We start from the raw sequence: 68,192 nt of genomic DNA on the forward strand, positions 1-68,192 counted from the left end.
AAGAGAGGGTGTGGGCAGTTAGATTCAGAACTCGGAAGGAGAGTCCCCACTCTCAGTGCAGATGATTACCACACTCCCGGAAAGACAGCAGCAGCACACAGGCCCTCCTCTCACTCTGGAGGTTGTTTGCCTACACTTCTCCCAGGAAGACTTCCTGATCTGTCCCACCACCGAACTCCAAACCCTCCTCCCATTAGGTAATCCATAAATATTTCCTGAGTGAATGCTTTGGGTCTTGGAGGAGGCAGAGAGCCACCTGGCAAGCAAGCCTGGGAGATTGTAACAGTTGTTGCGAGGGAAAGACTAACTAGGGCGGAGCCTGAGAACCAAGACCTGCAAAGAAACAGAGAAAGAAAGATGTCACCCATGGAGGGTGGAGAGGGATTGAACTGGACCTAGTCCCTGAGGCAGGAGCATTCTGAGTTCAAATCCTGTACTACAGAGCAACGTAGGCAGGCAACTCGGCTGAGAACCTATCTCAAAATAAAAAGGAATGAATGATTCAGTGGGTAAAGGCACTTGCCAACAAGGATAAACTTTGAATTTGAACCCCAGGATCCACCTAGTAGGAGAGACCTCACTCTGGCAAGTTATCCCTTGATCTACACACACACACACACACACACACATGCTTGTGCACAAACATACACACATACTAAAGGTATCTTCTAGCTCCAGGTTAGCTAGGAGCAAGAGACCACTGCCCGTTATTGGAGGGCCCCTTACACCAGACAACCTCAGGTTAAACTCGAAAGGACCAGAAACATCCCCTTAAAATCCTGGTGCCAGCCAGGCGTGGTGGTGCATGCCTTTAATCCTAGCACTTGGGAGGCAGAGGCAGGAGGATTTCTGAGTTCAAGGCCAGCCTGGTCTACAGAGTGAGTTCCAGGACAGCCAGAGCTACACAGAGAAACCCTGTCTCAAAAAACCAAAAAAAAAAAAAAAAAAAAAAAAAAGTCTGGTGCCATCTTGATCCTAATTACTTGGTTCCAGGGGACTGGCCCCAGGAGACCTGGGTTCCCATTCCATGTCATACAGCAGAATGCTCTTGTCCCACTGTCCCTAAGTGAGACCAGGGCTTCTCCCAGGACGGCCTCTCCTCTGCCCCCGTGTGGCTGTGGTGAGGTATGGCAAGGCCCTCAATACAGTAGAGTAGATGAACAACCAGAGCCTCAATTTAAAAAAACAAATTAAGGGGAAGGCAGAGCAGAGTGGACCAGAATTTCTGATCCGAAGAAGTAGCCGTGATCAGGTGGCTTGCTTGAGTCAGGTTAGGGCCAGGTTTCACTGATTCACAACTTGAGGCCTTGTGTGTTACTACAAAGACAGCAGCCAAGGGCTTAGCGAACTTGCAAAGGGCACAGGACTCACTCGATTTGGCAGGGTTTCTTGTCTTTCTTTTACTTCCTGTTCCCCTCCATGGATATTGGGGGTGTGGGCGGACTGTGATAGGGGCTCCCCAGCCTGTGCCCAGGGCCGGTGCCTCATGCAACAGTTCACTAACTGGAAAGTTTCCTGCCTTCTTCCTCAGGGTCATAACAGCTGTTACATGACAAGGTAGCTTTGGCTCCCCCTTCATTTGCCAGCTTCCTAAATACTGCCACCATCTGCTCCTCCCCATCCAAACATTAATGTATGGCATGCCTGTGTCTGTCCTTCCTGGTCCCGTGTATCCCTGATGGTCTTGTTGTGCATCTCCACCTCCAGAACTGGTGTGTCATTTTGAACAGCCTCCTGACTCCAATCTCCTGTTTTGAGCAATTGTCCTTTCAGGCAGGCCATCAAAACATCTATAGCTACTAAGTGTGGTACTATAATTCATGTTAGGCAAAAATTGTTTTTGCTGACGGAGAAACTTGCAGGAAGCCATCAGCTAGCTAATCCTGTGATACCCAAACCTAAGCCCAGGTCTCCTCTCTCTCCAGCCAGTCGCATCTCTCATTTCATGCTCAGGTTCTCCCAGCCACCAACCCACATTTCCACCCACCCCTGCATCCAGGTCAGCAGGGTCGTATTAAATAAGGAGTCAAGAGAGTCTCAGGGAAACAAAGAGTCATGTTTTATTTCCACAGAGAAACTGGAGAGTAGGAAGCTCCCGCTGCCTCGTTCCAGGGACTTCCGGTCATGTACGGAAGAAGAGGTGAAGATCTGGCTGGTTATACAATGAAACTGATTAGTCGCCAAGACACCACAATCGAACGGGGAGAATGAGGACAGATAAACCAGGTCCCCAGGTGAGATGACAGGCTTGTAATGCCCAGGTAGGTCAGCCGCATCAGAGAGGACTCTGGGTAAGGACAGTCAAACTCCCTGAAGACCTGTGTGCATTTGTGAGGAGTCCGCAGTGACTAGAAGGAATGTTCTAGAAGAAAAAGCAGGAGAAAAAAATGACAGGACCCAACCACTCCTACACTGATGGAGAACAGAGCCTTTCATGAAGATTCCTGGCTCCAGGGGCCCCTTAGAGTCCTCCCTGTCAGCCTTCAGACCCCTCACTCTTACTCCTATATAAAATAGATGCTATGGGCCCACTGAGGTACTGAATAACCACTTTCCAGGCCAGGCATGACAGTAAGCGCCTGTCCCACCAGCCTCTAGGAGGCTGAGGCAAGAGGATTAAGCCACGCTGAGCTACACAAAAAGACCCTGCCTCCAAAATACAAAACAAGATATCAACAAGAAAAACAGACTTCCTTCTTGGGGCCTTACTTCAACCCACCTCTGAACCTTCGCCTTCTGTCTGTCAGTGCCGCTGACCAGCCTTCTCCTTGGTTCTAAACCTTAGTTTCCTCTCTGTTCTTCAACGACCATTCACTCATAGACAGCCCCTAGGACATTTTCTTTGTTTATTTGGGTTTCTTTGTTTGGGGGGTGGTTTTATTTTTTCCCTGAGACAGGGTTTCTCTATATAGCTCTTGCTTTCCTAGAACTTGCTCTGTAGACCAGGCTGGCTTCAAACTCAGAGATGCACCTACCTCTGCCTCTCAAGTGCTGGAATTAAAGGCCTCGGCCATCACTGCTGCCTGTCTCCTAGGCCTTTTTTCTAAGGGGTCTTTCTCCACCCCCCACAAAGCAGGTGCCCTTCCTAATCTTCAGTATACACCCCAAGGACACCAGCCTTCCAGTGCTGCTTACTGAAGGCCAAGGGAATACTCAGCTCCCAGAGGTGGCTCCTTCTGCTCCTGGCGCTCAGCCTTGACACTTACCTACCAAAACTTCAGCCACTTCAGCAGGCCAGGTTGTGCCCGGGAAGCCTGCAGGACAAGGGGAATGGCTAAGTGAGCAGCATACTGTCACCACCACCCTCAGCAGCCTCAGAGGGGGTGGGGGGTTGCCTCAAGCTCTCAAGCTGCATCCTTAACCCCGCCCCCCATGCATACCCTGGTACTCACCGAGGAAGATGAAGGTGTGACTCCCGCCTGGGAAGGGAAGATGAAAGGAGATCACAGGAAGCCATGGTGGTCCTTTCTAGGCTACCCCTTGGCCTCAGGCTCCCCAAGATCCCCCATGATAAGCCAACATTCTCAGTAAAGCCCTTCCCACTGGCTGTAGAGATTCAGTCTATGGCCTTTCTGTCCTGAGCATCCATTTTATCCAGGATGATATTGAATCCCCCAAACACACAATGGAATAGAGGAGTGGGAGAGGAAACCTCTCTGCTTGTGGGACGGATGGAGGTCAGCTACACACAGAAGCCAGGTGAGGCCTATGATGGCATTCACTTCCTCTGCTCCTCCTCTTCCTTACCAATAGTTCCTCATTTGTTTGCTTGCTTGCTTGCTTGCTTGCTTTTGTCTTTGTTTTCAAGGTGCCGAGAGAAGTGGAGCGCAGAGTCTCACACATGCTAGGAAGCATCCTACCACTGAGCTACATCCTTGGCCTTTATATTTTGAGACAGTAAGTGCCCAGGCTAGATGTGCACCATAGCCTAGGCAGTCCCTGAACTTCTCATCATCCCCCTGCCTCAGTCACCATCCCCACCCCAGCCCAGGTTGCTGGAATGGTAGGCTATATGTGGCCTCGCTGCAGCTTCTCTTATCTCAGAGGAGAAATGGAAAGAGGTCCCTGGCCTGGCTTTCCTTGTCAGCCATGCTGGTGTCTAACATATTCCTCTCTGGCATTATAATATCACCTTGTTTATTTTTTGACTGGTTGGTTGGCAGGCTGATGGGTTTGCAATGCTAGGACCAGAGCCCAGGGCTTTCCTCTGTGAAACAGGTACTCTGCCTTGAAGCCACACCCCTAACTCCTAAGGCTGTATATTTCTTTTTTTTTTTTTTTCCTTTCTTTTAAAAATTTTTTTTTTTAAAGAAAAAAGCTATTTTGTGTATGTATGTATTTGGGCCTCGGAATACATGTGGCGGTCAGAAGACAACATAGCAGAGCCAGCTCTCTCCTTTCACCGTGTGGGTCCAGGGGTTTGGTCTCAGGCTATGAGGCTTGGCGCAAGCCCCTTTACCCTCTGAACCACCTCACACCCCTAAGACTGCCATATCTGCAACTCCACAAAACAAACCTCTCAAGTCTCTTTCCCTCCCTTCTCTAATTCCTCGGAGGAGCAAGGAGGCCTTCAGTTCCCCACCAACCAAAAGTCCCAAAGCTTAGCTTCTAGGATGTGCTGGGATGCTATCCTCTACTCCAGCTGCTGCCCCACAACTGCAAGCAAGAGCAATGCCCCGAGGCAAGCCTCCTGTGTGGCCTAGGTCTCTCTCCTGCACCTACTTCCTAGCTGCTGGGGGTCTGTCTGGGGCACCCCACCCACTGGCGTCCTCCTTACACAGTGTGATGGAGGAAAGAGAGAAGCCGCTCTCTGCTCCAAGCAGAGACACCCCCCACCCCCACCCCCACCCCCACCCCCACCCCCACCCTGAGGAAACAGAGTTTTCTCAAAACTCACCTTGGTATAGTATTGCCAGTTGTAAGTAGGATTCACCTGCTGGTTATTGTAATAGTTCTGTGGGAACAAAGGGGCATGGGGTGCAGAGGAGAAGGGGAAATGTCATTTCATCATCTAATGAGCCTCCACTTCTGTGCCCAGACAGCTGGTTTCTTAGAAGCCATGCTTTGTCCCCTCTGTGTAGTGGGGGCTTTCTTTCCTGTTACCCAACAGGGTTAACTAGTGCCCAGATTCCTCCTCCTCCTCTTCAATCCATCCCAGCTCCTCCAGCGTGACATGGGAGGTAAGGACAAGAGACCCCGAGGAATAAAGGTGGTATTTAAGTCAGGGGTCAGGGAAGGAGCTCTTGCCTTGGATGAGTCAGCTGAAAGATCTTGTCTTGCTTCAGGCTTAGAAAACTGTCAGTGGGAGAAAAGGAAGAGAATTTCAGCTTAGCCAACTGTGAGAATGGGGTGGTAAGAGACCCAGGCCCTTCCAGGGGAGCCCTTGGACAAAGAAACTCACCTGGTCAGCGCCACCTGCCCTCTTCTGCAGAGATGACAGATCTGAACCCTAAAAGGGAGTCAGAAGCCATGGTCAGTGTCCACAGTCCTCTAGGCCTTGCCAACCTTCCAGAGCCCGCACACTGCACCGTCTCAGCTCTGCCTCCTCTCAGGGCTCTGCCTGTCCCACCCCACCCCTGTAATGGTCCCAGCTCAGTCCAGTAGGCCTGGAGGAAGCCGATGGCCCAGACAGACATAGGACACAGGTTTCCACACTCGGGGGTTGGGGAGCGATGGTGGAGGGCCCAGTTGGGCAACAGTGCCACCTCCACACAGGCTGCAGGATTGGAAGCTCTGAGTGTTGACTGGTGCTAGAATAATAAAAGGCAACCCACAAGGCTCCCTTAGCCCAGCCAGCCATGAACCTACAGCAGCCCCTGCTGCTCCCTGTAGGCCTCTTAATCCTGCTATGCACATGCTGTTCTCCATGAGGTAGCAGGAGCTCAGTGATAGGATGGTTCCCAGTGCAGGAAAGACAGGCATGGCAACATTTAAAGAAGTCTGCAGTGCACGCCTACAGCTCCTTCATATCTGATGGAGGCCATAGGATCAAACCTATTCTAGGCAGAGGCTCTACCACTGAGCCACGCCCCAGCCCCTCACTGGGGGATTCTAGGCAGGGGCTCTACCACTGAGCCACGCCCCAGCCCCTCACTGGGGGATTCTAGGCAGGGGCTCTACCACTGAGCCATATCTCCAGTCTCCTGATACTGAGTCTTAGCCCCACCACCAGCTCTGGTACTGAGGTCATAAACTGGCCACTCAAAGGCCTCTAGACCCTTTTGTTTGGTCTTCTTTTAAAAAAAAATTAGTTGCGAATGATTTAAAATCAGATTTCTAATTTTTCTTGAAAAAAAAATTACATTGTAGTCACTCTGGTCCTACCTATGTGCATAAGGAACTCAGACAATCTCTCCTCAGTTCTGGTTCCCAAAGGCCACTAACCACGCAACGCTGAGGTGTGGCTTTCTCCATGACCCGGTAGACCTGCTCCTCATACCCAAGACCCAGCTGTTCAGGCCTCTGGACCTGCCTGAACTTGACTTTACCTTCCTTATTCCCCTCGACTCTCCGTCCCTATAGCCCCCTTGCCATCCCTTGAGAGTTGACCCCAAGTCCTTCCATCTTGTGGTCCCCCCCCGCCCCACTTTCCGTCCGTACCCACCCAACTGTGGCTGTCTCCACGCCAGGCCACACCCAGCAGGATAAGCAGCAGAACAGAGGCTGTGACTGGCTTCATGGTTGTGCTCTCGTACAGTGAGTGCCTCAGCCTCCTACCCTGGGATTTTATCCTAGGGAGACCCCTCCCACCACCCCAGTCCTCTTTCCTTCCATGACTCATAGCTTCCCGCGCGCGGGCTCTCTCACTCCCACCCCACCCAACTCAGGGTTGCACAATCCCAGGAGAGGGAAGGGAAGGTGTCCTCCGTCATCAGGGACAGGAAGAAAATCAGCAAGCTACCTGTCAAGGGCTGCCAACCCTAAGTCCCTAGAGCCAAGATGCCATATCCCAAAAGTTCTACCAAACCCCCCTCACCTCAATCTGTTTCCAGTTGAAGAAAGGAGTGCTGCGTTTGAAATTCTGGAAGGAGAGGAAGAGATGAGAGAGTACCCATGGTGCCAAAAACTCAGTAAAGAAATGGTAACACACTGGGCAGGATGCCAGGTGGCTGCAGGGAGGGCCAGGTGCGGCTTGGGTTTGGATGAATAAAAACATTTGGGAAATTGAGAGCACTTAAGTTTGAGATGCTGTCGGGGATAGAAATATGATAAGATGGCCTATCTCAAAGATGAAGAGAGTCATCAGGTGTGTTGATATAATGAGATGGCCTATCTCAAAGATGAAGAGAGTTACCAGGTGTGGCGGTACACACCCAGGATCCTTGCACTCAGAAGGCCAAGGCAAGAGGACTGTGAGTTCCAAGCTAGCCTGTGTTACATAGAGAATTCAAGGCTAGCTTGGGCTAGCTAACAAGTTCAAAGCCAGCTAGGGATCTATAGTGAGATCCTGTCTCAAAAATGTGAAACAACAGCCACAGATGTTGGTTAGTAATAGAGCACTCACTTAGCATGTACTTAGCATGTACTTAGCATGTACTTAGCATGTGCTTAGCATGTGCTTAGCAAGTGCTCTCTGTTCCATCTGCAGCACTGCAGAAATAAAACATAAACCCCCACTCCCAAAAAAAGAGTGACAATGTTTGTGGTAGGTGGGCTACATGTCTTTGAGGGAGACATTGGGGCAAGGGGACCATGATGGCCAGGATCCCCGGGTCTTTGGAAAGTGGGAGTTCTCCTACCTCCCACAGTTTGCGGAAGTAGAGTAAAGCCCGAGTGCTGGGAGACGGGGCATGACCCTGTGAACAAAAGATAGGCAACAGGTTATCATGGAGCCTGCCACTGCCTACCTAAAGTCCCAGCTCCTCCTACTGCCGCCTTTCAGCCTTCAGAGATACCTTGTAACTATGTGAAAGCCATGCTGGGAATCCCCCGGGGACACCAGAACCTGGAGCCAGAGACTGGCTAGAGGTCTGTGCTATGTGGGCTCACACCCAGCTCTGCCTTCTCCCAGTCCCTCTCCTTGACACAAAACAACTGTCACAAACCCCTCAGGACCCAGGGCTAACACAGTCACCAACATATCTCCCCACCCTGTTCTAGGACAACAGTGGAGGCGAAGAAAGGAGCAGAGACTAGCAGTATGGGGCGGCTACAATTTATTTCCAGGGAGAAGGGTAAGAGTTAGGGGTGATGGAATGGCTGGTAGCTCCTCATCTGGGGGTCAGGGTTTGTGAGATCTCCCCTTATCCTGAGCAGAGAAATAGGCTCTAAGAGGAAGCTCGTGCAGTGGGTATCTCTGGGAGCAATGGCCAGGGGTTGGCTAGCAGGGACCCTGCTCTCAAAATCTGCATGGATCTTTTAAGATGCTATCTATTCTCCACACAAACCAGATGTTCCAGCTTGGGCTAGAGCCCCTCCCCTCACTCCTCCCATTGGCTAAAGTGCTCAGCTTCCACATCCCTTCCTCTGGGAAAGACTGGAGCTGGGTGCTGATTCTGCCCAGCACTCCTTTCTCCTGGACTGATTGCTAGAAGGCCAGTTCCTATGAATCCTACCTCCCTAGCATTTCCATATGGGCACAAATGCTTGGTCATGTGTGCAGCCCCTGGTATAGTGCAAGCCTGTACCCTGGCCTCCTCTGGAGTCCTGAGTCCCCACCCCCACCCGTCTCCCAAGGACTTTAGCAAGGAGGCTTATCCCACCAGTAGCTGGTTTCTTAAAAAACAGACCTCTCACTGGGCAGTGGTGACACATGCCTTTAATCCCTGCACTTGGGAGGCAGAGGCAGGCACATCTCTGAGTTCAAGGCCAGCCTGGTCTACAGAGTGAGTTCCAGGACAGCCAGGACTACACAAGCCCTGTCTCAAAAAAACCAACAAGCAATCAGACCTCTCATCCAGGCACGGTGCATGCCTGGAATCCAAGCATTCAAGAGGCTGAGGCAGGAAACTCTCAGGTTTGAGGTAATTCTGGGCTACCTAGTAAGTTCAAAGCTAACTAGAGATACATGGGAAGGCTCTGTCTCAAAGTTAAATGATAAAGGACTTTTTAAAAATTTCATTTTGTTCATTTAATCCAGAAATGCACTGCTGCGGCGAAATCCGCATCTCTCATTCCTTGCCTCAGCCCTCAGAGGTCAAAACTGTCTAGGCAGTTCTCACCCATCTCACTAATGCCTACTTTTCCATAAAGACCTTAAGTCCTGGGAAGGCTCAATGGACAGGGTCAGAGTAGCCACTGGAGAACAAGAACCCATAGCACAGAGTAAAGCCACTCTATCCCATGGAAAGGAGGACCGAGACTGGCCAAATATTTCAAGATAATCCAGGCACCTAAATTATTAAGTGCCAATTTTTAAACTTTAGCAGGTAATTCATATTCTCTTTTAAACATGTCTTGGTGACTCTTGAGAAGGCCACCCCATCACTTGGGTGTGTACTGTCAACCCCCAAGTTTTCTGAGCCCAGTATCTCAGGTCTGTCAATCCAGCTACTCAGGAGACTGAAGCAGGAGGATATTGAGTTCAAGGACTGCCCGACAACTTACTGAATCCCTGTCTCAAAAAGTGAAAAAGAATGCTAGGGATACAGCTCAGTAGTACTCACCTGCCTAGAATCTCCCAGTGAGGGGCTGGGGGCGTGGTTCAGTGGTAGAGCCCCTGCCTAGAATCCCCCAGTGAGGGGCTGGGGGCGTGGCTCAGTGGTAGAGCCCCTGCCTAGAATCTCCCAGTGAGGGGCTGGGGGTGTGGCTCAGTGGTAGAGCCCCTGCCTAGAATCTCCCAGTGAGGGGCTGGGGGCGTGGTCAGTGGTAGAGAATCTGCCTAGAATCCTTCAGTGAGTGGTTGGAGGTGTGGCTTACAGGTAGGGCTGCTTATGTAGCCCTGGTGACACTCTAGGTTCAGTCCCCAGCTCTATACAAAAGGGATTAGGCAGACTGAGTAGGCATGATGGTAGGGAATTTACTGAGTGAGGACAAGGACATGTGAAGTTTGACAAATCCAGAGAGACAAGGAAAATGGACAGGGGAGCTGCTGTCACCAGATGGGTGACAGGTCTTGGGAGTGTCCCTGCTCATGTATAATCCTCCCAGCTAGGGCAGTGAAATTCTTTCTCCTTCTCTCGCCCGACATTTCCTTTTCACAGTGGATGCCCCTGGCCAGAATGGTTTGGCATCGTGAGAGTTTGATAGGAATTGAGAGGATAAAGGGCAAAGAAAAGCCCAAACTCCCCTGGCAGAAAACCATGACTGTGGATGACAGAGGTACCTGTTTGGACCACTTTTTTTTTTTAAAAAAAAAAAAAAGCAAAGTTGGAGTTTGTTTTTTGTTTTTTTGTTTTTTGGTTTTTTTTTTTTTTTTTTTTTTGGTTTTTTCGAGACAGGGTTTCTCTGTATAGCCCTGGCTGTCCTGGAACTCACTTTGTAGACCAGGCTGGCCTCGAACTCAGAAATCCGCCTGCCTCTGCCTCTGCCTCCCGAGTGCTGGGATTAAAGGCATGCGCCACCACGCCGGGCTTGGAGTTTGTTTTTACTTTAAAAATGTTTACATGTGTGCCTGTGTGCCTCTGTGTGTGTGTGTGTGTGTGTGTGTGTGTGTGTGTGTGTAACTATATCTGTCTCTTTCTCTGTGTGTTGGGAGGAGGCATTAGATCCCCTGGCACTGGATTTACAGACAGTTGTGAGCTGCCTGATGTTGGTGCTGGAAACTCTTTCATCTGCAAGATCAGCATATATCTGAAACACAGAGCCATTTCTCCAGCCCTATCTTTGCTTTAAAAAATTAACTTTTTCCAATGATTGAGATTGAATCTAGGGCCACTAGAGAGCCTGATAAAGTGGTCTACTGCTGAGTCACACCCCCAGCCCCTCCCTGGGGGATTCTAGGCAGGGGCTCTACCACTGAGCCACATCCCCAGCCCCTCACTGGGGAATTCTAGGCAGGGGCTCTACCACTGAGCCACGCCCCTAGCCCCTCACTGGGGGATTCTAGGCAGGGGCTCTACCACTGAGCCACGCCCCTAGCCCCTCACTGGGGGATTCTGGGCAGGGGCTCTACCACTGAGCCACGCCCCCAGCCCATCACTGGGGGATTCTAGGCAGGTGCTCTACCACTGAGCCACGCCCCCAGCCCATCACTGGGGGATTCTAGGCAGGGGCTCTACCACTGAGCCACGACCCCAGCCCCTCACTGGGGATTCTAGGCAGGGGCTCTCCCACTGAGCCACGCCCCCAGCCCCTCCCTGGGGGATTCTAGGCAGGGGCTCTACCACTGAGCCACGCCCCCAGCCCATCACTGGGGTATTCTAGACAGGATCTCTACCTGGAGTTTCAACTTAGGCATTCACTGGTGGGTTTTAATTCTGAGATATCCTCTCCTTAAATCACCCAAACAGGCTATAAACTCCCTCTGTAGTCCAAGATGGCCTTGAATTCGCCAACCATACTGCCTTTTCTTCCAAAATTGCCAGAATAATAAGCCTGCCCTCTTGCAGGTCTGAGGAGAGACTGAGGTTGAGGGTCTGCCTGTTCTTTATGTTGAAATATTTACAACTTCCATCCCACCCAGAATTGCCCAGCTCCCAGGAATCTATGAATTTACCCTCTCTTTCCAGGTCTCCATTGGCTCCCACGTGTGGACTCATTTTGTTTGAGCATTTACCTAAATACGGTTTTAGTGGCTATCGTGACTCTCCCCCTGCCTCACCATGAAGATGTCTGGCTCCCCACTCTCTTGTCCTCTGCTCTCAAGTCAGCAGTTCATGGCCTTGTGGCCCTTACCTTGTTTATGGCATCCCAGTTAATGAAGCGCGTCTTGGACTTAAGATTCTGCAGAGAAAATAATAAGATATATTTAAGTCAGATCATTAAAAAAAAAATGTTTGGTTTTCGTTTTGTTCTCTTTTTTCGGGCCATAAAGGGTCAAGGGCTGGGCTGGAGAGGTCACTAAGTGGGTAAGAATCCTGGACGCTGTTACAGGGGACCTGAATTCTATTCCAAGCACCCACATGGTGGTTCACAGTGTCTGTAACTCCAGTTCCAGGAGATCTGATGACCTCTGCTGGCCTCTGCTGGCACTGGGCGCACACACACAATGTGCACACATCTATGCCAGCAGAGTGTTCATATGCAAAAATAAAAACAAATGTCAAGGCCGAGGCTGTGGCTTTCTCTCAGGATGCGGAGGATGTCTGAGGATGAGGGGTGCTTCTCCAAAGGGAGCAGAACAAGCTTCCAGAACTCACCTCCCAGAAATTGTCAATGTTGAAGGGCAAGGTAGATGCATCGGAGTTCTAAGGAATGGACGAGAGAGGGCAGGAGGTGAGCAAGAGGCAGAGGCAGGAGATGTGGGTGTCAGGAGGGATAACGACAAAGTATGCCTGATGCCCCAGTCCCAACCCAGGGTAGAGGAAGATATCCACTCACCATAGTGTTGAGTCCATTGACAGCTTCTTTTTGTACATTGCCACCATTGGACCCATGCCCCTGCATAGAGGGAAGGGAGAGACATGTTCAAGACTCATGTCCACTGTCAGACAAATCCTGTCAGTCTATCCCAGACCCACCCACTGCACCACTGGCCCCGCATCTCTCCTCTCCATAACCCTTTCTTATCTCTCTTCCACACCTGCATTCTCAGCTCAAGAAGATGAGTAACTTCAACCACGTGGCTGACTTAGACTCTTGAGACGTGTGTTCACCACGTAGCCCAGGCTGGCCACAAACTTGGAGTGATCCTCCCCCGAGATTTACAGGGATTAACAGTGATCCACCGTCATGCCTGACTGTCACCTTCACATCCTTGTCTCAGCTTTATTCTGCCTGCCCCACACAAAGACCAGTGGAGTTGATAATAGATGACATGTGGCCCTACTGTGTGCCCAGCACCACACCTTATCTTGCCATAGGACCTGTTTGAGATGACTGCATTTTAACAGACATGGTTAGCCGGATGTATCAGGCTCTGTTTACCTGTCTGGACCCTGGGCCTTGGTTTGTTTACGATACAGAAAAGTGTACAGTGGTTAAGGAAGCAGAGGAAGAAGTCAGGGTTCCCAGATACAAAGGGTCAAAGAACTTGCCTGAAAATACATAGATAATAAGGGGCAGATCTGATTTTAACCCCCATCTTTATGCCCAAAGTTCAGCAACTTTCCACTTCTCAAAACTTACCTATTGAGCACATTTATATGCATGTGTATGTATATTCTCTTGATCTCTCTGGGGGGTCATTACTGAGAATTGAATCTAGATCCTCACATATGTTGTATAGGTGCTCTACCTCTGAGCCACGCCCCCAGTCCCTCACTGGGAGATACTAGGCAACTGCTCTACTTCTAAGCCATGTTCCAGTTCTTTTTCACTTTTTAAGGTAATGTTTCTCTGAGTTGTCCAGGCTGGCCATGAACACACACTATAGACCAGGCAGTCCTTGAACTTGTGATCCTCCTGCCTCATCTTCCCCAGAAAATGTGACTCCAAGTGTCACCTCCAGGCCTGGATCTCTGTCCTTCTGTTTCCCACTTGCCATCAATATGGCTCTGAGGTAGATCCCAGTCACCATTTTGGCTTCCTGGTAGTCACCCGGCAGTTTAAGAGCAGCTTACAGGGAGAGATAAGTCCTTTTGTCTCTTGGCATTCTCTCTTACTCTCCACAATCCCGTCTGCTACTGCCCTGGCTGTCCCTTGCTCACCTGGTAGTCATGGGAGCCTCCAAGGAGATGGCTGCTTTCTTTACTTTCCTAGGAAAACATAATGTGCAGAAGTCAGGGGGGCGGGGCAGAGAGGGTAACACAGAGGGGTGTGTGGATATAGAAGGGACTGTGGGCAGCTCCTTCTGTCCCCCAGCTCTTCTTTTCCATCTGTCACATGTGGGCCCACTGACTGCTAACTTACACTTATGAATCTTGTTGATAATAGTCTCTTCCCCAGAATACAGCGAGAAGCACCATTGCCACTAAGTCATCAGAGCCCTCCCCTGGCCAGGCTGCTGGGCTCAACTGACACAGACTAGAAACTCCAGCTGGGCGGGTCTCTTAACTGGGCAGAAAGGGAGTGGCAGCGGGTGAGAAAGGACACACTGTTGCCGCTTAGCCAGCTCCTGGGTTAGAGATCAGCAGCTCCATTGTCTTTTCTCATTCCCAGAGCTAGCTGTAGACCTGGCCAGGATGTGGGGACACCTGCCCTTTCAGTAGTGCTACTGAAGATTAGAGACAGGCTGAGCAGCTCCTCCCCTGGGACCTCTAGGACTTCCCTGTTGTCTGCTGAAGTACCAAAAAAAGGAAGAAAAGGTGAAAAAAGGAAAAATGGCAGAGGCCATAGAAGAAAACTGGTGCTGTTGTTGATGGTCTTCTTGCTGTTGTTTGGTTGGTTTGGTTGTTCTGTTTTTCGAGACAAGGTTTCTCTGTGTAGCCCTGGCTGTCTTGGAATATACTTTGTACACTAGGCTGAGCTTGAACTCATTGAGATCTACCTGTCTCTGCCTCCCAAGTGCTGGGAGGTGTGCGCCACAAAGCCTAATAGGCTCTCTGTGTTCTTAAAGCTGATTTAAAAAATAAATAAATAAGGAACAAGAGTTAACAAGGTAAAAGAGTTGCGCCTAAAACCTGGGCACCCATAAAACTTAGCAGCCTAATATTCAAGTTCTTCAGAGAGCTGCCACTGCTCAGCCTCCTGCATCCCCCCCCCCCGCAACACACCCTATCTTCTCCCAGTCTTATCTTGCTCCCTGCCCAGTGACCCCTGCTGCCACTAGGGCCCAGCCCTGCAGCCTCAGCATCTCCAGGGAAGGGATGAGAAACTCAGAATTCCAGCTCCACCCCAGATCTGCTGGCTCAACCTGCATTTTGCACAAGACCTCTAGGTGTGGACCCGGGTGTCATACTTACTCAACCCGCATCGTCACTGCAGGTAGTGACCCTAGTACCCAGATTTCCAGAATAACTAGGAAGGTGTGTGTGCACTCTTAAGAGTTCAGTGGGTTCCGGTCACTGGCCAGGGATGGGACATTTGAAATAGGCTAATAAAATACTGACAGTGGGCAGAGTGGTGCAGACCTGTAACTCTGGCAATCACAAGGCTGAGGCAGGAGCACCAAAAGTCTGAGGTTAGCTTGGGGTAGAGCCTATCTCCAAAATAAATAAATAAAATCAGACTGGTTTACACATGGATTCTTCACAGCCTCATCTGGATATATAGCAAAGCATAGTGCATAATAAGACTTTGCTATCAAAGTTAAAGGCCAGCCTGATACTTAGTGAGCCCTTATCTGAAGATAAAAACTGAAAAGAGGCTGGGCTTGGTGATTTTTGCCTGTAATCTCAGCACTTTTAAGACTTAGGCAATAGGATTGCTATGGGTTTAAGGGCAGCCTGGACTGATGATGTTATTGAGAACTTGCTGAGAGAGAGAGAGAGAAAGAGAGAGAGAGAGAGAGAGAGAGAGAGAGAGAGAGAGAGAGAGAGAGAGAGAGAGAGAGAGAGGATTTTAGTTCCATGGTAGATCACTTGCCTAAAATCCATCCAGCATTTAGAAGCTAGAGTAGGGTAGGGGGCAGGCTGCTCAGTGGTAGAGCCCCTGCCTAGAATCCCCCAGTGAGGGGTTGGGGTGTGGCTCAGTGGTAGAGTGGCTGCCTAGCATGACCAAGGCTCAGGGTATTACACACACACACACAAGCATCGGGAATGAAGGAATGCTGTCCTGCTGTCCTGCTGTCCACTGTGACTTTGGAGACTTGAGGTTTTAGAGGTCTCTGTTTGGTCGCTTCCTTGTCAAGCTTGGATTCCCTCCCAGGTTTCCTGAAGGTGAGCATCAGTAATGATGCTGAGCCGAGTGGGCTCCTGGGTGGGGCCATACTACAGTGGTGAAAGGCTGCCACTGTGGCTGTGGATTTGTCTGTCTCTCACCTGACTCCCAGATCCTCCGGCCATGCGCACATCATTCCCTGGGTTGTTACACTGTAGGGGAAAGATTTTTTTTCTCAGTCTCCTGCTGCTCTGCAGTCCCAGCCCCACTATGGCAGCATTGTCGTCAGCACTTCTTGGAGACAATGTTACCGTGTGCAGCCAAGCTCCATCCCTGACAGCTCTTCCAGTATCTCCAGTGTCCACTCACCTCAGGTTTGTTTCCACCACCACTTCCACCACTTCCACCACTTCCACCGCTTCCACCCCTGCTGCCGGTTCCCTGCAAGGAAATAATGCCCATAAAGCATATGCAAAGAGACCCAGGAGCTCCCAGCCATGTCCCCAACCTCCATCCTTCCCTGGCTTTGGCCAAGTGGTTGTGAGAGGCAGTTGAACTTCAGCAATAGAAGGCCAGGCCTGGCCCAGGGTTTGAAAATACACAGTGACTGAGCTGTTATCTCTCTCTCTCTCTCTCTCTCTCTCTCTCTCTCTCTCTCTCTCTCTCTCTCTCTCTCTCTCACACACACACACACACACACACGCATGCACGTGCACGCTCGCGCACACACACATACACACACACCTATAAGAAGCTGCTATTGAGGCTGAAGAGATGCCTCAGAGGTTAAGAGCATCTTATTCATGTTCTTTGAGAGGACCCGAGTTCAGTAGCCAGGACTCATGGGAGGTTCAAATCTTTGTGAACTCCACCTCTAGGGGAACTACCAGTCTGGCCTCTGTGGGCACCTGCATGTATGACCTACATACACATATATACCACATAAAAATTAAAGCAGCTGCCCCTAGGGGGCAGGCTGGGCTTATCCACCCTCGCCCTTCCTTATGAACCTTTGCTTACAAAAAAAAAAAAAAAAAAAAGGTAAATGGGACCCCAGGGTTCTTACCCTGGAGACTGAATAGCCTTCATCAAAATTAGATGTTTCTATGTCCTGAATGGGGAGAAAAGGTGGTCTCAGACTCTTCACAGAAAACCACTCGCAACTGGCCTTTATTTATTTGGGTTTGTTTGTTGGTGGTGATTTTTTTTTGGTTCTCATGTAACCCAGGGTAACCTTGAATTCATTATGTAGCCATGAATGGCCTTAACTCCCGATCCTGCCTCTTCCCGCAGGAGCTAGGGTTGCAAGAGTATGTCACCACACTTGGCTTATGTGGAACTGGGGATGGAACACGGACTTAGTAGACCCCAGACAAGCACTCTACACCACTGGGCACCAGCACCAGCCTCCTCCTTTGGGTGGCACAATTCTCAGACTCCTAAGGAAATTCGTGTGGCCTCCAAGTTTGAACTCTGTCTGTCTCTGTCTCTGTCTCTGTCTCTGTCTCTGTCTCTCCTTGTCTCTGTCTCTCTCTCTCAGCTCCTCTCTAAGGTGCCTCTCCTGGGGCTCTCACTCATCACATGGGAGCCTCACGCGTGCACAGTTGGTTACTAGCATTGTCTACACCGCAGCCATCCTTAAGTCTCCATGATAACAACCTTCCCCTATCCTCCTGGAAGCACCCCAAACAAGTGGGGGTTTTCTTATTTGCTTTGTTTAAGACATAGCTATGTAGCCCTGGCTGCCCTCATATTCATAGCAATCCTCCTGCTTCGGCTTTCCCTGTGCTGGAGATTACAATATTATCCTATGCTCACCTGCCTTCTTCCCTCCCCTCTGCCTCGGCTCTGCTCAGCAAGCAGTAAAGGTTAGGTCCGGGCCAGAGCTTTCCCACCATGGCAGTGTGCACAGTCGGTGCCCCTGCGTAAGGAGCACTGTAATTGGGGCGTGGAAAGTGGGGGGGTGGAGAGTTGCGGTGGGCTGAAGGAGTTGCGGATGACCACTGTCACTGAAGCCATCCACTCGAGGGCTGTGACAGCTTTAAGGGAAACCCCAGTGCCTGTGTCCTCACCACCGGAACCATGATCCCATTCTAAGGAAGAAACTTACCCGGGACCCAGAACCGCTGTTGCCGCTGTTGCCGCTGTTGCCGCTGTTGCTGTTGCCACTGTTGCTGCCACTGCCACTGTTGCTGTTGCCACTGTTGCTGCCGCCGCCGTTGCTGCCACTGCTGCCATTGTTGTCGCTGTTGCCTTGGCCACCGCCTCTGCCGCTGCTGCCCTGACCATTACTGCCATGACTGCCTTGGCTACCACGACTGCCATCATTGCTGCTTCCCTACGGGCCAGAAGAACAGAGCAATATCTAAGGACAGAGCCTCCACAACTGTCTTCCTGGTCCCCTTACAGGGCCCTGCATAGCTTCCCCACCCTCACCCCCACCCCCAGAAAGCATTGTATCCCGCCTTCCCAGAGCCAAACCAGAGACAGCACTCCTCTTACCCCAGAGTTACTGAAGCTTTCATGGGAGCCAGAAGGTGGGGGGTTGGTACACTGTGGATGGAAGTGGATATCATGAGGGACGAGATGTCAAAACGACCTCCACAGGTCAGGCTTCTCTTGCTGCCTGTGACTTGGCTTTCTTGCCCCTTTCCAGTTCCCTCCCTCTTCCCTGGCTTGTGACTTCCACTCCCCCACTTTCCTCCTCCCCTTCTATTCATCCCTGCCACTGTGTCCCGTGCACACTTCTGTCTTACCCCTGAGTTCTGGTTGTTGCCTCTCACTGTCCCGTAGCCAGGCTGAGCCACAGCTCCCTGCAGGGAGGCAGAGACCAGAGACCGCGTTTAGGATCCAGAGATAAGGAAGGGTGGAGAGAACAGGGTTGAGGGACGGGTCTGGGTAGTGACTTTACCTGGGCATTGGTTTCATAGTTGAGTGGTCCGCCATTGCCACCCTGACCCACAGAGCCACCCAGAGAGTTAGTCCCATAGTTGCCTCCTGAGGCCCAGGGTGTCCCTTGAGGACCAGGATTGCCCTGGACTCCAGCACCACCTTGAGAGCCATATGCGCCATGACCTCCAGATGTCCCCTGCAAAGACAATACACCAGTCCTTAGTCTGACAATCTCTGACAATCATGAGTGAGGGAATCAGCACCATCAGGGGGAGAAGGAAGGGGGAGGGGGGACCATGCAGGAAAGGGAAGATTCATGACAACAAAAGAAACCATCTCTTCATGCTCTGATCCAATCTCTCCAGGTTCTTGACCCAGCCACCCCCACCCCCTGTCCGCACACCCGGCTTCCCAGCCACTCACCCAGGACCCAGCGTTGTGGACAGCATCTACCCCTTGGCGAATGATATCCTCAGCATGTCTGCCAATCTCATTCCCAGCGTTCCCGAGAGATCTCGCTGCTTCCCCAAGCCGGTGCTCAAAAACATCGCCTCTGCTCCCCATCAATGCGGAGCCACCTTCCTCTCCGTGCCCCTGGCCTAGGGCGTCCTGGATTCCAGAGCTGGCTGCTTCTTTAGCCCCGTGGCCCACAGCCTCTCCAATTCCATGGCTAATGGCATCTCCTGCTCCATGGGCAGCACTTGCCCCTGTGCCCTCCCCTCCACTGTGCAGCGGGTTAGCTGCCCCACCACCCAGACATAGGGCCAGCAGGAGGCAGGCCAGAGACCCCTGTAGCTTCATCTCTGCCCAGCTCCCTCTCCCCCCTGAGGATGTCTGCAGCCCAGTCCGCTTGTTCCCTTCTCTCTTCCTCTGGACTGAGACTTTTTTCTTTCCTTCCTTGCTTCCTTATTCTCCTTCCCCAGGACCCACAGTCTTCTCTCTCTGTTCCCAGACTTCCCTGCTTTCCAGAGTCTTTCTTCTTGCCACTACCCCTTATACTGTAGGTTGGGAAAAGGTAACAGGGCTGGGCCGTTTAAGATCCCTCCTCCAGTGACTCAGGGCCTATCCACAGATAGGGTAATGAAGCTTAATTGTGAGCGAGAGCTTGTGTTGAAACAGAGAGAGCTCTCGAGCAGGCCATAGGGAGGGAGGGGACAGAATAAGATGAGACGGATGCAAAAGTGTTCCAGTTGCCTAACCCCAGGAATTTGGGGCACAGGGTGGGGACAGGAGCATCTGAGGAGATAGGTGTTGCTGTCTTTTGGAGGCGGCAGGGTGGGGGTACTTAGGAAGCAGGGCTCAAAAACAGGTGAGACCCCAAGGGTATGAAGAGAGCAAAGCCACAGGAGAGAGGACCCATCCCAGGTAAGCCAGCATGCACTGGGGCACAAAGACTGGAAAGAGGTGACCATTTCCAGCTCCCATCTTTCTCCTGGCATGCCTCTACCTGCAGGTGCCTGTCCTCTCACACATCCACAGTGCAGCTAGACATTGGGAATTCTGGGGCTGTGGTTAAGTTCTGAGGTTCTGGGTACCCCAGTGTTGAAAGAGTGGCATACCTCTGTTAGTGACAAGGAAGGGTTCAGGCAGCTGTCATTGAGAGTTCAGGAGCCCAGGGTGCGGAGCAGGGGAATTGGGTGGGTCAGTCACCCTCAGGGGAAGAGTAGGCGGGAAGACCAGGGGAGGGAGAAGCTGACCTAGACACCCATCCTGTTTACCTGCATGGAAAGACATGTGTGCCTGTAAGAGCTCACAGCCACTGTACTGCTGCTTGCTCACCGCCCGCAGCCTTCCAGGGGCCAGGGCAGCCCTGGTGAAGAAAGAGGGATCAGTACAAGATCACACACATACACACACACACACACACACACACACACACACACACACACACACACGCACACACTGGTACTCATGGCCCTCACCACCGGTCACAGTTCCAATGGGGGAACCCAGGCATCCTCCCCATATCTTGTCCCTGTTCGACAAGTGTGACTGCTTCTCTGTTCCCAGGAGCCCCGGGCCCTCCCACTTGGAACCGACTTGTAACACTGGGCTTCATCACCTAGTTAGGAGGGGCCAGTTTCCATCTACCTTTCTCAACGTCTCTCAGTCAGTCTCTCCCCACCCCAACACCCGCACCCCAGCTTGTAACATCTAACACTTCTCTGCATATAAACACCATTCCTGACTGTCCCTGACTCCCACCTCCCTGCTGTTCCATTGCTGGTGTTTTAGTGATGGTAATAATAGTAATAATAATAACAATATTATCATCATTATCATTATTATTGTCATCAAGCTCCAGTTTGTCAAAGGCTTTCTCTATGCCCAGGCTCCTAGCTTCCACATAGAATCATCTAACCCTAAAAGAAGACTCTTTATTATCCCCATTTAGAGATGTAGACACTGTGGCTCAGAGAACACAGACTGACTGTAGCTGAACTAAGAGCCGAGCCCAGACCCGCCTCTGGCAGAGCCTGAGCTCCTGAGCCTTATCTGTCACTTCAGAGTGTCACACCAACCCTGGCTTGTCTAGATAGAACTAATTTTGGTTTTGCTCTGGAGCAATGTAGGAAGAGAGGATGCAGGAGGAAATCTGGGTCCCCAGACTGAGTGCCAGAGCCTCTAGTCCCTGATCCCACTCATGGGTTGGGTAGAAGAGAAACTCAGGACAGTGCTCACTGGCTTAAAAGCTCTTTCGTGGTTAATCTGGCCAGGCTTCATTCACTTCCTGGTCCTGCAGCCTGCCCTGACCCATCTCCATCGGTACTTAATTCCTATATACCAGCTTTCTTTGAGGCTATTATAAGAGCCCAACACGGTGGCAACACATCCCAGCACTTAGAAAGTTGAGTCAGGAGAATCACTAGTTCAAGACCAGCCCAGGCTACATAACAAGACCCAATCTCAAACAAACAACAATGACAAAGATTGTTATAGGAAAACATTTTAGGAGTTGGCAAGATGGCTTAGCAGGTAAAGGCACTTGCCACGAAGGCTAACCATCTGAATTTGATCCTCTGACCTCACATGGAGGATTGAAAGCGGTCCTCTGATTTCCACACATACACCATGGTGCACACACACAGGAGAGATAGAGATACACGATGATGATGGTGATGATGTAAAAAAATAAACAAAATATATCATTCATAAAATAAGAAACAATGATCCTAAGAACATATTATGAGGGGAAAAAAAACAGAGAAAAGTAAACAATAGCATTTTTCGTAGCTAGCTGCATGATCCTAAGAACATATTACGAGGGGGAAAAAAAAAACAGAGAAAAGTAAACAATAGCATTTTTCGTAGCTAGCTGCAGTTCCTCTGTGTGTGTGTGTGTGTGTGTGTGTGTGTGTGTGTGTGTGTGTGTGTGTGTGTGTGTGTGATAAAGGAAGGTTAGCTAGAGAAAGGTTAGGAGTGCCTGATGCTCTTCCAGAGGACCTCAGTTCAGTTCCCAGCACTCACTTCAAGTAGCTCAAAAGCGCCTTTAACTCCAGCTTCAGGGGAGGAATGGTAGCTTGTCCATTCCTCAGCAGATAGCTCCATCTTAGCCATTTACACAGGGTTAGCACTGCTGAATTCAGGGCATATTAATAGTAACAATAACAAAACGACGGGAGGATGAGAGGTAGGGCTTGTGCTCAGTTGACGGGAGTAACGTGGTAGAAACAATCAAATTACATTGTATTTTTTCAGGACCAATGGAAACTCTGTTTCCCCAAAGTCTGGCGATTAAACAAAAGCCAGCATTCCTCCTGTACTTGTGAAGTTGGTTCCCCTCTACCAAAGGAGTCACAGCGGTAGCTGGCAGAAGGGACAAATGGCTGTCTGTGGTGCCTACTAGCACACCAAAGCACATGCTGGCCGCCAGGCTCCCTTGGTATCTCAAGTACCTAGTTCTTCTCACCTTCCCCTCCCCTAGACTTCCTCCAGCTCAGGAGCTTCTCCTCCTCCAGCTACTCAGGCTCCCTATAGCCCTGCTATGAGCTTTCTCTTTGTCCTGTCTTCTGCCCTCTCCTTCTTGCCCCCACACACTTTCTCTTGGTCCCACCATGTCTCCCCTCCCCACGCTGCTCCTGCAAACCATAGTCAGCTGCTGTGGACTCTCTCTTCTCTTTATTACCCTACTGAAACTTATCAAGTGGTGGTCAGAACTGTAAAGAAAAGTACAATTGGGGAGTGTCAATAGAGAAGATAAAGCTGGTGTTTTCAGCCTTAAGGATAATCGGGGAGAGTTCCTTCAGATCAACTGGTAGGCAGACATCTACAGGAAGAAAACACGCCATCACGGGGTAGAGAGTCTTCAAACAGGCAACGCGCCACGGCCCAGGACAGAAACCTGCTTACTCTACTCAAAGACCACAGTGGCTGGAGCAGGCAGGAAACAAGAGGTGCTAACTTAGAAAGCAGAGGAAGACAAGGAATTTGAGGATTGTGGTGAGGACTTTGGCTTTGGGGACAGCTGCTCACAGAGCTGCTTTAGGAAGCCCTCTGGGGTGGGGAATGCGTAGAGACCAGAGGGCAGACCTCAGGGGGAAGGGGAGACTGGCAGAGTATAGCAGGAAGATAGCCTTGGGTCAGGAATCTATTCCCTGCCACATCCTGTTCCTCTACAGGAACCTTCAGTATTCACTCATGGAACTGTGATCCTTCCTTCTCTTCAGTAAAGACAGGCAGATGTGGAGCTCAGCTTCAGCAAGCACAGGAAGGGCTTTAAACAGTGGACCTCGGGCCCCAGAAAGGGCACCCTGAAGCAGCAGAACTTGGTGACCTGATGAGATGTAGTCTTGGTAATTGTTATTGTTCTTGATGGATTTTTTTTCTTTTTTTTTTTTTTTGTTTTTGTTTTTGTTTTTTCCAGACAGGGTTTCTCTGTATAGCCCTGGCTGTCCTGGAACTCACTTTGTAGACCTGGCTGGCCTCGAACTCAGAAATCCGCCTGCCTCTGCCTCCCGAGTGCTGAGATTAAAGATGTGCGCCACCACGCCCGGCCTGATGATTTTTTATTTTTTGTTTTGATTTACTTGTTTTAAAGCATTTAGTGTGTGTGTGTGTGTGTCTGTCTGTCTGTCTGTCTGTCTGTCTGTGTGTGTGTGTCTGTGTGTGTGCACGTCTGTGTGTGTGCACACGAAGAGCTCAGAGGACACTGTGGGGGAGTTGTTTCTCTCCTTCCACCATGTGGGTCCTAGGGATTGATTTTAGGTCATCAGATTTGGCAACAAGAGTCTTTACCTGCTGAGCCATCTCACCGGTCCCAATTTTATATTTTGAAACATGGTATTATAACATAGTCCAGGCTGGCCTGGAACTCACTACATAGAACAGGCTAGCCTCAAACTCATACTTTTTCTTCTTCCTTAGCTCTATAATCCCTAAAGCCATGGTTTCAGACAGGTGACACCACACTCTGGCTTATATTTGTGTGGTACACACACACACACACACACACACAGCCCCACTTGCTTCAGGTCACAGGAAGGCAGGCTGCCTATCAGATAGCCATGACTAGCAGGAAAGGGCTCCCATCTGCTAGCTGGGTGGCCTTAGGCCACTCTCTCCCTCTTCTCCATCATCTGTGAGGGGATAATGATGGTGCCTGCCTCCTGGTACTTGTGAAGACATAATGAATCATATCTATAAAGCGCTTAGCACAGACCCAGGAAGGACCCATAAAAGGTGGCAGTGAGCAGGGAGGTCCCACCCAAATTCCTCATCCTGTTCTTAGGCATATGCAGAAACTGGCTCTTCCTCTGTTGCTCCCTGGCCTGGCTCCACCCTTCCCAGCAGAGTGTTTCTTGCTCACTCTCATTCCATGGCCTGACCCCAGTTAGCTCATGTGTCAGACATTTGGGTCTGGCCTTGACCTCACCACTGAATCTCCGAGGGGGGTGGTGAGTGTCATACAAGTAACATTTGTGGTATAGTTACAAATTGCCACAGGCACCATGACGGACAAAATCAGAGTGTCAGGAGAGAGAATGACAACTGGGGGGCGTGGTCAAGGCAGCTGTGGACAATCCAGCAGAGGGCAGCAAATCGGGCTCTCTCCCAGGCAAGAGGGGCTTGGGAGTTGGAACCCTCAGGGCTGTTCTGTAAGCAAACAGGTGAGAGAAATAGTCAATGTGAAAGAGGGGTGAGGGAGGGAAGGAGGGAGGGAGGGAGGGAGGGAGGGAGGGAGGGAGGAAGGAAGGAAGGAAGGAAGGAAGGAAGGAAGGAAGGAAGGAAGGAAGGAAGGAAGGAAGGAAGGAAGGAAGGAAACTGTCAAGATAGCTCAGTGTGAATAAGGGGGCTAGCTGCCCAGCTTCAGTTCAATCCCAGACCCCCAAGCGGCAGAGGGAATCATCTCTGGCAAAGTTGTCCTCTGCCGCCTTCCATACCCAGATCAAGGCAGCAGTGCACATGTGCATGGGCACACACCCACACAACACACACACATAAATGCATAGATACATAAATAAATGTAGTCTTTAAAATAGCCGTTGCAAGCTTTTACTTGGTAAAAGAGCACTTGAATACTGCCTTTGGAAAGCAGGAGCTGTAGGGCACCTCCCAGAAGGGCCTGGCCCATCACCATCAGTCCAGCACAGAGCTGGTCATCGAGTGTCTGGCATATTTCTGCTTACCAAAGTGCATCTCACAGATCTCTGCGGCATGTTTTGAAATGGACTAAAAGAAATATATATAGCTGATGGCACATGCCTGCAATTCCAGCAATCAGGATATAGAAGTAGGACAATAGGAGTTTCTGTTGTGGTTACCATGATCCATGTTGATTTGAAACGAGGTAGGACTACATAGATAGCACCAATGGCCTTGGGCTTGCCCTGATTGATGATCCTGCCTCTGGCCCCTGAGCACGGGATAGGTATGATAGGTATGTACCACTATACCCAGCAAGAATTAAGGGCTTAAGGCAATGCCTATTAGAAGAGATAGAGAAAGAAGAGGAGAGCCTATTAGAAGAATGAGGGGAGGAGGAGAGAGGAGGGGAGGAGGGGAGGAAGAAGAGGAGAAGCAGCAACAGAGCTGCTTAAGCATGTGCTCTTAATCCCAGCACTCCGGAGGCAGAGGCAGGCAGATCTCTGTGAGTTCCAGGGCAGCCTGGTGACCTGACTTTGATTCTGAGGCCCACATGGTGGAATAAGAGAGCAGACACCCGTAAGTTGTCCTCTGACCTCCACACAAGTATGGTGTAGCATGCACATGCCCACACACAAACACATGCAAACATAAATACGTGCATGTTTTCATTTTTGTTTTGTGAAGGTTGTTCTGAGACTGGATGGCCCGGTGTGTACTCAAGCAAGTTTAAGACGATAATGGGGGGATCTGAGGGGTGAGGTCACCACTGCTGCAAAATCTTTTCATCCTCTTGTCTGAAACACTTTCAAAATCTTTCAGATGTTATACATGATAATACCCAAAAAATAAAATAAAATAAAAGACAATGTCTCCCTGGCTGGCCTGGAAACAAACTATGTAGACCAGGCTGACCTCAAACTCAAGAGATCTGCCTGTCTCTGCCTCCAGGGTACTGAGATTAAAGGTTTAAGCCACCTCTACAAAAACAGAGGAGAAAGGGGCCTTAACTATCTGGGATATTATTGCCTCTATCGTGCAAATGTAGGCTTCTCTGTGTACTGTGTTGCTTAGTCTTTAAGGGGCTGTTTCCTGCTGGCCCATCTCTCTGTAACTCAGTTACAGCCGAGGCTTTTCATGGTCTAAGGTCTGCCCCGGCAAAGCCGCAAAGCCAAATTCCCTGGTGCAAACACCCTGTCTCAGCCTCTGCCCAGTGGGTGGAGCTGAGGAACTGGAAACAGACTGCCGCCTTTGCCTGTTCACACCTCCTCTGATTGACACTAGAGAAGGCAATCCTATAGGCAGCTTCCCCTGGACTCTGCGGCTGTGGTTGGGACTTGGGAACAGCAGGGAGACCATGAGAAGTGTGAGGTAGCATCCTATGTGGAGCTGAATAGTGCTCAGGTGCAGGCCTATCGCTTCTGGTGAAAAGTCCCCAGTGTGCCCTCGCCCCAAGGAATCCCCCTGCATCCAACAGGGGTAACACAGGCTTTTGTGCTCAAACAGGTTCGAGGCTTTGGGCAATCCCTGTGGTTGGCACACGCTGGCTGCCTTTGTCATCCCTCTGTGCCTGAGCAGTTCAGGGACCTAAAGCCTTCTGAGTCGCTCTTCCATCCGTTAGAGACTCTCTCACCTGAGCCTCCTTCCACTCTCTGCTTTCCCTGAGAAACCCTTCCACTTATCCGGTGCTCTCCCCCAGTTGGCTGCCTCACCCTCTCCAGCTAAACAGAAGGCTCGAAGCTCCCAGACTGTTTCTTTCTGTCCACTGACTGACCACTGTTTTCCAATAGCACAAGCCTCCCTCCACGGGAGTCCTTAGTACTTGGGGATAATAACACATCTTTTACCTAACTGGGTGGTTGGAGGATTCGGTGAGATCATGACTGGAAAGCACCCAGTGTGTCTCCATTGCACAACAGACACAGGCTGCCATTGTTTCCAACCTGGCCACCACACATACTGCCAGTGGTTGCTTCCCTTCCTAGTCAGCTGAGCACAAACACTGCACATTAGCCAAGGGTAGCTTGCCTCTGGGAACTGCCCTCTTCAAGCTAATCATCCTGAAGTCTCCAGCTCTTTCCATCCTATACAGCAAGTTCCTAGACCCTTCCATTAAGTGACAAGAGGATGTACAAGCCTGCCACCCCACCTCTGCCTATCCTTCTCTAAGAAGCACAGTGAGCCACGATGAAAAGGGAGAGTATGTTCAAGTTTATTCACAAAGCTCAAAGCAGCCCTTTCAAGGACACCCAGGAAGCTCTCCCCAAGCCCCCGCTCCTCTGGGTCGGTTCAGCTGGTGTGACAACCGGAGCGTTCTGTTGCCTGGGCATCAGTTTAGGGCATGGTGGCGGCGATACTCTGAAAGAGAGAGGAAAGGTGTTAAATACATGGCCACAGGGCCTAAGATCTGGGCTCCTGTTTCACCCCTGAGAAGTGATAGAGAGACCAGCTATTTACCTTGGAATGATGGGGATCCACCTCCCTCAGGGAGACCAGCTTGGGGTGGGTATTCTACAGAAGAAGCCCTGTGTGTCGCACCTCAGAGAACCCTCTGCTACTCTGAGTTGGAGGTGTGACAAACCCTGGATTCTGGGCTTTAAGTCCAGGGAGAAGATAACAGCAGTTGCTGTTCAATCATCAAGACCCAAATTTGGATCCCGGCACCCACTTCATGTAGCTCACAAATACCTGTAACTCTAGCTGCAAGGGATCCAAAACATAGTGTACACACACACACACACACACACACACACACACACACACACACACATATGATTTCAAATGTTTAAAAAAAGAAAAAGACAAAGCCAAAGCTAGAGAAAGGACCAGACTTTTATAGGGATTTACAATCTCAGCCTGGCAGAGAACGAGCTGACAAACCAAAGTGCCACTACTCAGTGCACCCACGCAAAGCAGCAGGGCAGGGGAGCAGAGGCATTCACAGGAAGGCCAAAAAGAAGGGAAGGCAGTTAGCCACTGGGAATGGGAGGAGAGATGGTGAGGAGCCCAGATGAGCATGGGAGAGACAGTTTCAGTATCCCCACCCTCCCTGGCTCCCAGATGCTTCAGTGCCCTAGAGGTGATTTCTGTCAGCTGATGTTTGTTAGTTGGGACTGGAAAGTGCCCAAAAGCTGCAAGTGAGTGACGAAAGGCCAGAGCAGAGCTGGGAGAACTGGTTGGATGGTCTCTACAGAGGCTGAGTCTGTCCAACCGGATGCTGACTGCAAGAAGGCTATGGGAAGGGAATTCAAGGGGACTGGGGATTATGCAGCACTCACCCTCCACAGAGCTGGGAAGTTGATAAATGGCTTGTTGACCGAGGCCTGGAATTCAAGGACAAAGCAAGTCATCAACCTTTAACCAACCACTATCCTTGGGAGAACCTCAAGTAGCCTCCACTCCCCTCTCCTGGCTCCAAACCCATGTTACACCCAGAGACTCACCCCAGATACTACTGTAGTGGTTGCGGCCCCTCCGTGCTGGCCTCCGTGCTGGCCTCCGTACCCGCCTTGACCTTGATGAGACCCCTGTTGACAAACCCAGATCATTACTACCACCCTTTGAGGGTCTTCCTCATCCCTTTTCACCAGGAACCTGCCCCTTCTAATATGACTGGGTCTGGAGTGGGAGCCTAGCTAAACCGCAGGGCTCCCCATTCATGATCCTGAGAGACAACCCAGTGCCCCGGCTGCTAAGCTGATTAGGAGAGTTGGACAGAACTCCAGGAAGGATGTCTGCCTCTTATGGACTAGGAAATGTTTCTATCTTGCAGAAGAAGGACTCAAAGGACCCACACAAATACCTAGAACCATCATTCACCCTCAGCCCTGATTTTTAATCACTTGCTACAATGTAGCCTCAAGCCTAACTCAGCTCATTCTTGCTCTTGAGCCCAGAACATCACTCAGCATAGGCCACACCTACCCCATGGCACTCCACCCACAAAGGCTCTTGACCCTCTTCCAGAGTCCACTTGGGTGTCTCATTCAGGGTCCTATTCTCCACTCAGGATTCTCTTTAGTCCCCTCCTCCCCACCCAGCCCTCCATGGCTCCTTCCAGGCAGCAGATGTGGCTCTGGGCTCTGAGACCTGGATCCATCCTTGGGGTGGTATCCCAGCTTTCTGATCTCAGTGACTCTTCACTCAAGAGTATGGAGAACTGGGAACTGGGCTGTGCAGGAGTCAGCCTGCTACCCGATGGACCATCCCAGGTATCTCCTTGTTGCCTGCTCTGCTGCAGCTTACCTGGTCTCCGGCATCTGTTCCCTCTACAAATATGGGCATGAGGGTACCCCAGAAGCTCACTCGCCACCCAGTCAGAAAGGCAAAGGAAGAGCTGCATCTCATGCACTGAGCACTCTCCATTGACCTCAGCAAGTCCCCCTGGCCTCTCTGAGCCTTAGTTTCCTTATCTAAATGTTAGAGTCAGCGCCCTCACGCCTCTTGACCACCTCAGAGGCTTGCTACAAGGACAGAACACAGCAGAGCCTGTCACCAAAGCTTCTCCCCAACTGTGGGTTTTCTCAGCCGCTATCGGTTTGTACAATGTCTGGGAACTATTTCCTGGTCCCAGGAGAGAGAACAGGTTAGGTTCCCTCATGTAGGATGGGCCCGATAGCAGGACTAGGTCCCTTTCACCTTGTCTCAGGGGAAGCTTTGCAGACAAGATGGTCTAAACCAGCTGGCCACCAGCTCTGTAGTAATGGAGGTGGAGAAGGAAGGTAGGAAACCCAGTGTTATGGCTTCCCAAAGGTTTAGCCTCTTCCCTCCCACAACCCCCTTCTCCCCAGTTTCCCCACCTCTGTTCACCTACATTCAGCAGCTGGTTGGCCTCCTTGCTGGCTTGGTTGACCCCATTATGAACATCTTGCTGCAGCCTGTTCATTTCCTGGCCAGCAGCATGGTGGACACCTTGGCCAAGCTTCTCCGCTTCCTTCTCGGCCTGGCCAGCAGCATAGTTGACCCCTTGGCCAGCTTTCTGTGTCTCCTTCCCGGCCTGGTTGACCCCAGTTTGGACCCCATGGGCCACTTTTTCTGCTTCCTTTTGACCCTGGTTGACCCCAGTTTGGACCCCATGGGCCACTTTTTCTGCTTCCTTTTGACCCTGGTTGACCCCAGTTTGGACCCCGTGGGCCACTTTTTCTGCTTCCTTTTCAGCCTGGTTGACTCCATTCTGTACCCCATGGGACACTTTTTCTGCTTCCTTTTGAGCCTGGTTGACTCCATTCTGTACCCCATGGGCCACTTTTTCTGCTTCCTTTTGAGCCTGGTTGACTCCATTCTGTACCCCATGGGCCACTTTTTCTGCTTCCTTTTCAGCCTGTTTAATAGTATGGCGGACACCCTGGCCAAACTTCTCCATCTCCTCCCCAGCCTGGCTGACCCCAGGACGCATTACTTTGTCTCCTTCTTGCCAAGTCTGCCCCGCAGCATAATAACCATGCCCGTGACCAAACTGCTGTGCCTCCATTGCAGCATGGCTAAGTCCCTGACCAGCCCCTTGCACCAGTCTGCCTCCCTCTCTCCCACCCTGACCAAAAGCATGGTGGGCCCCCTGACCAAACTTCTCTGCCATATTTCCGCCCTCACCAAAAGCATGGTGGGCCCCCTGACCAAACTTCTCTGCCATATTTCCGCCCTCACCAAAAGCATGGTGGGCCCCCTGACCAAACTTCTCTGCCATATTTCCGCCCTCACCAAAAGCATGGTGGGCCCCCTGACCAAACTTCTCTGCCATATTTCCGCCCTCACCGAAAGCATGGTGGGCCCCCTGACCAAACTTCTCTGCCATATTTCCGCCCTCACCAAAAGCATGGTGGGCCCCCTGACCAAACTTCTCTGCCATATTTCCGCCCTCACCAAAAGCATGGTGGGCCCCCTGACCAAACTTCTCTGCCACATTCCCGCCCTCACCAAAAGCATGGTGGGCCCCCTGACCAAACTTCTCTGCCATATTCCCGCCCTGACCAAAAGCATGGTGGGTCCCGTGACCAAACTTGTCTGCCATATTTCCGCCCTGACCAAAAGCATGGTGGGTTTCATGACCTAACTTCTCTGCCACATTCCCACCCTGACCAAAAGCATGGTGGGTTTCATGACCTAACTTCTCTGCCACATTCCCACCCTGACCAAAAGCATGGTGGGTCCCGTGACCAAACTTGTCTGCCACATTCCCACCCTGACCAAAAGCATGGTGGGTCCCGTGACCAAACTTGTCTGCCACATTCCCACCCTGACCAAAAGCATGGTGGGTCCCGTGACCAAACTTGTCTGCCACATTCCCACCCTGACCAAAAGCATGGTGGGACCCCTGACCAAACTTCCCTGCTTCACTGCCCCCCTGGCTGACCCCATGATGGATGATTTTGTTTGTCTCCTTCCCAACCTGTCCAGCGGCGTGGTTGACCCCATGGGCAAACTTCTCTGCTTCCTTTCCTGCGTGTCCGATGCCACTGTTGATGTCATGGGCTACTTTGTCCAAGCCATGTTCCACGTTCTTGCCAGCCTGGCTGCCCATGTTGCTGAGTTCATCAAAAATTTTTTCCACTTCCCTTCCAGCTTGAGTGATTCCATTATTGATGCCTTCAAGGGCCTTGCCCACCTCTCTCTCTGCATTGCTCAGCCCTCGGCTGAACCCTTCTATGACCTTCTCAACGGGATCCTCATGGGCTGCCCGGGCAGGCAGAGTCCCCAGGAGCACTAAGAGGCAGCAGGAGCTGAGCAAACTGACAAGATCCATGTTGTTGGGAAGGCAGGGAGGATGCAGAGAGGAGCCGGGGAGCGAGGCCGCTATTTATCCTTCACCCCCCTCCCTCTTCCCCACCCCTCATGACTCAATCCCTCCTGTGAGGCTCTGACTTCGGTCCAGTCAGGGGGGTGTTTCCCAGAGATATTTGGGATTGAGCAATTAAGAGGAGGAGGAGGAGGAGGAGGAGGAGACAGGATGATTCATGGACAAGATCCTTGCCTCTGCTCTTTAACCTGCTCAGGCCCTCCACCCCAGTAGGGTTCTGCCCTGCCCAGCCCCTCCTGTTTTCCTCTCTCTCCCACTGGCCATCCTCCTTCCTTTTGAACCCACCTTCAGGCACCCTCCATCCCTAACCACCCTGTCAGCCCTCTTAGAGGGTTTGCTCTACAGGATAACTCTGGAAGAGTGGAAAGCAGACAGGGAGAAGAGGACCCTCCACCCCCACCCCGAGGAGCTGAAGGAGTTGCCTGGTTTTGTCTTTGGAGTCCCCTCTCCCACCTCTCTCTCTGCTCCAGTTACATGGCCTTTGTCCGAGCTCCTCAGCCCTCCACCCCGCCCCCCATGGCTGTCTGGCGACTTTTCATGTGCCTGGAAGCCAGAGTGTGACCCAGCTGCCTCCACTCACTCCACACCTGGCTCAAATGGCCAGCATGTCAGAAAGCCCTTCCTGACCATGCCCCAGGCAGTGTGGTGTGACAGGTATGACAATTGTGTTCTGTGATGTCACCCTTCTGATTCTATAGACCTTGTTGCAATCTGAAATTGTTTTTAATTTTTAAGTGTGTCTCCCCTCCTAGACTGTTCACTTCTAGCTATCGGGCCCTTCGTTCTGGATACTGCTATGACCCCAGTTCACGAGATATTAACTGAGGCCCAGTAACTATAGTCATAGATGGAGCTCATGGATGGGTTAGAAGCTAAGAAAAGAAGACGAGCCTGGACCCACCTCACAGCATGCTGGGGAGAAGGGGTAACTGGGTCCCCAAAGCTACATAGGGTCTCTTGGGGAGGGCCTCAAATTTTGGAACCGGGATCACATGTTCATGACAGAATCCAGGCCTCTCCTCCCAGTCCCTGGGCAAGGGCTGGGGGCTGATTGCCATGAGCTGAGAAAGGACGCAGTGGTACCTGAAAAGCCGGTTGAGGCAGCCCTAGGGAGAGGCTTGGAGACCTGGTGGAGCAGAAGCTGCCTCAGACATGTGGGCTGGGGGCCAGGACCTTCTCCTTCCTTCTCTGCTCCCCTGGGGCCTCCAGGGCCCTGACCTGAAGCCCCAAGCATTGTACTGATGACTCCGAGTATGGGGGACGCAGATGCAAGCCTGGCCTGGGGCTAAAGTCTGGCATTAGACAGAAGGGCAGGTAATGCATCCTCCGCAGTATGTCTACCTGGGGGATAGTCTAGAAGGAGGCAAACAGGTGTGTGTGTGTGTGTGTGTGTGTGTGTGTGTGTGTGTGTGTGTGTGTGTAGATATTTAGGTTTTAATGCCAACAGTGAGGCTGAGCAAAGAGGGAGCAGTGGAACATTCAGGCATGGAGGAATGCGGGTGTGCACAGTGGAGGAGGTAGTTATCTGTGTGGGTGCCCAGGTGTGGCTGAGAACCAGCACGTGTTGTCAACTTCAAACCAGAGCATGAGGTGGTCCCCTCAAAGAAGCAATAGCCACACCCAGAACCAAACATTCCAGAACCAGGGACCCAGGAGCATGGGCCTTCCCCACTCTGACAGATGACAGCAGAGGCAGCTAACTGGACCACTCTGCAAAGTGACTCTCTTTCCCAGGTTCACACTCCCTCAGGAGCATCCCACATCCCTTAATGACACAGAGACAGAGGCCAGGCAGAGAAGGGAGCCAGGAACATGGAGGTAGGGGTGTCAGAATCCTGGTCCACACCAAGATAGATAGGTTCGGCTTACCCTTTTAAAAAGATATCCTATTTTTTCTATGTTTTGTTGTGATAGGGTCTCTTGTAGCCCAGAATGGCCTGGAACCCACTATGTACCTGAGGCTGGCCTTGAACTCTTGATCTTCTGGGACTGCAGCAGGCATGCACCAGCACTCTGTATTTTCTCCTCCACCCTTCTCTCCCTCCACTGGCCCCTCTCCTCAGCTTTCTGTCACCATTTGCCAATGGATTCATGACTTCTCACCTTTCTCCTTATCAGAAAAGTCAGTGGAAGAAACTCAGACTCTAGGATATCATGTCACTTCATGTCAGAGTGCCCCCAAAGATGTAGTGTATGTTCAAACAGGATGTTCACCCATTCAAGGGTGTCATAGTGAGAGCCTTACCCAGAAGGCCCTCTACAGAGGGACTGCCTGGGGCTTCCTAGCTCAGACTAGCATCTACCACAGTTAGAAAAGCAGATACAACACTGTATATGTTTCTGTTCCCTGGTATCTGGCAGATCTACCCATAAAATTGATCTAAACCAGACGTTGGGAGAAGAGCTCGTGACTCTACTTCCTCTCTTGCTATTAATCAGGTTTGTCACTTCTAACATTGGATTTGGGGGGGGAGTTATTGGTCCTTTGGTTTTTTTTTTTTTTTAATTGTTTAGGCTACACAATACAAGTCCAGGATGACCTCAAACTCATGGCAATCTACTCATGGCAGCCTCAGCACCCCAAGTACTAGGATTACAGGCATGAACCACCATGCCCACCTCTGGGTGGGGGGTGTTTTGATGTTTCTGACCTTGGTTTTATGAGACAGGATCTCTGCCTGTAGTTTAGGCTAGCACAGAACTCTTCATCTGCCTGCCGCAGCCTCACAGGGGCTGGGGTGACACGTGTGCCACCATACAAAAGAAAACTTTGCCCAATAGCATCTGGGTGGCCCACCGCATACATCCTGCTTTCTCACCCATGCTAGGCAAATGTTTGTCACAAGGCTCTTTATATCCTAGACTTTTTTTTTTTTTTTTTTTTTTTTTTTTGGTTTTTCGAGACAGGGTTTCTCTGTGTAGCCCTGGCTGTCCTGGCACTCACTATCCTAGACTTTTTTAAAAAAACTTTTTTTTCATTTTTATTTTTGAGACAGGGTCTCACTTTGTAGGTCTTGCTATCCTAGAACTCACTATGTTGACCAGGTTGGCCTCAAACTCCCGGGATCTGCTTGCCTCTGCCTTCCAAGTGCTAAGGGTAAAGACATGTGCCAGAAAACCAAGACCTTTTAAAATGTTTTTATTTTGAGACTAGGTGGCCAGGCTGGCCTTGAACTCACTCTGTAGCCCAGATAGGCATTGATCTATGATCCTCCTACGTCAGCCTCCAAGTAGCTGCGATTACAGATCCATGCCTGTCTCTTCCAATTTATTTTCAATTTAGCTCTCCAGAGCCTTGCCAACCCGTCTCATGGCCAGTTCTTGCATGATCTGGTTCTTGCTTTGGCTTTATGAAACAGGCTCTCTGTATGTAGCCCATGGAAAGCTTCCATGGAGGCTTGGGGAAGGACAAGGTTATGCCATTGTATGAGTTTTGGGCTTCCACCCTTCTCTCTAGGATAGTGACTCCTTTCTGTAGCTAAGCCTCACACCCCGTTGGTCACAGCTGCGTGTCAACCGGCCCTGCAGGTAAAGGCATCTGTTAGTCATAGGAGGTCATGTGAGCCCTGGGCTTGAGGGGACATTTTTCACTTGCTTTTTTTCTAGACACTTCCTGAAAGCCTGCTTTGTAAGCTTCACATGGTGGCTGTAATCCCAGCATCTAGGAGGCTGAGCCAGAGGATCATAGCAATTTAGAGGCCAGCCTCAGCTACATAGTGTGATCTTGTCTCAAGAAATGCAGAAGAGTGGGCCTGAAGAGGAGGCTCAGTGGGTAGGAGTGTGGACTACTCTTGCAGAGGACCTGAATTTAGTTCCCAGCATCCACATGGGTCCATCTGTAACTCCAGCTCCAGAGGGCTCAGCGCCCTCTTCTGGCCTCCTAAGACGCCCAGAATTGCACATGGTGCACAGACATGCAGGCAGGCCAAACACTTGGACACATAAAATAAGTATTGTTTTAAAAGAAGGAGGAGGCCCAGTTTGTATCAGATGCTGTTCTAGATGCTGAGACACAGCTGTGGATACTGCACCCCTCTAGGATACACAGTCAGTGAGGGTGACATGCAACAGGACACAGGGAGGTGCTAAACACAGGAAAACTCCAAGGAAAAGAACAGACCACTGTGGGGAGACATGGCTTAGAGGTTGCTTCAAGACTGATGATGAGAGACTACATAAGAGCTGACAAGCTGGCTCAGCAGGTAATGGGTGATTGCTGCAAAGCCTGAATAACTGAGTTCAATCCCGGACCGCATGGGATGGAAGGAGAGAACCAACTCCCACAAGGTGTTCTCTGGCCTCCACACAGAGATATGGGGGAAGAATAAATACAATTAAAATAACCCCAGGGAGTGTCTGAATGGAAGAAAACTTGCCTAGCCTGCCCAAGGCCCTGGATTCAATTTCCAGCAAAGAAGGGAAATTAAAGGAAAAACATTGAGGGAGTGTGGGTGTGGGTGTGGGTGTGTGGGGGGAACCAGGTGTTTTTGTCATGCATATAGAGACACACCTGACTTACCTGTGCTTCCTAGATACTGCAGGGAAGGGTTTGTTTGTTCTTAATAATTTTATTTTTTATTTTATGTGTATGGCTATTTTGCCCGAATGTATGTCTGTGTGTACCTGGGGCCTGTGGAGGCCAGAACAGGACATCTGATACCCTGGGACTAGAGTTATAGAAGATTGTGAACTGCCAGGTGGGTGCTGAGAATCGAACCCAGGTCCTCTGAAAGAGCATTAAACAGTCTTAACCACTGAGCCATCTCTCCAGTTCCTTGTTTGTTTGGATACAGGCTATCACTGTGTAGTCCAGGCTAGCCTATGTAGTCCAGACTAGATCCAAGTTGGCCTCCTGCATCAGGTACTTATCTACTTGATCTTTTTTATAAATTGAACATCAGTGCCACCCCAGTGTCAGCTGCTCCTGCTCCAGCCCCAGCTCTTCAACAGCACAGACGGCCGGGAGCAGTTGTCAGCAGTCGTATGGTTTAAGGTATGTGTGAGCAGGAGTGGGGTTCCATGGCAGAGCACATGATGAAAACCTGGATTCAATCCCCAGGATCCTCCTACACCAGCCAAGGGTAAGAAGCAAGCTGTGCACATCACATAGGTTACATGTTTATTATAACAGAAAATTTATTAGGCATAATGGCTAAGTGCTCCATGACTCAACCTCAAGCTAAAACTTAAAAATAAAAAAGGTATTGTTATTTTTACTCTATTTTATTTACACATGTATTTTAAATGTTTAGTGCAAGTATGTGGGGCATAGATCTGGAAAGGCAGAGAAAATCCAAACCCTGGAAATCTCAAAAATTGAGATTAGAATCTTATCCTGAGGCCAGCATGAGTGGAGATAACTCCTTCCCTGTTTCTGTTCCTGCCTCAGAGCTCGTAACCCATAACCCCGAGACCTCCAGCCAGGCAGTCACAGGTAGACAGTCATATAGCACAGCACCCGGAATTCGTCCCCAAGGAAACGAGGCATCTCTGGAGCCAATGACCTTTCCCCCTCCCTGGATAGTCTCATGCCCTTCTCTAAAACTTTACCTATAAAACCCCTGGTTCGACGAAATAAACTGTGTAGGTTCAAGGCCACCCCAAATGAAGAAATATGAACAAGCTGAGATCATCTCAGAGAGCCGCTTCATTAAAGATAGTCAGAGAAGGCCTTTGCCTAAGAGTCATAGCACGGAGATTCTTGGAGAAGCAACCTCCAACCCGGAAGATGACAGTAGAAGACACAGAACCACAATATTCTTCCCTGACCCTGCTTCACCCCTCCCGCCCTGGAGGGGAAAGGCAGACTGCAGACCCCACCTACTCCAGACGTCAGAATCCAGACACCCTCGAGAGGAAAGACAGAATCTGGGACCACACAGGTACTTAGGGAGGCCAGATGAAGCTGTCAGCAGTCCTGGAGCTGGAGTCACATAGGGTTGTGATCCACTCCACAGCAGTATTGGAATCTGAACTCGTGTCATCTACAGGAGCAGCAAAGCATCAGAACCCCCAGGCAGAACCTGAACACTGTGGGGGAGGGGGAGGGGAGGCAGGGGAGGGCCTGCAGCTCATCTGGCCGAAATACTTGCATCATTTCCGTGGCCTAAAATGGGAGCCATAATATTGGGAAAGTGTTTTTATTTGAAAGTTTAGTTAGCTCAAGAATATTTAAAAGTTGCAAATTATAAAGTATAAAATGAAAACTAGTGGAAATTTGCTTTCCTTAATAAAAAAAAAAAAATGGGCAAGGCAAATGTGTTCTATTGACGGTCTGTGTAAGTTCTGAGTTAAACACAGAGCTGAGGACAGTCCAGCTAGGTGCTCCATGCGTGACAACCTCTGCATTCAGTCCCCAGGACCCACAAAGTAAATGGAAGGAAGGAGCTTACTCCTCTGACCACACACACACACACAAACATACGCACACACACACACAAACACACTCACACACACACACTCACACACACACACTCACACACGCGCGCGCACACACACACACACACACACGCACACACACACACACTCACACACACACACACACTCACACACACATACACACACAGGATAGATTAATGTCATTTAAAATGTTTTAACTGTCTCACACTTGAAGTCAGTGGGACATAAAATAAACATAGCCCCACCCTTCTGGAGATTGTAGCCCTTCTTATTGAGGCTGGGTCTCTTCTCTTGCTTCTGTAGTGCTTGTATACTCCAGGCGAGCTGGCCCACAAGCCTTTTTAGGACTACAGATGAATGCTATCACATCAGACTGTGCATGTGTGTGCATGCGCGTGTGCACACCCATGTGAGTGTATTAATTCTATTTTTATTTTTGTTGCTCTTTATTATTTATATTTATATATTACTTTCATGGTTTTCAATTTTATTTTGATATTTTTGAGAATTCCCAATACGCATAAAATGTTTTGTTCACATCCATCCATCCCTACCTGACCTCCCACTCCTCCCAGACCCCTCTACCTCCCGACCTCTACCAATTTCATGAAAAAAATTTAAAGTTTTTATCTTACATGTGAGTAGCTTTGTCTATGCCAGTGTGTACTACACGGCTGCAGTACATAAAAAGGTGAGAAGAGGGCAGTAGATTCCCTGGATCTGTAGTTAAAGATGGTTGAAAACCACAATGTGGGTACTGGGAACTGAAGCCCAGTCAGCTTAAGCACAGCAAGAGCTCTTGATGGCCGAGCCTTCTCTGCAGTCCGGTGTACTCCTCTATGTATTTGTTTATTTTTAAGCTCACCAGGTTTGTACTGTTATAAGACTCACAAGAGTGGGGTCACATAGTAGTGTTTGCTTTACAATCCTAGCCTAGAACCAACTCTTGCTTCACCGGGAGCCTTCAACTGTCTGCAGCTCCTGAGCCCCTCCCCCACCCATGAGAATGTTGCCAGCCTTGATCTTAGCTGGGAACCAGGCCTGCTGTGAGGTCTGCAGTACAGCTGTCCTATCATGTTCAGGAGAAACTTTTTTGTTGCTGTCCTACCAGACCTGTGGATCTTACAATATTTCCTTCCTCTCCTACACCTTGGTGAGAAGAGCTACTGTTAAATCTGGAAAAACCAGGCAGCCAAGGGGAGATCTGCAAGGGGATTTCTAGGCATTTCCACACACAGGAGGGAGCAAGGGAAACTCCTCAAAGATCCAGGAACAGCATGGAGCAGGTGGACTGAGGAGGGGGGAAGAGAGATGGCAGTCATGAGCTTCTGTGTGAACCTAGTAGGTTCCACTCTAGATACCAGAAGGTGGCCTTGAAATCCTATGTAGGACTCTAGAGCTGGGGAGGGGAGGCTAAGGCTCCTCCCTGCACACCACTCCCTCTGTGATGTCACTGGGCAATGTGACATCATCAGAAGCTCAGGAGCCACTGGGACCTCGGGAGCTTCACACCTCAGTAACACCACGGAGGGGGGCCAAGGCAGCCAGGCCATGAGATCTTAGGCCATGTCGAGACGTGACGTGGTCCTTACCAATGTTACTGTTGTCCAGCTACGGCGGGACCGATGCCCGTGCCCATGCCCATGTCCATGCCCATGCCCTGGTAAGGAGAGTCGTTGGGGGTGGCCCTGGAAAGAGGTGGAAAATGTGGTCTGGGAGTCTCTCCACCCTTCCCCAGGGTGCTTAGAGTCCTGAGACCCTCCTCCACCACAGTACTCTCTACTGGGTGCTCCTGCAGGCACAGGCCAGGGTGGGCCCTTCAGGCCTCTATCCTGTGGGATCCTTCCTCACCCCAGAGAGCTTCTGCGTGGGATGGGGTTGGGGTTGGGAGCTCTGCCCTCAGGACTGCCTGACCTTTGGGTTCTATCAGTGGAGAGGGGAGAAGCAGAGGCCAGGAGGAGGCAGGGAGGCTGGAGAGGGAGAGGAACCCAGGAGCATTTGGGACAGGTCTAGGTGGGTGTGCTCCCCACATTTCATTGATGTCCCTGATGGCCAGGGACAAGGGGGCTGGTAGGCTTGGTCCTCCCTGGGCTGTAGGGAGCAAGGGTGCTTGCAGCCCTAAATGGCGAGGCTGCTCCCTTTACAGGCAAGGGAGGCATGTGTTCACTGAGTCTCACAGCCACCAGGTGAGGCCTGGGTGTTCACTGTCCCCATTCTATGGAGGCCAGCAAAGATCATGAGAGGCCAAACCACTTCCCAGGCTCCCAACCAAGGAAGAAATGGTGGAGCTGGGATTCTCCCAGGGCCTCAGTCTCTGTACAACCTGCTGCCAGCTGCTGGGCAAACCCAGCCAGAGGCTGTTTCAGGTGCTGAAGCCAGAGGAAGCCAGGGCTTCTGGGAGGGCAACCCCCAACTGACCGTGGTGTTCTCGCTTCCCATGAGTGGGTAAGCTTGTGAGCACCCTCCCTGGAAGACACAGCAACAGATGGTGACCAGCAGGGACTTGCCCTGTGCCCACCAGCCTCACTCCCCTGTGTAAAGCGCGGGGAGGGAAGGGCTTGCTGTGCTCTGCATGGCTTCTGAGTGAGGGCAGATAACCACTTGGAACTCTAGAGGAACACATCCCTCTCCCTCCTTCCAGGCTTCCATGAGGCTGTCAGTGTGTCTCAGCACAGGTGGGGGCAGAGGACCAGTGAGGACAGTGGTTTTCTCTCTCCTCCACATGGGAGGAGACCCATGTCCTGACAGACACATGTCTCAGTTGATAGAAGCACCTGGCATCAAGTTGAGGATTTGCATTTTGTCCCTGTGACCCACATGGTGGAAGAAGATACTCCTGCAAGCTCTCCTGACCTACACACACACACACACGTGCGCTCACACACACACGCGCGCGCTCACACACACACACTCTCTCTCTCCATTGGGTGGAAGGAGAGAACAGACTCCTGCAAGTTCTCCTATGACCACACACATACACACACAAACTCAAGCACAATTATCTAAACACACAATACATACTCCCTTACATAAACACCTATGCATACACATATACAACCAATCAATCCATCAACCAATAATATTTTAAAATCCTGAGGGGCTGGGGATGTGGCCCAATTGCAGAAAAGTGTTTAGTATGCCTAAGGCTCTGGGTTCAAACTCCAGGATTGAAAGAAAAAAAAACAGAAAAGGAGGGTGAAGCAAGAGGCTGCTCATATTCGTATCTTCCCTGGGCTCCTGGATATTGCATGAGTGCACAGGTTGTTCGGTTGTTCTGCATAATCCAGTCACGTGGTCTAGGCTGACCAAAACCTCAGCGCCACACTCCTGCTTTCAGCTTTCCTGGAGCTCAGATTTTAGGCATGCACCTTATCACCACCATTTGTTTCTCGGTTTTGTTTTTGTTTTGTTTTAGATAGTACCTAATTATAAATCCCTGCTGGCCATGAACTCATTGTGTTGAACAGGCTGGCCTCAGTCTCACAGAGACCTGCCTCCTGGGTGCTGGCACTAAAGGCATGTACCTGGCGTATCATGTATTTTTTAAGTTAAGGTGCATGTAGGCTGGGGTGTGGCTCTAAGGCAGAACACAAGGTCAGTGCACGTGAGAACCTGGATTCAGTCTCCAATGCATGCCTCTGCCAAGAAAATAAAAACATCCATGTTCTTGGGATTTTTAGTACTAAACCTCTTACATATTTAATACACTATAGCATAATATAAATATAGTTTCTATGTCTGTAGGGTCAGGGAGCAAAGTGTTGAAACCGGACCTGGAACCTAGGCCATTTTAGACAGGTGTGCTACAGATTTCTCTGTGTGTCTATGTGTGTATCTATATATGTATATGCATATGTATCTGTGTGTAACTCTTAGTATACACGCATCTCTCTGTATGTATTTATCTCTGTTTCTGTGTGTGTGTATGCGTGCACATGTGTCTATATGGCACACGGCAGGTGTCTGCAGAGGCAGACAAGCTAAAGGTTAGGAGACACCTGATGTTAAGCGTTGGGAGTAGAAGTCAGGTCTCTGTATGAGCATGTTCTTAACCATCTGACAATCGCTCCAGTCTGGTTGGTTTTAAATTTTCTTATGTCTGAGAGTGCTTGCCTGTATCTAAGTGTGGAACCTGTGCGTACAGCTGCCTGCAGAGGCCAGAAGAGGGCATCAGATCCTCTGGAACTGGAGTTACACAATGTTGTGAACTCCTACATGGGTGCTGGGATCTGAACTAGAGACCTCTGTGAGAGCAACAAGTGCTCTGAACTACTGAGTGGCTCTCCTGTCCCTCACTCTGAGGATTTAATTTCTGGATTCTTAGTGCTTGGGGGCTTGGGGGTGCGAGTGTGTAACAGCACACATACATAGGCCATAATGACCGGTCAGGAGCTGCTGCTGTCTGTAAAGGTGCAGGGACCTGAACTCAGGTTGTCAACTTTGCACAGCAAGGGGGTTTTGCAGGTGAGTTAACTGGAGCCTGCACCAGTTCACAAATCTTGCCTTCAACCACAGGCATTAAGTGAGCTGCCTAAGGCTGTCACTGAGAGGGTAGATCTCAGGGGCCATGCAGCATGAGACACTGGATAAATTCTACAAGTATTTGGGATTTTTGAGGATGTTGAAGATTAAATTCAGAGCTCTCCTGCCTGCTGGGTAAGCCCTCTACCCATTGAGCTGTGTTTCTAGTCCCTTAAAGTTTTAGAATAAACGTTCAAAAAAATTACTTTATCTTATATAAAAGGCAATAACATCACCATTGAAATATCCTCTACACAAAAATTTTTTTTTTGTTTTTTTTTTTTTTGTTTTTGTTTTTCAAGACAGGGTTTCTCTGTATAGCCCTGGCTGTCCTGGAACTCACTTTGTAGACCAGGCTGGCCTCGAACTCAGAAATCCGCCTGCCTCTGCCTCCCGAGTGCTGGGATTAAAGGCGTGCGCCACCACGCCCGGCCACAAAAAATTTAATTCATTTTACCACATATTCTATGACATTTTTATTTATGGAATCAGTTCTTTCTTTTAATTTTTAAATTAAAAAATTGTGTGTGCCTGCAAACTCCAGTCAGGTCAGTGTGTAGGTCTGGGCCACTCATGAGTCATCCTGTCTCTTCTACAAAGTGAGGCAGGCTCTCTTGTTTCTGCAGCATTGTGTACTACTGCCTAGCTGACCCATGAGAGTCTGGCCTTAAAGACCCGAGCCATCACACCTGGCTTTTAAATATATCCTGTTTATTGAAAGCATGAGAGACTCCATACTTGATCATTTTCAACACTGTCTTCTCCCTGCCAACTACCTGGGAGTTTGCCTTGTTTCCTTTTGCTACTCCACTGACTCAATTTGGGCTGTGCATAAGGGGCCTGGGCCATCCATTGGAGCATAGTTGACACCGTTAAAGAAAAGGGATTCTCCCTCCCCCAGAAGTCACCAGCTATCCATAGCTCCCCAGGCAGAGGTGGGTGCGTGTAAGCCTCTACCCTCCATACTGGAAGGCTGAGTGGCATGACCTTGTGCAGTTCTGATGCAGGCAGCTACAGCTGCTGAGTCTCCTCCCACATCACAGGCTTTTATAGGCCATATTTCTGCCTCCCCTTCTGCCGTGATAAGGACCACTTCAGTTACAGACAGCATCTGAGAGGATCCCAAGCCGTCAAGGGGAGACCTGGGAGAGGCTTTCTCATCATTTCCACACACAGGGGAGAGCAAGGGAAACTCCTCAGAGATCCAGGAACAGCATGGAGCAGGTGGACCAGGGGAGGGAGGAAGAGAGATGGCAGCCATGAGCTTCTGTGTGGACCTAGTAGGTTCCACTCTAGATGCCAGAGGGTGGCCATGAAATCCTCAGTGTGGGACTCTCAAAGGCTTCTGGAGAGTGGGCTGAGGACTTTGCCCTGCACACCACTCTCTATGTGATGTCATTGATCAATGTGACATCATCAGAAGCTCAGGAGCCACTGGGACCTCCGGAGCTTCACACCTCAGTAACACCACGGAGGGGGGCCAAGGCAGCCAGGCCATGAGATCTTAGGCCATGTCGAGACGTGACGTGGTCCTTACCAATGTTACTGTTGTCCAGCTACGGCGGGACCGATGCCCGTGCCCATGCCCATGTCCATGCCCATGCCCTGGTAAGGAGAGTCGTTGGGGGTGGCCCTGGAAAGAGGTGGAAAATGTGGTCTGGGAGTCTCTCCACCCTTCCCCAGGGTGCTTAGAGTCCTGAGACCCTCCTCCACCACAGTACTCTCTACTGGGTGCTCCTGCAGGCACAGGCCAGGGTGGGCCCTTCAGGCCTCTATCCTGTGGGATCCTTCCTCACCCCAGAGAGCTTCTGCGTGGGATGGGGTTGGGGTTGGGAGCTCTGCCCTCAGGACTGCCTGACCTTTGGGTTCTATCAGTGGAGAGGGGAGAAGCAGAGGCCAGGAGGAGGCAGGGAGGCTGGAGAGGGAGAGGAACCCAGGAGCATTTGGGACAGGTCTAGGTGGGTGTGCTCCCCACATTTCATTGATGTCCCTGATGGCCAGGGACAAGGGGGCTGGTAGGCTTGGTCCTCCCTGGGCTGTAGGGAGCAAGGGTGCTTGCAGCCCTAAATGGCGAGGCTGCTCCCTTTACAGGCAAGGGAGGCATGTGTTCACTGAGTCTCACAGCCACCAGGTGAGGCCTGGGTGTTCACTGTCCCCATTCTATGGAGGCCAGCAAAGATCATGAGAGGCCAAACCACTTCCCAGGCTCCCAACCAAGGAAGAAATGGTGGAGCTGGGATTCTCCCAGGGCCTCAGTCTCTGTACAACCTGCTGCCAGCTGCTGGGCAAACCCAGCCAGAGGCTGTTTCAGGTGCTGAAGCCAGAGGAAGCCAGGGCTTCTGGGAGGGCAACCCCCAACTGACCGTGGTGTTCTCGCTTCCCATGAGTGGGTAAGCTTGTGAGCACCCTCCCTGGAAGACACAGCAACAGATGGTGACCAGCAGGGACTTGCCCTGTGCCCACCAGCCTCACTCCCCTGTGTAAAGCGCGGGGAGGGAAGGGCTTGCTGTGCTCTGCATGGCTTCTGAGTGAGGGCAGATAACCACTTGGAACTCTAGAGGAACACATCCCTCTCCCTCCTTCCAGGCTTCCATGAGGCTGTCAGTGTGTCTCAGCACAGGTGGGGGCAGAGGACCAGTGAGGACAGTGGTTTTCTCTCTCCTCCACATGGGAGGAGACCCATGTCCTGACAGACACATGTCTCAGTTGATAGAAGCACCTGGCATCAAGTTGAGGATTTGCATTTTGTCCCTGTGACCCACATGGTGGAAGAAGATACTCCTGCAAGCTCTCCTGACCTACACACACACACACACGTGCGCTCACACACACACGCGCGCGCTCACACACACACACTCTCTCTCTCCATTGGGTGGAAGGAGAGAACAGACTCCTGCAAGTTCTCCTATGACCACACACATACACACACAAACTCAAGCACAATTATCTAAACACACAATACATACTCCCTTACATAAACACCTATGCATACACATATACAACCAATCAATCCATCAACCAATAATATTTTAAAATCCTGAGGGGCTGGGGATGTGGCCCAATTGCAGAAAAGTGTTTAGTATGCCTAAGGCTCTGGGTTCAAACTCCAGGATTGAAAGAAAAAAAAACAGAAAAGGAGGGTGAAGCAAGAGGCTGCTCATATTCGTATCTTCCCTGGGCTCCTGGATATTGCATGAGTGCACAGGTTGTTCGGTTGTTCTGCATAATCCAGTCACGTGGTCTAGGCTGACCAAAACCTCAGCGCCACACTCCTGCTTTCAGCTTTCCTGGAGCTCAGATTTTAGGCATGCACCTTATCACCACCATTTGTTTCTCGGTTTTGTTTTTGTTTTGTTTTAGATAGTACCTAATTATAAATCCCTGCTGGCCATGAACTCATTGTGTTGAACAGGCTGGCCTCAGTCTCACAGAGACCTGCCTCCTGGGTGCTGGCACTAAAGGCATGTACCTGGCGTATCATGTATTTTTTAAGTTAAGGTGCATGTAGGCTGGGGTGTGGCTCTAAGGCAGAACACAAGGTCAGTGCACGTGAGAACCTGGATTCAGTCTCCAATGCATGCCTCTGCCAAGAAAATAAAAACATCCATGTTCTTGGGATTTTTAGTACTAAACCTCTTACATATTTAATACACTATAGCATAATATAAATATAGTTTCTATGTCTGTAGGGTCAGGGAGCAAAGTGTTGAAACCGGACCTGGAACCTAGGCCATTTTAGACAGGTGTGCTACAGATTTCTCTGTGTGTCTATGTGTGTATCTATATATGTATATGCATATGTATCTGTGTGTAACTCTTAGTATACACGCATCTCTCTGTATGTATTTATCTCTGTTTCTGTGTGTGTGTATGCGTGCACATGTGTCTATATGGCACACGGCAGGTGTCTGCAGAGGCAGACAAGCTAAAGGTTAGGAGACACCTGATGTTAAGCGTTGGGAGTAGAAGTCAGGTCTCTGTATGAGCATGTTCTTAACCATCTGACAATCGCTCCAGTCTGGTTGGTTTTAAATTTTCTTATGTCTGAGAGTGCTTGCCTGTATCTAAGTGTGGAACCTGTGCGTACAGCTGCCTGCAGAGGCCAGAAGAGGGCATCAGATCCTCTGGAACTGGAGTTACACAATGTTGTGAACTCCTACATGGGTGCTGGGATCTGAACTAGAGACCTCTGTGAGAGCAACAAGTGCTCTGAACTACTGAGTGGCTCTCCTGTCCCTCACTCTGAGGATTTAATTTCTGGATTCTTAGTGCTTGGGGGCTTGGGGGTGCGAGTGTGTAACAGCACACATACATAGGCCATAATGACCGGTCAGGAGCTGCTGCTGTCTGTAAAGGTGCAGGGACCTGAACTCAGGTTGTCAACTTTGCACAGCAAGGGGGTTTTGCAGGTGAGTTAACTGGAGCCTGCACCAGTTCACAAATCTTGCCTTCAACCACAGGCATTAAGTGAGCTGCCTAAGGCTGTCACTGAGAGGGTAGATCTCAGGGGCCATGCAGCATGAGACACTGGATAAATTCTACAAGTATTTGGGATTTTTGAGGATGTTGAAGATTAAATTCAGAGCTCTCCTGCCTGCTGGGTAAGCCCTCTACCCATTGAGCTGTGTTTCTAGTCCCTTAAAGTTTTAGAATAAACGTTCAAAAAAATTACTTTATCTTATATAAAAGGCAATAACATCACCATTGAAATATCCTCTACACAAAAATTTTTTTTTTGTTTTTTTTTTTTTTGTTTTTGTTTTTCAAGACAGGGTTTCTCTGTATAGCCCTGGCTGTCCTGGAACTCACTTTGTAGACCAGGCTGGCCTCGAACTCAGAAATCCGCCTGCCTCTGCCTCCCGAGTGCTGGGATTAAAGGCGTGCGCCACCACGCCCGGCCACAAAAAATTTAATTCATTTTACCACATATTCTATGACATTTTTATTTATGGAATCAGTTCTTTCTTTTAATTTTTAAATTAAAAAATTGTGTGTGCCTGCAAACTCCAGTCAGGTCAGTGTGTAGGTCTGGGCCACTCATGAGTCATCCTGTCTCTTCTACAAAGTGAGGCAGGCTCTCTTGTTTCTGCAGCATTGTGTACTACTGCCTAGCTGACCCATGAGAGTCTGGCCTTAAAGACCCGAGCCATCACACCTGGCTTTTAAATATATCCTGTTTATTGAAAGCATGAGAGACTCCATACTTGATCATTTTCAACACTGTCTTCTCCCTGCCAACTACCTGGGAGTTTGCCTTGTTTCCTTTTGCTACTCCACTGACTCAATTTGGGCTGTGCATAAGGGGCCTGGGCCATCCATTGGAGCATAGTTGACACCGTTAAAGAAAAGGGATTCTCCCTCCCCCAGAAGTCACCAGCTATCCATAGCTCCCCAGGCAGAGGTGGGTGCGTGTAAGCCTCTACCCTCCATACTGGAAGGCTGAGTGGCATGACCTTGTGCAGTTCTGATGCAGGCAGCTACAGCTGCTGAGTCTCCTCCCACATCACAGGCTTTTATAGGCCATATTTCTGCCTCCCCTTCTGCCGTGATAAGGACCACTTCAGTTACAGACAGCATCTGAGAGGATCCCAAGCCGTCAAGGGGAGACCTGGGAGAGGCTTTCTCATCATTTCCACACACAGGGGAGAGCAAGGGAAACTCCTCAGAGATCCAGGAACAGCATGGAGCAGGTGGACCAGGGGAGGGAGGAAGAGAGATGGCAGCCATGAGCTTCTGTGTGGACCTAGTAGGTTCCACTCTAGATGCCAGAGGGTGGCCATGAAATCCTCAGTGTGGGACTCTCAAAGGCTTCTGGAGAGTGGGCTGAGGACTTTGCCCTGCACACCACTCTCTATGTGATGTCATTGATCAATGTGACATCATCAGAAGCTCAGGAGCCACTGGGACCTCCGGAGCTTCACACCTCAGTAACACCACGGAGGGGGGCCAAGGCAGCCAGGCCATGAGATCTTAGGCCATGTCGAGACGTGACGTGGTCCTTACCAATGTTACTGTTGTCCAGCTACGGCGGGACCGATGCCCGTGCCCATGCCCATGTCCATGCCCATGCCCTGGTAAGGAGAGTCGTTGGGGGTGGCCCTGGAAAGAGGTGGAAAATGTGGTCTGGGAGTCTCTCCACCCTTCCCCAGGGTGCTTAGAGTCCTGAGACCCTCCTCCACCACAGTACTCTCTACTGGGTGCTCCTGCAGGCACAGGCCAGGGTGGGCCCTTCAGGCCTCTATCCTGTGGGATCCTTCCTCACCCCAGAGAGCTTCTGCGTGGGATGGGGTTGGGGTTGGGAGCTCTGCCCTCAGGACTGCCTGACCTTTGGGTTCTATCAGTGGAGAGGGGAGAAGCAGAGGCCAGGAGGAGGCAGGGAGGCTGGAGAGGGAGAGGAACCCAGGAGCATTTGGGACAGGTCTAGGTGGGTGTGCTCCCCACATTTCATTGATGTCCCTGATGGCCAGGGACAAGGGGGCTGGTAGGCTTGGTCCTCCCTGGGCTGTAGGGAGCAAGGGTGCTTGCAGCCCTAAATGGCGAGGCTGCTCCCTTTACAGGCAAGGGAGGCATGTGTTCACTGAGTCTCACAGCCACCAGGTGAGGCCTGGGTGTTCACTGTCCCCATTCTATGGAGGCCAGCAAAGATCATGAGAGGCCAAACCACTTCCCAGGCTCCCAACCAAGGAAGAAATGGTGGAGCTGGGATTCTCCCAGGGCCTCAGTCTCTGTACAACCTGCTGCCAGCTGCTGGGCAAACCCAGCCAGAGGCTGTTTCAGGTGCTGAAGGTAAGGAAAGGAAGTGGGTAAGAGTCAAGGAGGGATTGATGTCACAACATGTGTGGAATGTTTCATCTGTATTTCACAGTATAAGAAACTAACACAAAAAATAGACTCTCATGTTACTGCTAAACACACAGACATACAGACACACACATGCACACAAGCACACACGCATGCTGAAACGGAAGTTCACATACCTTACCTTCAGGGTTCTTGCTTGTTCTCTGGCTCAGAGGGTTTGGAAAAGAACCAACCCATAGTTGGCCACTAGGGGCTCAAAGCCCAGTGGGTTCTATATGGTAAAGACTGCTTTTTCACACTTTGTGTGCGTGTGAAGATAAAGGTCACAGGACAATTTATGGAAGTTGTTTTTGTTTCTACCATGTGGTGTCCAGGATTGACACTCAGGTCACACGCCTCTGGGACAAGCACCTTTACCCACCGAGGTGTTTCACCATCCCCACGTCTTATGTGAGGGACCCAGTTCACCACCTCCCTTCTGAACTCTCTGCTCTCTACAGTGATCAGACCACCTCCACCCAAGGCTGAGGATCCACCACCCACGGTTGAAGAACAGCCACCGCCACCGCCGCCGCCACCTCCACCACCACCACCACCACCACCTCCTCCTCCTCCTCCACCCCAGATAGAGCCAGACAAGTTTGAAGAGGCTCCCCCTCCCCCTCCCCCTCCTCCTCCCCCTCCCCCCCCCTCCACCACTCCAAAAGCCAGCTAGAGAGCTGACAGTGGGTATCAATGGGTGAGTATGTCAGACCCCAGGTGATGCTGGAGCCAGCCAGCCCCAAAGGCTGACACTGTGGCCTCCTTGGATCACTATGGGCTGGGGACATCTTCCTTCCTTCTCACTGGGCAGGCCAGTCCTCAGAGAACTCCCTTCTAGGAGACAACAATCAGATAGAGAACTGGACGTAGTTCAAGTGCAGGCTGGGCCACAGAAGGCCTCTGGAAAGAGGCCTGAAAGACAGGCTGACAAGGCAGCCAGCTGTCTCTCTACAGGGGCAAATTTTTGAGGTAGTGGGACAAGCAAGGACTCTGACTTGAAAGAGATATGCTTATTACATTCAAAGACAGCCAGGAAATCTTCACAGCTGTAAGAACAAGTTAGGGGTAAGGGAAGGGGGAGAGGGAATCCTTTAAGACCTGAAGCACCATGGAAAGGAATATAGATCTCGTTTACCTGAGAGAGGGAGGTGGTTTTCACGTGGAGACATATGGCCCTTCCCTGGGAACACCCAGCTATAGGAGTGAGAATAAGGGACATTATTAGGAAGGCATGGTAGTGTGCCTGTCACACTAGCAGCAAGGGAGGCTAAAGCAGATAAAACTGAGGATGCCAGGCTTCGCAGCAAGTGCCTTTACCTACTGAGCTATCTTACCAGCTCCAAGTGTTCACCTCTTAATAACCCCCAATGGTTCAAAGTTCAACATGAACTTTGGTAGGGCACTGATACCATGACATCTCTGTCACTCTGGTTCTCACACACATTCCCTTTTCTTTCTGTTCCTGATTGGACAGATTTGGACGCATTGGTCGTCTGGTGCTGCGAGTCTGCATGGAGAAGGGCATTAGGGTGGTAGCAGTGAATGACCCATTCATTGATCCAGAATACATGGTGAGCAGATGGGGGGGAGGGACCAGCAAGAGTGGCACTTGTGTTGGGGAGAAGCTTCCAAGAGCTATCTAGAAGTCTCCTGGCTGCAATGCAGAACCTCCTAAAACTCTTGCCCACAGTGGGTACTGTCTAGGCCTGCTCACTCTGCGACCTACTACCAGAACCCCACTCTGTCTACTGCAGGTATACATGTTCAAATATGACTCCACACATGGTAGATACAAAGGAAACGTGGAACATAAGAATGGACAACTAGTTGTGGACAACCTTGAGATCAACACGTACCAGTGGTAAGGACAGAATGTGACACCATGGCTCTACCATATTTGCATGCCTCTAGGTACTGTTTAGAGAGAGGGTCTCAGAAAGGTCTCTGGCCTCTAAAACACTTAAGGATACTCATCTTTAAGACTGCCATGGTTCTTACATGCTTTGTATTTAACACATGTCCACATGTGTTCTCTGCGGCATGTGGGTTCACTGTGCCACATCCTCTGCTTTCTCTGAGTCACCAGCCACCTCTCTATGGCAACTGAGCCAGTTCCTACCCAGGAGCCTCTGAGGCCTTTCGATTCTCTACTGAGCCAAGGTTCTCTTCTACCCACCCCCCCCACCCCCACCCCAGTGCTCCTGCCCCAGCTCTCAGGGTCCCCGGTGTGATAAGCCTCCCAACCCTGCATTCTCTGTCTCATCTGCCACACCTGATTATCACCTCTGGGGGCGCTGGGCTGCACCTCTTACACCCCAGCAAGGCTGACTTCCTCACTAGGAAGTTCTGTTGATGGTAAGCCCCACTGTTAACAGACTCAGAACCTGTGTATTTGGCAGTCACATGCTAGGTGTGGGGTGTACATGTGTAATTCTTACACTTGGGAAGCCACAGGCGGGTTACCTCAAGTCCTAGGTCAGCCTGCAGCTACACAGAAACAAAACAGCATAAACCAGCAACACCTCACAGTTACTGTGCAAACAGAGAAGCACCCAACCCTCTGTAGCCCCAGGCAAGGTCTTCTGCCTCCTTCTCAGGCAAGACCCTCTCAGCTTCCCTTTTAACTTGCTGAAGATGAGGTGAGACAGAGTGTTTGGAGGAAGGCTGAAGGCAGGACTGGGGAATCAGGGAGAATAGAGGCTGTTTGCCCTGAGTCTGAAATCATAGCCCCAAAAGCAATTCCAGTCACCCCTATCCTTCTGCCCCTGCCTGGGTGTCACCCTTCTTCGCCTCCACATAGCACCCCAATCCACACTGCTAGAGCACCAGTGGCAGCCATACTTTCAATTCTGAATGTTTATAAAATATATGTGGCAAGCCAAGTAAAAAGTAAACAGCAAGGGATGGAGAGATAGATAGGTAGATAGATCACAGGTAGATCAAAGGATGGAGAGATAGATAGGTAATAGATAGGTAATAGATCATAGGTAGGTAGGAAGACAGACAGGTGGGTGGTGGGTAGATGGTTGAATAGATAGATGGAAGGATGGTAGGTGATGGATGGATGGATAGATGATGGGTGGGTGGGATAGATAGATAGATAGCAAGCAAAATGTCAAACCAGGTGCACAAAACATCTGGTGGAAATCAACTGGGGATACTATACTAAGAGTTAGTTCCCAGGCAGAGCTAGTAAGGCTTCCAAGTAAAAGAACAAACAGCAACAGACCCTGATGAGAGAGACATCATTGCAGTCAGGGGCTCACAATATCCAGCAGACACTGGCTATAGAAGCCAAGGTTTCAGTTGGTATTCCTGACTCAGCTTTCTCTCATGGCTGAGCTTACAAGCTCTCCCACTGGCAACACTGCATACCACAGGATAAACAGTAGTAACCTACACTCTTGGGGACTCTGTGTTTACCTATGATAAACCATCCCTCCCCTGTCACAGAGGTGGGAGAGGCCAGTCCACCTGAGGACAAGGGGTCTTGAAAACCACTTGACATAAACCTGCTTGGGTTTGAAGGGAGGCCAGCCTGACTTCCAGGGTCAGCTTCTCAGCAAGCCCCAACAGCACATGACAACTTGCCAACATCATACACAACACAGTTGCCTTCCCCATCAATGCAACCGAATGAATAAATCTTCACAACAAACCTGTAGGTCGGAGGGGTCGTGCCAAACTCAAGTTCTATTGCAGGCATTGCCGAAGTATTCTCAACCTGAAAGGCAGAAAGTAGGTACATCAGATAAAAGCTCCTTGGGCCAGGTGACCGATGTGGGCTGACAGAACAGAGGGAGAAGAGAGCACGGTCTTGTGACTAAAGGGAGGGGAAACCTCTGCATTCATTCATTCCCACACTATTCCTAATCGAGGACAGAACCCAGGCCTAGGTTCACACACTGCCTTCACCACTGCCTGACACTGGCTTCTTTAAACATGAACACAGTAGTAAGTATGCTGGTGTTCTGGTGGTTATCAGTTTTCTACAGCCAAAAACCCTCAGACGGAAGGTAGCGCAGGGCACATGTGTAGAATGACTAAAGGAAAGACACTGAGACTAGGAGTGAAGCTCTGTAGTAGAATACCTTCCACTGCAGATGAGGCCCTGGCATCAGTCCTCAGCACCACAAAAATTAAATACTCACTTACTGGGGTTGAAGAGACAGCTTATCAGTTATGATCACAAATGGCTTTCAGAGGACCCCCAAGTTCAATTTCCAGCATTCATAGGTGGCATACCTATGTTATGGAACTAGCCTGAAGTAGAGCCAAGCAATCCTGGGAAGAAATCTTCCAGTGACACGAGGGACACGCCCAGACGGCAGTCACAGAGACTGCTTGCTGGACGCAGGTAGAAAACAACAAGGATGGGTATCTGACAAGTTTCCAGCACAAGCATTTGTCAGTCCATCAAGGCAAAGCTGGTCGTGATGGTGTTTGTGTCATCCCTGTGCTCAGGAGGCTGAGGCAGGGAGACTGTGGAGATTGCAGACCAGTAGGGGTCAAACAGGACACACTTATCACCAGCCAACAAACAAAAACCAAATGAAAACATAGGCTGAGACAGGGACAGAAAGCCTTTCTCTGGCTTTTCTACTGCCCATGATTGGTCCCTGATGTTCACAGGTGCTTCAACTGTAAGCCTCCCCTGAGTTGTCACCTGATGTGTCTGTCTTTGGGGACTTCCCAACAAGAGTTCAGTAGTGACAAGAGCCTAAAAGGGCTCCCGTGAGATGTTCAGAGCTGGGGGCCAAAGGGCAGCATTGGCAGCCTCAGCATCTTAGGAGTCCAAGCTCCGAGCACGTGCTGTACATGGTTCTGGTTCTAGTCAGACATTTGTGGGGATGGTTCCTAAGAGCCTCAGTTGAAGGTGTGAAAGTCTGTTTAGACACAGCAGGGTATAGCACACAAGAAAGGGAGTGTGGCTGATAGGGGCTTGCAGGACATCACCAACCTGAATCAGGTAGGTATATGGAGTTAGGGATCAGATATTAGCAGATCAGGTACCAAGACCTCTGGCTAGCCTGAGATCCAAGCAAGGGAAACTGACATAGCCTTCCCACCCCTCCACAGCAAAGACCCTAAAGAAATCCCCTGGAGCTCTATAGGGAATCCCTACGTGGTGGAGTGTACAGGCGTCTATTTGTCCATAGAGGCAGCTTCGGTAAGTAGGGGAGAGTGCCCAGGGCTGCCTGGGAAGAGGGGGTAGTGGTGCTTGGAGACCCTAACCTTGTGCTCTATCACTAGGCACATATTTCATCTGGTGCCAGGCGTGTGGTGGTCACTGCACCTTCCCCCGATGCGCCCATGTTTGTCATGGGAGTGAACGAGAAGGACTATAACCCTGGCTCTATGACCATTGTCAGGTACCCCAGATGACGGCCATCCTCCAGCATGTGGGTGGCAGCAGCAGGCATGGCAGGATGTAGCACCCTCCCCACCTCAAGCCTTTAATGTCTTTACATCAACTTGTTCCTGCTCATCAGTCCCTAAGTCTTACGTCACCACGTTAACTTCACCCTAAAACTACTAGGCGTGTTCAGTATCTGAGGACATGCCTAGGCAGTATTTCCCAGTGACACCTCCAATGGCTCCTCCTTATGGCATCCCCAGGGAGCCCTCCCACACCCATTCTCACATCTCACAGAGTCAGACCTGGTAAAGTAAAGAGTAGTGGAGAAGGGGTGGCTCTGCCACTTACCTGGCATGCTATGACCGTTTCAGCAATGCATCCTGTACCACCAACTGCCTGGCTCCTCTCGCCAAGGTTATTCATGAACACTTCGGGATCGTGGAAGGGCTAATGGTGAGTCGGGGCAGGAAAGATGGCAGGGAACCAACCCCTTCTTCCCAGGCCTTGGGCAAGGCATGGAGCAAGCAGGGAGAGCAGCTTGGGAAGGAAGGAAGCCCATAGTGGAGACACCCTTTGGAGTACTTTGACAAGGATGTAGCTGTGGTGGTTGCCCTGGTAGCCTCCATATACCTCAGCCACCTTCTCAAGTCCTAGAAGAAAGAGGAATGAGTGGTTAGGAGGAAGGAGGCTTCATCTGGGTCCTCTTGTTCCCCAAGACCACAGTCCATTCCTACACAGCCACGCAGAAGACAGTGGATGGGCCATCAAAGAAGGACTGGCGAGGTGGCCGCGGCGCTCACCAAAACATCATCCCATCGTCCACTGGGGCTGCCAAGGCTGTAGGCAAAGTCATCCCAGAGCTCAAAGGGTAGGTAAAGACCAGCCAGGAACCAGGGTGGACACACACCCTAGAAAACCTCACTGGCCCCAAGGCATGGGGACAATGGGAGCACAAGACCTTTGGCTCTGACTCCCACCCTTACTCTGGAATTCTTCAGGAAGCTAACAGGAATGGCATTCCGGGTGCCAACCCCAAACGTGTCAGTTGTGGACCTGACCTGCCGCCTGGCCAAGCCTGCTTCTTACTCGGCTATCACGGAGGCTGTGAAAGCTGCAGCCAAGGGACCTTTGGCTGGCATCCTTGCTTACACAGAGGACCAGGTAGGGACTGAGGTAACCTTGGGGGTGCTCTGGGGAGGGACTTGGGAAGTCCCACTCACCAGGAAGCTATTCTGCATGGGCCAAGCTGCAGACCAGCTGTCCAGGTGTTTCACACCCAAGGAGGCGGGTCTCTGAGTTGCAGGCCAGCCAGCACTACACAATGAGACCCTGTCTCAAACACAGCTTTCCCTGCAAGCCTGGGAAAGTGGGCCTTCCTGCCTCGGTGTCTTGACCAGATGTTTCTTTGATCTGACAATGCTGCTTTTCCGTGCCGCCACGGTGACCGGAAGTCACTTGTGTAACCCATAGCACATACTGTCCAAGCAAACAATGAACTAAGAGCTAAAATGGAGCTTTCGCCACCCACCCAGAGCCATTCAGAAGGCTCTTTAAAAAATAATATTAATAATTTTATATATTCACCATTGCTCTGTTCAGACACACCAGAAGAGGCTATCAGACCCCATTACAGATGGTTGTGAGCCACCATGTGGTTGCTGGGGAATTGATCTCGGGACTTCTGGACGAGCACTCAGTGCTCTTAACCACTGAGCCATCTCTCCGGCCCCAGAAGGTTCTTAATACACTCCTGAACAAAAGACAGCAGTTCTCATTTTCTGAATTCACACTCAGGGGCCAGGCCAGGTCAGACACCTTTGCTGAACAGACTATCTTAGGTGTGGAGGCACAGGCCTTTAATCCCAGCACTCAGGTGATAGAAGCAGTAGACTTCTGTGAATGTGAGGGCAGCCCTCTACATAGTGAGTTCCAGAGCTATATAGCAAACTCTGAATCAAAAAAAAAAAAAAAAAAGTCACCTCCACCTTAGTGAAGTTCCCTGGCATTTGGCTTTTACAGGTCCACTCTCAAATGCCAAGATGTCATTTGAATGGATCAGATCAAATCAGCTCCATTGCCAACCCCCACCCCCACCCCCACCCCCTGTGTTCCTAAGGGCTACAGCCCCCAAGATCTGTGTCTATAGCTCCTTCTTCTGCTCCTAAGACCCAGCCTCGTGCCAGTCACCGCTTCATGTAACGTTTACTGCAACAGCATTAGGGTATTGTGATCTGTATCCTCTTCCCCCGTGTGGATACATGCAGATGCACGGGGCACATATACAGTACGCCAGGTACAGGTGATGCACATGGGGAGGCACGACATTGATGTCTTCCTCCATTGCACTCCACTTGTTACCGAGGCAAGATGGAACTGTAGCTTGACAACTATCTAATCTAGCTAGTCATCTTGCTCCAAGGAGCCTCAGTCTGAAGCTGGACTGCTGGGCCTATAGGTGTCTATCAACCGCCCAGCCTCTATATGGATTCTGGGGATCCAAACACAGAAAGCTCACGCTTATGTGACAAGCACTTTTATCCACTGAACTCCCCCCTGTGTCCCTGAGACAAAGGTTCCACCTGCCTTGATCACATTCTGTCACCAACACAAAAGGTCTCTGTCCAGTATGCCAGATGAGTGACTGACAATGTATTCTGAGAGTCTGGGTTCCTGGAGATCTTTGCTCGGCTACATTATCTTTGAAATTGTCACGCAGGTGGTCTCCACGGACTTTAACGGCAATCCCCATTCTTCCATCTTTGATGCTAAGGCTGGAATTGCCCTCAATGACAACTTCGTGAAGCTTGTTGCCTGGTAAAGGGGAAAGATGCCAGAGGATAGTGGGGAAGGCTGACAAGAGGGCGAGCGTGCGAGTGCGTACACACACACACACACACACACACACACACTGACGCCTCCTTCCTCGCCTCCTCAGGTACGACAACGAATATGGCTACAGTAACCGAGTGGTCGACCTCCTCCGCTACATGTTTAGCCGAGAGAAGTAACACAAAAGGCCCCCTCCTTGCTCCCCTGCGCACCTCGCGTTCCTGACTTCGGCTTCCCCTCAAAGGAGGGCGCGCGGCTCTCGCGCCGCCGCTGGGTCAACAATGAAATAAAAACGAGAATGCGCACAGCTTTGCCCTCTTGTCTCTGCGCCGATCACCTTGCGTTCAGGGCGGGGTTCAAAGTTCTCGGATGAGCGAGGAGAGGTGGCGCTTGGCTCCCAGCCGAGTGGGAGAGGGAAAGCGCTGTCTGAACACCAGGTATTCAACGGTGTAAGGCTCTGGAAGTCCCTGCAACACAGCCGGAGCTGGGCGCTCTGACGTCACTGCGCGCGACGTACCAGGTCGGACTACAGTTCCCCTAAGGCCGCGCGCGGGCCACGGCAAGCAGGTGGGCGCCAGGCCCCGGTGCCGGCGAGGCCGACTAGAGGAGACGCTGAGCCTGGCGAGTCCCGCGTTGGCGGGACCGGGCGGCTGGCGTCATGACCCTGTTCCACTTCGGGAACTGCTTCGCCCTCGCCTACTTTCCCTATTTCATCACGTACAAATGCAGCGGCCTGTGAGTGCAGGGAGGGCGCGGGGTGGAGAGGGTGCGGGACCCGGGCCGACCCCTCACCGCCGGCTTCTTCAGGTCTGAGTACAACGCCTTCTGGAAATGCGTCCAGGCCGGGGTCACCTACCTCTTTGTGCAGCTATGCAAGGTGAGGGACTCCCGGACTCCACGTGTCTGGCCTCCAGGCATTCCAGATCTCAGGGGCCTGACTCTGCAGCTGTCACCTTCCATAGGACCACCCTCGAGACAACGCTTAGGGACTATGCCCGAATACCTTAGAAGGGATGCAAGGCCAGAAAGGCCCTGATGCAACTTTTTCTTAGCACTGTTGTAAAATGAGAAAACCTCTTAGTGCGATATTTCACCCACAGGGTGTCGCAGGGTGCTGTCTATGCTCCGCGTGCATTCACTTCGGCATTTCTAGACATCAGTTTCCCCCGTGAACTTCTAGACTTTTAGAAACCAGGCCACTTGCCCTCTATCTCCCCAGATCATGTGATCTTGCCACGTACACCTAGAATGACCCCTAGAACCCAGCGTCATATCCTCTACTTGCACACTTACTTTCCACAGTATCCACATAGTTTTTTGTTTGTTTGTTTCGGTTTTTAATCTCCCTCACCTTCCAGTGACCTTTCTACTTTCTGATCTCAGATGTTGTTCTTGGCCACTTTCTTCCCCACCTGGGAAGGTGGCATCTATGACTTCATTGGGGTAAGTTGAACAAGGGAAGGGCAAGGAGGAGTACAGGAGTCGGTTCACCTGGTCCCCGTGTTTACTCGAGCCTCTACCTGACCCACAGGAATTCATGAAGGCCAGTGTGGATGTGGCAGACCTGATAGGCCTAAACCTTGTCATGTCTCGGAATGCAGGCAAGGGGGAGTACAAGATTATGGTTGCTGCCCTGGGCTGGGCCACTGCTGAACTCATTATGTCCCGGTGTGTGGAGCAAACTGGAGCCCAGACTTCCGGGAATGGACAGCTGGGTCTCACAGGGGTGCTGAGGGGAGGTGATCAGAGGCAGGGTGCTGGGGGTGGGGGAGTCTGGGTACTAGAGACTGCCTCCTTTTGCCCTCCTCAGATGCATCCCCCTCTGGGTGGGAGCCCGAGGCATTGAATTTGACTGGAAATATATCCAGATGAGCATTGACTCCAACATCAGTCTGGTATGCAGTCTAGCCCTAGCCTACCTTTATGTTGTTAGCCATACTTCTCCCAAAAACTTGGCTCCAACTTCTATTCCCTTCCTGCCTCCCTGCAGGTCCACTACATCGTTGCATCAGCTCAGGTCTGGATGATAACACGCTATGACCTGTACCACACCTTCCGGCCTGCTGTTCTCCTCCTGATGTTCCTTAGTGTCTACAAGGCCTTTGTCATGGAGTGAGCTGGGTGGGGTATGAGACTGGGTTCAAATGGGGGTGTGTTTTCTCTCTCCTTTTCCTCATTGTGATGTTTCCCCACAGGACCTTCGTCCACCTCTTCTCCTTGGGTAGTTGGACAGCACTGCTCGCCCGGGCAGTAGCAACGGGACTGCTGGCCCTCAGCACCTTGGCCCTGTATGTTGCTGTTGTCAATGTACACTCCTAGCTTGGCATCTCAGGTGTTGGCGAACCTTTTCATTGGCTCTCTCCAGATTTCAGTGAAGTAAACAGTGTTTGGAAAGGTTTTTGTTATGTCCACCTCTCTCTCAGAAACCGAATCCTCGGACTTAGGTCTCACAGAGCCTGTCTGGCTTCAGAACCAGGTAAATAAGCTGGAATGTTGGCCAGTCTTCCTGGTTTCCCCATGGATTACCTGGGGGCTTGGTAATCATTGAACAAGCTAAGGAATGGACACACTAGAGTTCAGGAGGGGGCTTTGGGGTAGAGGGGAATTCTTCCTCAACTTACAGCTTGGTTTGAGCCCTCTTCCATAGTGAGTCTTCCCAAAACTGGTTACCTCCAACTTTGCAACCCCCCATTTCTCCACTCTAGTCCGTCCACCATATGACAGCTAGGGGGCTTCATAGAAAACCTGTCAAAGTAGGTCACCGTCTTCCACTTGCAACTCTCTGTGGAGTTTCCTAGTGAAGGTGACAGTAGGCTGTGCCATTTGTCCTTCATAATTTGGAGCTGCTCCTCGGGACAATTTCCCTAGTCAAATTTCTGCCATCGTTCAAGCCACACGGCCACTCGGAAGAGTTCCTCGGTTCTGAGCTTCTGCATGCTTCAACTAGTCTTGCAGCCTTCAGATTAAATCCTGGCCTAAATCTCTCAGTATGTGTGTGGGGGTTGGGGGGTGGGAGATTCTAGGTCAGCTATAGTCAAATAGCTGTAGTTGAGCCTACCAACTTAGATACTGTCCTGGATGCTTACTCCACCACTGTGGTTGTGCCCTTCCTTGTTCCACTAGGCTAGGCTTTTGCTCTATCCACTCCCTGAGAAGGATGTGTCAGAACCAAGACCTTGACGGAAAGCCTACTGTCTTAGGGCGCTTCTCAGCCTTGGTCCCAGTGTCATCATGCTTCCCACCCCACTGGGGAGGAGGACAGTTGCCACATCCCTCTTTCACTGGGCTCTTAAGATGTTTAGCCTTAGACGTAGGAAAGGACAGCTCCTTTAGGCTCGCTATGATAGTCTGTTTACAGAAGGCACAATTTCTATCGGATGGACCTTCCTCCTTCCCCACTTTCCTCGGTGCCAAGTATCCTCAACAGCCTTGACTTCGTGTGGACAGGAGGTAGACCGTGCACACTGTGGAGCACTATTGGGACCTCCATCTCATGGCCTGTCTGTCCCTTCGTGGAACTAACCAGGGTGCTGATGGACAAGCCTAGGCTGTGGTTAGAGGTCTGGGTGGGAGATAGGGTTTATTGAGACACAGAAACTATTTTACCCAGCCTATAGGTGGGGAGGCTTAGGGGAGGATATATCAGCTGAGATCTAACAGACCAGGTTAGTGGGACAAGCAGAGAAAAGGAAGTGCCCAGGCTGGTGTAAGGGCCTGGCTTCTGGCAAGCATCAGACTGTTGGTTCCAGTTTAACAGGGCTTGAGACATAGTAGCAGCTAAAGCTGACAGTCGATACATTGACCGGGACAATGGGGCTTCTACCAGAGTTGGTTGGGGGTTTTGGAAGCTGTCCATGGTGGTGTGGAAGGACAAGAACTAGAAGGCTATAGTGGAATAGACCCTCGGCTGGGGTGGGAAGATAGCCTGAAGCCAAGTAGTGAGGTGATTGGTTTTGTTGGTCAGTAGGAGGTGAGTGGGAGATGACAGCTCAGTAAGGGGGCAAGCGTCCATGACACTACTCACTTGGGGTTTGGCAGCTCCCAAGAGCCTTCTGCCTCTCCTAGGGAGATCTACCCTGCCGACAATGAGACTGGACAGCAAATGGGAGCAGGTTGAGAGTGATGGGTAGGCCAGTGAGGGTCATGTTAGTCTAGCAGGAGACTGGAGACAGATGTGGGCATAATGGCCAGGAAACCGAAGCCCTCAGGGCTTGAAGGGTTAGGGTTGGGAGTAGACAACGGGAAGGCGAATCCTAGGCCCAGTCTGGGAAGCTCCAGAAAGGAAGGGAGAGAGAGGTTACCAGGAAAGGGAGTGGCCAGAGGGAAGGGCATTGCTAGCAACTAGAGCCCTCAGGAGCCAGGGCTTTGCGGGGGAACCTCCGTAATTTGTAAGTACACAAGGGCACAGGCACCAGCAATAGAATCAGCAAGGACTCTGTGGATTGTGGCAACCACTGCTGGGTGTGGAAGTCTGGACCCCAGCGCCAGCTTTCAAGAGGCCCTGCAGACACTGCAGCCGTGAACGTCAATCCCTATGTGGTAGGTTTGTGGGAGGTCAAGGGTACTGGTAAACACTTCAGACTGTGCAGACAACATGGCCTGGCTTTATTACTGCCCAGTAGAACATGAGGGGTTTGTAACAGATCCCCCAGACAACCTTCTTGTCCAGATGGAGTCCTTGAGATGGACACACCTCCACAGGAACTGCCAACCGCTTAATTTAACCCCTCCCATCCTGGGAGCAGTTCCTGGGGTGCAACTGCTCCAAGAGGGTGTGGAACTATGGGGTGAGAGGGGTGAAGGATAGAGTCCCTCCAATGGAGTCACGGGCTGCAGAAGGGGGTACAATTCCAGAGGGCTGGGAATCGAGTACATCGATGTTTTGATGGACACCCATGAGTCCCAGCTGATAGTGGATGCAGAGATGATTATCCCTCTAATAGTAGAGTTCCTGGTCCCACCAGCCTGGAAGAGAGAAGAGAGACAAAACCGCATGCTGGGATGCACAAGCAAGAACTAGGTTACAAGCAGAAGGGCTTTGACTTAGAGGGCCAAAGGCTTGAAGTCCTATGTGAAGGGTCAGAGGTCAGAAAGCTCCTCTGAAGAACCATTCAGTCCCCACCCCACCCCCAGACCCCCCAGCCTCCACACTCACTCCCTGGGCAACAGCGAACTCCAAGTTTCCGGATCTCATCATAGACAAAGATGAGAAGGCCGAAGGGCATGGGGACCAGCCACCACTGGAACCTAAAGGGCAGGAGAAGGGAAGGCAGGGTCAAGGCTGTCCCCCAGGTCAGTGTGCTGCATCCCCCATCCCTTTGCTGGCTCCTCACAGCTCCTCACCGGATGGGCATGAAGTTGAAGATGTTAGGCATCCCTGGGCAGTAGCACAGGAAGCAGCCAATGCAGACCTGGAACACGATGGCAATCACCAGGATCTTGTTCCTGTGGGGGAGGGAGGCTCAGACAGGCTGGGGACAGAGACAAACCCACCATCTGGAATTGGACAACAGGAGGAACTTGGGGAGGTCAAATGTCACAGTAGGGGGAAGGTGCCAGACACATGACTCTGGAATGGCCATCCTTAGGAGCAGGAGCTGGGCCTCTTAGCCTCAGCCCCGGGGTTAAGATATGGAACAGCCCTGATGTCCAGCTAAGGCCATATTTGCATGGTTTGTAACCAGCTCATAACATGTGGTGCTGGCATTTGCTGTTGGGGAGCTGGTAGGATCTGGAACTGGGGACTAGGGAGCAGAGTTGGGCCAGCTGGGGACACCTGAAGAATCCCTGCTGGAAAACAGAGAGGCGCCGTGTCTTGCGGATGAGGACATCTGCAATCTGGCACATCTCAATGCTGATGAAGAACACGGTGTAACAGGTGTACTGCTGGTACAGGCGCTGACCAAATGTCTGCAGACAGGGAGGGGACAGAGGCAGCCTGAGCCTAGGTGAAGAGCCCCTGCCACCCATTGCACCCTGAGGTCCCTGAACCACATTGCACACTCCCTCTCAAATCACAGGCTGGGCTGCAGGACCCCAGCATTTAGAGGGGCTTAGGTAGCTGTGCCTGCACAGACTGGCTGTCTTAGTCAGGGTGGATATACAAACCATCACACTGACCGTGGGGTTTTCTCAGGAAAGAATTTCCTGAAGACCATTAGGAGCCAGGGAAGGGGAATTGGAGGATCTTCAGAGAAAAGTGATGGGGACCCAGGAGTAGCAGAGAAAGGGACACGGGCAACAGAGGATGCGTGTCCCACATGGGGGCGTGTATGCTGCTATGTATGCTGTTCCTTCAGCAACACTTGCACAAGTGCGTGCATGTGTGTGTGTGAGAGCACATGTGTCATGCATGCATGTGTAACTACGTAGTCCTGACTTGCCTAGAACTCAACTATATAAAGAACAGGATGGCCTGGAACTCACAGAGATCTACAACTCATCTTAATATCTGTAGGGGTCACCTGGGCTCCAGGTAGCCATTGTAACATTTCTCACCCATCCAGCAAAAGATCAGAGTGGCAGGTGTCAGACTCCCCAGGAGGCCCCACCCCAGAGTTTCTGACCACAGGCCTGAGAATTTGCATTTCAAATGAATTTTTAGATGGTGTAAATTTGGAACAGGTTGGGAAGAAAGGCAGAGGCAGGCCTTATAGCTTGTAGGACTCATATGCTTCAGGCTCTGCATTCTCGCTCTGTAGCCTGTTACTCTTCAACAAAAACTAAACACAGCTGGCCGCACTGCCCTTTAAGCCGTCAGTGAAACAGGTGCCACACACCAGAATTCTGTGTGAATGACATTACTAGGAAACTGGCAGAAGAAGGCCCTTTGAATCTGAGATGAACTGGTCTGTCAGGATAGCAAGAGAGTCACCTCTATCTGGAAGCCTCAGAAGCAGAAGATGAAGCCAAGAGTGGTGAGAAAAAGTCTCCCAGCAACTACTGAGGCAGGGTGGGAGTGCCTGACACTCTAGCTGAACTGTCAACAATGGTGCTTGTCGCTGAGTAGGAGGAAGTGGGAGCTCACCCATTCCTGGCCGTAGCTGTCTTGAAGATCTTGTAGATGGTGGTCCTCCCATTGTGGCCGCAGCCCTACACACAACAGAGGGAACCAGCCCTCCTGCGCCATGGCCGTGAAGTAGTCAGCAAAGCCAGCAAATGACTGAATGGCACCTGGGGAAGGTGAAACACAGGAGTGTAGGGACAGAGGTGGAGACAGATACACAAAACCAAGCACACACAGAGCACAGGGACACAGGACAGAAATACAAGAAAGACACAGACAAAGTGCATGCAGACAAGAACAGAGAGAATCCCAGAAGACCAAGACACTGACCGGGAAACAGCAAGGTCAGAGTTTTACACTCAGACTAGAGTTACACATGGATACTCAGGGACATGCAGCCGCCAAGCCCCAGAGCCCCACTGCAGGAGGGGACCCCAGTCTTGGTTCACAGGGCTTACCAATCTGGAAATAGGAATAAGCAGCCAGGGGTTCATTGACCAACCGGTCACGCTTAGGGTTCCGTGGGCGCAGGTGCATGATGTCACTCTCGGCCTTCTCATACGCCAGGGACACAGATGGAAACTAGCCAGGAGCAGAAGGAAGCAGGGCTGAGGGTAGTCTGGGCCACTGACTCCTTCACTCTGAAGCCAACCTCGCCCCCCACACACACCCCTACCTCTAGGTAAACACAAGAGGGAGGCCCTGCAGTGGCCACACACCCACACCGGCCCAACAACCTGGGCCACTTGACCCATGTGTGCAGGCTGTATGTCTGGGTCATATGTGTCCTAGTGTCCATCTCCCTACAAATGTCTGCCTTTCGTGTTTTGTTTAAGACACGGTCTCATGTACCTTAGGCTGGCCTTGAACTCCCAATCTCCCTACCTTCTTCCAAGTGCCTTTAGGGCTAGGATTACTGGTGCACATCACCACACTGGGCAAATGTCTGCTTTAACCCCACAAGCTTTGGCCCTTTGGCTGGCTCCCTCTTCTCCCTCTCCCCTTTATCATTCTTCCTCTTTCTCTGTATTTTTGTCCTCTGGTGCTTGTGGTATTCAAGTCTGGGGGGTTCTCTCTTTCCTGCTGTTATGCCTTTCATTTCCCTTCTCTCTCCCTTGCCCCTTACCCACCTTTCTTTCTGAGAGCTTTGACTCTGAACTCACTGTGTAGCCCAGGAGAACCTCTAACTCCATGGTCCTCCTGCCTCTGCTTCCCAAGTGCTAGAATCACAGGCACGTGCCATGACACCAAGCCTTACTCTATTTCTTTGACCAGGTCTCTTGATTCATACTCTCACTCTCTCTCTTCCCACAATGCGTGCGTGTGCTTGCATACGTGTGTGTGTGTGTGTGTGTGTGTGTGTGTGTGTATACACATTCACAAGCATGCCGCTCTGTCTCCTCCCCGCTCCTGTCTGTAATGAGTGAAGGGACAGTCACTGCTGGGTGGTGGCAGACTGGACTGATCAGGTGCACCAGCCCTAGGGAACAGGTTGCCTGAGCTCAGATCCCAGCTGGGACCACTAATTAGCTGAGGGACCTGGGACAAGCCACTCAGCTTGTTTGTGCCTCAGTCAGATGATCAGCAAGATGGGAGAATCCCAAGAAGACCTGTCCTGAGGGCAGTGATGGGGACATTAAGTAAATTAGCTGAGTTATTGTGGGCCCAGCTAAATCAGCACTGTGTGAATAGTTGAACACATGTTAAGAAGGGGCCCGTGTCTGCTGCCTTAGGGGCTGCATCTCAAGGGGGTCTGCTGTCTGTGTCTGCTGTGGGATATCTGTCTGTTACCGATTTGTAACTAGATACCCATGTCTGCAAACATCTTTATTTATTCTTGGGTTGTTTGTTTGTTTGTTTGTTTGAGCAGGTCTCACTATGTAGCCCAGGTTGGATGCAAACTTGAGATTCTCCTATCCCTGCCTCTCATGTGCTAAGATTACAGGCATGTGCCTAATTGATATCTGTTTGTCTGAGTGCCCATGAGTCTTCTGAGTCCATGGTTCTCTTCCTGTCTACCTACCTGCCAACCTCTGCGTCTATTTCTGGATGCCTATCGATCTAAAAATAATTATAGAGATCTTGGTCCTTTGTGTCCCTCCATGAGTGTGGAGGGCACAATGGGGTGGGGACCCAGGCATCAGACGGGAGACTCACGATATCTGTGCAGAGTTCTATGAAGAGAATGGTGATACACCCAAGGGGTAGGGGCACACTGACAGTGATATAGATAAGGTAGGGTGTCAGTTCTGGAATGTTCTTGGTCAGTGTATATGCAATGGATTTCTTCAGGTTGTCAAAGATCAGTCGGCCTGTGGGGGCAAAGCAGGTACCTCAGCCTCCTCCCAGCCAGTTTTCCCCAAACCCCCATGGCCTGTCCCCTCCCTAGCAGGGCACAGACCCTGCTCCACGCCTGTCACAATGGAAGCAAAGTTGTCATCCAGCAAGATCATGTCAGCAGCATTTTTAGCAGCATCCGAGCCAGCAATGCCCATGGCTACACCAATGTCAGCTTTCTTCAGGGCTGGGGAGTCATTCACACCATCCCCTGTTACAGCCACAATGGCACCCTGCAGGCAGTAGGTCAGACAAATCCATGGTTAGAAAGACAGCCCCCCAGGGTCAGCCCGGCCCATCTGCCACCCTCCTCAGCAGGGTCTCACCAGTCGCTGACAGCTCTCCACGATCACTAGCTTCTGCTGAGGACTGGTTCGAGCAAACACCATCTCAGGGTGGGTGCGTAGCGCTTCCACCAGCTCAGACGGATCCATGTCCTTCAGCTGCATACCATTGATCACGCAGGCCCGGGCGTCCCTACAGGAGGAAGAGGGTCTCGCTGGGGTCTCAGTCAGTGTGGGTTTCAGGGAGAACCTTAGGGAGGGCTGATGGGTGCTTACTTCCTATTAACCTGGTCCACAGGCATCCGGAGGCGGGCGGCGATGTCTTCCACTGTCTCGCTGCCCTCTGAGATGATACCCACGCTGGCTGCGATGGCCTTGGCTGTGATGGGATGGTCACCAGTCACCATGATCACCTGTGCAAAGGCCAGCACACCCTTCACCCCTTCAGATCAGAGCAATGTCCCCATTCTCCCTGGTAGCTGTCTGTTGACATAATCATTATTTGGCAAGCGTGACCATCTGCTGTGCCTAGGACAAAAGATGCAACTGTCCCAGTCTTTACACAGTTGATGTTCCAGTGTGGGAAGATAAAAGTATACAAGATAAGCA

At 50.9% G+C, this 68,192-nt stretch overlaps 5 protein-coding genes across 7 annotated transcripts in view; 2 read left to right on the forward strand and 3 right to left on the reverse strand.

The window, feature by feature from the left end:
• Window positions 1-2,053: 2,053 nt before the first annotated feature.
• On the reverse strand, window positions 2,054-19,431 carry Dmkn (dermokine). Of its 2 annotated transcripts, XM_085841919.1 has the most exons (20): window positions 19,054-19,431; window positions 18,650-18,826; window positions 18,495-18,551; window positions 18,241-18,291; window positions 17,849-18,076; window positions 16,805-16,849; window positions 16,108-16,179; window positions 15,900-15,950; window positions 13,689-13,736; window positions 12,421-12,480; window positions 12,240-12,287; window positions 11,776-11,823; window positions 7,740-7,796; window positions 6,977-7,021; window positions 5,402-5,449; window positions 5,248-5,295; window positions 4,898-4,954; window positions 3,393-3,419; window positions 3,207-3,254; window positions 2,054-2,362 (listed from the first exon to the last, which is right to left on the reverse strand). In XM_085841919.1, exons 1-19 carry the CDS (start codon window positions 19,429-19,431, stop codon window positions 3,207-3,209), a joined length of 1,593 nt encoding a protein of 530 aa, XP_085698045.1. In that variant the 3' UTR covers window positions 2,054-2,362. The 2 variants fall into 2 exon arrangements, with proteins under 2 accessions (XP_085698045.1, XP_085698046.1); XM_085841920.1 differs by lacking the exons at window positions 6,977-7,021; window positions 7,740-7,796; window positions 11,776-11,823; ... (9 more) ...; window positions 18,650-18,826; window positions 19,054-19,431 and adding an exon at window positions 6,605-6,684.
• A 7,982-nt stretch (window positions 19,432-27,413) lies between these two features.
• Window positions 27,414-32,002, reverse strand: Sbsn (suprabasin). 2 transcript variants are annotated; one of them, XM_085841893.1, is made up of 4 exons: window positions 30,026-32,002; window positions 28,656-28,739; window positions 28,491-28,535; window positions 27,414-27,570 (listed from the first exon to the last, which is right to left on the reverse strand). In XM_085841893.1, exons 1-4 carry the CDS (start codon window positions 31,949-31,951, stop codon window positions 27,547-27,549), a joined length of 2,079 nt encoding a protein of 692 aa, XP_085698019.1. In that variant the 5' UTR covers window positions 31,952-32,002; the 3' UTR covers window positions 27,414-27,546. The 2 variants fall into 2 exon arrangements, with proteins under 2 accessions (XP_085698019.1, XP_085698020.1); XM_085841894.1 differs by having other exon boundaries at window positions 30,022-32,002.
• Window positions 32,003-48,875: 16,873 nt separating this feature from the next.
• Window positions 48,876-58,135, forward strand: Gapdhs (glyceraldehyde-3-phosphate dehydrogenase, spermatogenic). Its single transcript, XM_085841929.1, is given in 12 exon segments — window positions 48,876-48,999; window positions 50,227-50,410; window positions 50,412-50,465; window positions 51,243-51,339; window positions 51,523-51,629; window positions 54,848-54,938; window positions 55,022-55,140; window positions 55,499-55,580; window positions 55,844-55,995; window positions 56,126-56,288; window positions 57,844-57,941; window positions 58,063-58,135. Coding segments are annotated over 12 exon segments (1,317 nt in total). The 5' UTR covers window positions 48,876-48,902.
• A 288-nt stretch (window positions 58,136-58,423) lies between these two features.
• Window positions 58,424-60,354, forward strand: Tmem147 (transmembrane protein 147). The gene is made up of 7 exons (XM_021166653.3): window positions 58,424-58,691; window positions 58,764-58,833; window positions 59,340-59,399; window positions 59,488-59,624; window positions 59,767-59,851; window positions 59,947-60,068; window positions 60,152-60,354. Exons 1-7 carry the CDS (start codon window positions 58,615-58,617, stop codon window positions 60,273-60,275), a joined length of 675 nt encoding a protein of 224 aa, XP_021022312.1. The 5' UTR covers window positions 58,424-58,614; the 3' UTR covers window positions 60,276-60,354.
• A 2,205-nt stretch (window positions 60,355-62,559) lies between these two features.
• Atp4a (ATPase H+/K+ transporting subunit alpha) overlaps window positions 62,560-68,192 on the reverse strand; it is a 12,955-nt gene continuing 7,322 nt past the window's right edge. Inside the window, exons 12-21 of the mRNA XM_021166579.3 lie at window positions 67,860-67,996; window positions 67,626-67,776; window positions 67,364-67,532; window positions 67,120-67,274; window positions 65,421-65,544; window positions 64,984-65,129; window positions 63,733-63,866; window positions 63,300-63,401; window positions 63,112-63,203; window positions 62,560-62,921 (exon numbers count right to left, since the gene is read on the reverse strand). Coding sequence (XP_021022238.2) covers window positions 62,893-62,921; window positions 63,112-63,203; window positions 63,300-63,401; window positions 63,733-63,866; window positions 64,984-65,129; window positions 65,421-65,544; window positions 67,120-67,274; window positions 67,364-67,532; window positions 67,626-67,776; window positions 67,860-67,996 — 1,239 coding nt within the window. The 3' untranslated portion in view covers window positions 62,560-62,892. The remainder of the gene's footprint in view (window positions 62,922-63,111; window positions 63,204-63,299; window positions 63,402-63,732; window positions 63,867-64,983; window positions 65,130-65,420; window positions 65,545-67,119; window positions 67,275-67,363; window positions 67,533-67,625; window positions 67,777-67,859; window positions 67,997-68,192) is intronic.

Source organism: Mus caroli, unplaced genomic scaffold (genome assembly GCF_978045245.1).
Source record: "Mus caroli unplaced genomic scaffold, Mus_caroli_1 scaffold_8, whole genome shotgun sequence".
Classification (NCBI taxonomy): Eukaryota; Metazoa; Chordata; class Mammalia; order Rodentia; family Muridae; genus Mus; species Mus caroli.

Bases quoted from the DNA above. Each gene is read 5' to 3' on its own strand.
- Dmkn (XM_085841919.1), bottom strand. From the start codon at position 19,431: ATGAAGCTACAGGGGTCTCTGGCCTGCCTCCTGCTGGCCCTATGTCTG. The intron at 12,288-12,420 runs GTGAGTGGATAT...TCCATTCCTTAG, and splicing joins TCAATGGACTCAACACTATG to AACTCCGATGCATCTACCTT. The intron at 4,955-5,247 runs GCAAGAGCTCCT...TTGTTCCCACAG, and splicing joins TTTCAGCTGACTCATCCAAG to AACTATTACAATAACCAGCA.
- Sbsn (XM_085841894.1), bottom strand. From the start codon at position 31,951: ATGGATCTTGTCAGTTTGCTCAGCTCCTGCTGCCTCTTAGTGCTCCTG. The intron at 28,536-28,655 runs GTGAGTCTCTGG...CTTGAATTCCAG, and splicing joins CCACTACAGTAGTATCTGGG to GCCTCGGTCAACAAGCCATT. The intron at 27,571-28,490 runs GTGAGTGCTGCA...TCTCTCTTTCAG, and splicing joins ACTTCCCAGCTCTGTGGAGG to AGTATCGCCGCCACCATGCC.
- Tmem147 (XM_021166653.3), top strand. From the start codon at position 58,615: ATGACCCTGTTCCACTTCGGGAACTGCTTCGCCCTCGCCTACTTTCCC. The intron at 58,834-59,339 runs GTGAGGGACTCC...TTCTGATCTCAG, and splicing joins TCTTTGTGCAGCTATGCAAG to ATGTTGTTCTTGGCCACTTT. The intron at 59,852-59,946 runs GTATGCAGTCTA...GCCTCCCTGCAG, and splicing joins TTGACTCCAACATCAGTCTG to GTCCACTACATCGTTGCATC.